We start from the raw sequence: 72,089 nt of genomic DNA, 5'->3' as shown, positions 1-72,089 counted from the left end.
CTATACCTGACGACGCAGGTTTCTCAATCCTACAGCGATAACACCGATCGCAGGAAATTCCTTTCAAGGACTCAAAGTTCACTCGCAACGGAGCTTCAAGACACGCGTCTTGCCCGACTTTTTCTCCTCACGCCTCTCTTCTTCCTCTTCTCTCTCCTCGTCTTCCGGTTCTCGATCTGGCTTGCTGTCTCTTTTTTACCGTGAGCGCTTTTAACCTTTTAACCACAATAACCATTTCCCTTAAACAACGATAACCATAATACCAAGAACCAACAATAATCGCCGTTTCCTTCAAACCCCCATTAGAATAATATAATACATAACCAGAAATGTTTACAGTGGAGGAAAACCACAACCACGGAAGTGCCGAATCCGTAACAACATTGAATTATTGATTCATCAATTACATACTGTCCAAATTCGACAACACGTGGGAGAAGAAAGATTGGATCGTCACTGTCATTGCATTGTGAGGATGGGACTGTCCAAAAAGTTTGGATTGGCCACAAATGTTACAAGAGATACAGAGGAACAATGGAATGAGCCTTCCGTGATGTCAAACCTGTTAAGTGAAAATGGTCAAGGGAACTTTCTAAAATCGACTTTTCAACACTGCAATGGAAATGATCCTGGCATGAAGTTATTTTGACAATGAAATCAGAGTTTATGTTTATTTTCTCTTCATTTATTGCAAACTTATCCACAAGCCTTGATAATATAAAGAAAAACAAAAAAACACAAACAAGTCTTCTCGTCTATATTCGCAGGTGGGACTTGTACTTTATCTCCCCAAAGGTGGGTCTGCATCGTATCATTCTGTGATGTTCCTGTCTTGCTGTTGGGCTTCTGGTATTGAGCCATGGTCTGAGTTCCCATCCTGTTGCACAACTTCTCTTTCAGTTATTGTGAATTGGTTATCTTCTGACTCTCAAAAAGAACAGTATCCCAATTTATCTTGTCGTGCTGCACAAGTCTCTCGTCTCTCCATCTGCTGTGCAGTTCCATTGCTCTTTTGAGTGCTCCTACTCTTTCAAAATTTGTACTGTGGGATTTTCATCCCAAGCATACATCATATTCATCCATTGTGGCATTGAAGGAAGTTCTCCATTTATTGGTCACCATTCACTTCTTATTCCATGTTCAACTTGTCCTTGCTGCAACCTCTTATGCTTTCAAAAGAGTTTAATTTTGTTCCACCAAAGTGATATTTTAATGACAATGTTTTTGGAATAGCCGCTCCCAAGTGTTTGCATTTGTAACATTATGCCCTTTCCTTCTCAACTGAGTGAAATTCTCCATGTCTGATGAGGAATTTGCTGAATCTCTTGTGCATAACTTTCAGAACATTTATTTGTGAGACTCCTCTCACCTCTCCAGGGTGTACTTTTTGATGTTTATATAAATTTGATGAACAAGCATACGCGTTGCCACACACAGACACTAGTACGGCTTCTCACCTGTGTGAATTCTCTGATGGGTTTTCATTGCTGAGGAATTTTGAAAATCCTTACTGCAAACGGAGCACTTGTCCGGTCTTCTTCCACTGTGTACTTTTTTATGTTGATATAAATATGAAGAATGTCCAAAATCCTTGTTGCAAACCAAACACTTGTACGGCTTTTCTCCTGTGTGTATTCTTTGATGATTCTTCAAAACTTGCGAGAAAGTAAAGGCCTTAAGACAAACTGAACATTTGAAAGGCTTCTCTCCTGTGTGTATTTTTTGATGATTCTTCAAAACGTGCGAGAAAGTAAAGGCCTTATGACAAACTGAACATTTGAAAGGCTTCTCTCCTGTGTGTGATTTTTGATGCCGATGTAAAGATGATGAATCACCAAAGACCTTTTTACAAACTGAACATTTGTAGGGTTTTTCACCTGTGTGAATTCTTTCATGTTTTTTCATTGACGAGGAAGTTATAAAATCCTTGCTGCACACAGAACACTTGTACGGCTTCTCACCCGTGTGAATTCTTTCATGTGTTTTCATTGACGAGGAAGTTATAAAATCCTTGCTGCACACAGAACACTTGTGAGGCTTCTCACCCCTGTGAATTCTTTCATGTTTTTTCATTGATGAGGAAGTTATAAAATCCTTGCTGCACACAGAACACTTGTACGGCTTCTCACCTGTGTGAATTCTTTCATGTTTTTTCATTGATGAGGAAGTTATAAAATTCTTGCTGCACACAGAACACTTGTATGGCTTTGCACCTGTGTGAATTCTTTCATGTTTTTTCATTGATGAGGAAGTTATAAAATCCTTGCTACACACAGGACACTTGTACGGCTTCTCACCCATGTGTATTCTCTGATGATTCTTCAAAAGTTGCGAAAAAGTAAAGGCCTTAGGACACACAGAACATTTGAAAGGCTTCTCTCCTGTGTGTGATTTTTGATGCTGATGTAAATATGATGAATCAGCAAAGGCCTTACTACAAACTGAACATTTGTAAGGTTTTTCACCTGTGTGTATTCTTTGATGCCGAGGCAAATGCTTTGAATCAGTAAATTCCTTGCTGCACACAGGACACTTGTACGGCTTCTCACTTGTGTGAATTCTTCCATGGCTTTTCATTGATGAGGAAGTTCTAAAATCCTTGCTGCACACAGAACACTTGTACGGCTTCTCACCTGTGTGAATTCTTTCATGTTTTTTCATTGATGAGGAAATTCTAAAATCCTTGCTGCACACAGAACACTTGTACGGCTTCTCACCTGTGTGAATTCTTTCATGTTTTTTCATTGATGAGGAAGTTCTAACATCCTTACTGCACACAGAACACTTGTACGGCTTCTCACCTGTGTGAATTCTTTCATGTTTTTTCAGTGATGAGGAAGTTGTAAAATCCTTGCTGCACACAGAACACTTGTACGGCTTCTCACCCGTGTGAATTCTTTCATGTATTTTCAATGATGAGGAAATTCTAAAATCCTTGCTGCACACAGAACACTTGTACGGCTTCTCACCTGTGTGAATTCTTTCATGTTTTTTCATTGATGAGGAAGTTCTAACATCCTTGCTGCACACGGAACACTTGTACGGCTTCTCACCCGTGTGAATTCCTTCATGTATTTTCAATGATGAGGAAATTCTAAAATCCTTGCTGCACACAGAACACTTGTACGGCTTCTCACCTGTGTGAATTCTTTCATGTTTTTTCAGTGATGAGAAAGCTTTAAAATCCTTGCTGCACACAGAACACTTGTACGGCTTCTCACCTGTGTGAATTCTTTCATGTTTTTTCAATGTTGAGGAAGTTATAAAATCCTTGCTGCACACAGGACACTTGTACGGCTTCTCACCTGTGTGAATTCTTTCATGTTTTTTCATTGATGAGGAAGTTCTAAATTCCTTGCTGCACACAGAGCACCTGTACAGCTTCTCACCCGTGTGAATTATTTCATGTTTTTTCATTGATGAGGATGTTCTAAAATCCTTGTTGCACAAAGAACACTTGTACAGCTTCTCACCTGTGTGTATTCTTTCATGTATTTTCAATGACGAAGAATTTGGAAATTTTTTACTACAAACAGAGCACTTTTGGAATTTCTCACATTGGTCAATTTCTCCACTTTCTGGCTTTAGGATATGGGAGGAGGTTCTCCCAGAACTCAAAATCTCCACATCCTTTTTAGGTGAAACGTCATTATTCAGGGGATTCTGACCTGTGTGTATTTTTTGATGAAGATTTAAAGATGACGAAAGAGTAAATGATTTGTCACACACAGAACACTTGTATGATCTCCCACTTCCTTGGATATTGATTAATGTCTCTGTACAACTTTTGCAACTGCGGTTGCCAGACACGATGCCAAACTTGTCAGTTTCATCACAAATAGTCCGAGCCATGTGTGGATTGAAAACTTCTGGGTTGAACAACTTGGAACAGTTGGAACAAGAAACCAGTTTCATTTGTTTCTCTGTGAAGACAAATCACAAAAAGGATAAAAATTCAAACCATCTTTGAAAAGTAATGGATAATTGACAAATATTTCACACAAAATACATTTGAGGAAACACAAACTACATTATCAGACGTTATTCTGGAAATGTATTCAATCAAAAGTGTGGCTCCATCCAATGAAGGGTTAACACTCGAAACATCAGCTCCTTGCTTTTCATGACAGTTACCAAACTTCATTAAAAATCTGTGGAATTCAGAATGCTTCGTTCTACTTGTCCGCAGACAAGGAATGATTGTCAAAGCTCAAGCTTCTCCAATTTCCAGAGAAGAGGGGTGAAACAACTGAAGGGTACCAACTCTCGAGGGAGAATAAGAATTCACAGTGCTCTGAAAAGGTTGTTTTTACGACGTAGCCCATAGGGCAAAGCCATCTAGAACAGTGTTTGTCCATCCGTATGTATGTATGTACGTCCACTTAAATGTATACTACTCAGAGCTGAGGATCTGGTCACATGACAGGGTGATGTGATTCCGTGTAATATCATTACGGTGGTGAGGCGGCTGATTCTGTACACCACCATTTTGATTCCAATTTCGTTCAGGCCGAACATATCGTTGAACCTGTCATCTATCACAATCGCGATGCTCTACCTTGTCGTTTTTCATTCAGTGTGAAACACAAACAAACCGATAGTTTAAATGACCATCAAATATCAAAAGCATGGGCGTTACGGGTCTTCCAACGACATAGTCCTTATCGGCCTTGAGCTTCATGCCTTCATTGCTCACCTTCAGGCTGCTTCGGACAAATTATCCCAGGTTTCTTAATACAGTAGTATTGTTTTCATGATAATAATAACAGCATTAATATGAACTAGTGAGGAACCCGTGCTACGCACGGGTGGGAGGCCAAAAGCAAACAGACAATGCAGAAACAGCGAATGCCAAAGCATGAAAGCAATAAATTCCACATTCCTGTAGCACTTTCAGTCGCACGTCAGACATGGACAGCAGTTCGTTAAGGACTTCCATTAAAAACGTACCCGTTGGCAAACAAACGGGTACTTTTGTTCCATACACAGTGAATGGCGAATCTGCATGTGGCGATCCGCGAATTAACGTTTAGAAAGTAGAAACCATCACGGCATTCCATCATTCACTTGAACTTGCTGTCCCTTTTTTCATTCCAAACAACATAACTCCAATCCCAAATGAAATAGCATTAATATAAAAAATAAACTTTTAACAACATTCGTGACATAAACAAATATTTAAATCCTGATATGAAGTTCCATACGGTTGGGTGAATACAATTACGAATTCAAAATCGTAATTGTATTCACTCAATTCCAATCATCAATTGATACTTTAACAAAACGATTAACACGATTAATGTTTAACGATTTAACATTACGATTGAATGAAGGTTGTATTTGGATATTATCAAACCCGCGCATTGCCGTCATCTGTCCACTTCCGCATTCGCGGCAGGTTCATAATTGTCATCAAAATCTAAACAGTATTTGTATAATTTCAATAAAAGCCACATCACTGTTCATATCGGTAAATATTATTCCATCGTGTTTGGAAAAACTGGAAAATTGAAAAACTTGGAAGAATTGCAAAAACAATGTCGCCTATTTTACTCCCAGGGGTCCCAGGAATACCCACCCAAAATATAGTTTTGTCCGGTTGAGCCGATTTTGCAGTACCTTCGAACGGACAGACGGACATTTGGTGAATTATAGTAAGATAATATAGTAAATATAATCATAACACTGGAATCCGTTTGCCATTATTGCAAAGTTTTCAGATTGAAGCGGTGTGTGGTTTGTTCATTGTTGACTCGAAACACAGAATAAAGTAATGCAGTCGTATTGTTTTTGGAACAATAAAAATGGCGTTAATACTCCCACACTCTCTTCAATCCCACTTCTCCTCTCCTTGGGTTTGTCGGCAACGTTTTGGATCTGCCTTGGCATCACAGATGGGCACTCCCTCCCTGCCACGGCTGCCCTCCCTCTGCTCACGAGTTGATCTGCTCACCATCCGGCCCACCACCATGCTCGTTCCTGCGCCCCTCCGCCCACTGCTTGGTCTGCATGTGGACCTTGGTGTCTCTGCTGCATGTGCAAGGGACTTCCCAGTGTTTTTCCACGCAAACGCTGTGGATATCGCCGGAGTTGTGGGATGGAGGTCGGGGAGAGGGTCAATGTCGCAGCCTCCACGGCTTTTTCGGTCTGATTAAACTTTATGTTGATGGGGAGGTTTCGTACAGCTTTATTATTTTAATTTTTTTCATACACTCCTGTCCTCTATCATACTATCCTCTTCAACTAAAGTATCAAACAAGCCCGGCTTCGCCGATGTTAGACTTTAGGTCTTCTTTTTTGACAGCGCGAAGAATTAAGGGAAGACAAGCCTGTTGTAGAATTTATAGTCGACTTGCACTTGCCTTTGGAAGCTTACATGGAAAACTAGCCCTTTCATGGAGACACCATCGGGAATGGTGATACCAACAAAGTTGTCAAAAATAAATTTCTTTAAAAATAGCACAAGGTTAATCCAAGAAGTAAATATGAGAGTTGGTTGGTTTATCAACCTCTCTATCTCTTTGCTGATGACTCTACTCTCTGTCGCTCCATTCTTCATCCCTCAGATCGACAGTCTGCAGCCTCCTCACTCTCTGCAGACCTGGACAAAATCACAGACTGGGCAAACAAGTGGAACATGTCTTTCAATCCTGACAAATCTCACACTCTTACAATGTCTCTCCAAAAAGACCGACTGGACAACCCTCCCATCTACTTTCTGAATAATCCTCTCCAAGAAGTTCTGTCACTCAAACTTTTGGGTCTCACTATCTGCCATGATCTTTCCTGGGAAAACCACATCTCAAATCTGGCCTCCAAAGCCAGTCGCCGACTGGGCATCCTCCGTCGTGCGAAGTCCTTCCTTGGCACACCTGAGCTCCTCACCACGTACAAGGCTTTCATCCGCAGCTCAATGGAATACTGCTCTCCCCTCTGGGCTGGTGCTCCTGCATCACACCTAGCTCGTCTTCACACTGTTGAAAGCAAAGCATTCAGAATCATTGGAATCTCCCGCGATGAAGCCAACTCCAAGGGCCTTTCACTCACTCACCGCAGGCAGGTTGGCGGTCTTTCCATCTTCTACCGAATCCTCTCTGGCCTTGCCCCCCCAGCTCTCTCTGGGCTCTGTCCCGCAAATATTCCTACAGGTCGCACAAGATCTGCCTGCAACCCTCTTATGGTTAAACTGCCAAAATCAGGACTCTCTGCTCACCTTCACTCCTTCATTCCTCTTTTCTCCCGCCTCTGGAACAAACTCCCTCACTCTCTTCAATCCTATTCCTCCCTCCAGGTCTTTAAAACAGCTGTTCACCACCATCTCTTATCTTCCCCCATCCAAAACCTTGATCTTTTCTATCCCCGATAATTTCACCCCAATTCCACTTTTTGAAATACCAACTTCTGACCTGGAAGTCCTTGGTGTCCTTGTGTTTTACACTTCTCCCAACCCCCACCCCCCCCCCCCCCCCACACCTTCCCACGCCTTCTCCCCCCGAGCCCTCTCCCTCCCACACATCTCCCTGCTCTCAAATGTTGTGTGCTCTAAAGTGTTTGTGTGCTTCCCATTCTCTTGTCTTCCACTCCCTCTTTTTATATATTTTGTTTGTCTGGTTGATTTGTTTGTGAAGTAAATGTCAGCTCTTTCACGAGCCTCGATTCAGTATACAAAAAAAAAAAAAAAAAATCCTTTCAGAGAGGTACTGTAAGTATTTAGGACTACCTAGGTTAAAACTCATGCTTAAGGTGTGGGAGTATTTTTTTGATCTTCCGCTGGTTATCTGTGAGAGATGGAATCACTGTTTTTGGGGCAATGTTCTGAAGTATTTTCAAATGTCAGATGGTATGTGAAATGTTAAGAATGGTTTCCAGAGAAAATAAAAACAGCAATCAGGAATGGAATCTAGAATGGCGTCATAGCGCAAGCTGGTGTCTAATAGGAGAGACAGTGAGACGAGATTGAACCTGAATGGTGTGATGTGCAACTCGAGCTTCGCTGGGAGAGGCTACCATTAAATCAAAATATGTTCCAGATTTATTGTTCTCGGAAATGTTCCAGGTTTAACACATTGTGGAGAAGGAAACATCAAATAGTAGATATTTTAAGATCGTTATGAAACTGATTTGGACAACGTACTTCCACAGCAAGTCATCCAAACACGGTGCATTCATCTCACTTGATTTGTTATTTCCAATGCTATTTCCGAGGTGTATATTAAGAAAGGAGCGACTTTTCCAACTTGGCTTTATGTGTCCGATCAATCCTGAGCAAATACCAGAAATGCAAATTGCATTAAAATTTCTGGGTATTTTATTCAAATACAATCCCTGTCCACATCTGCATCTTTTATGCGCAACTAATATCCATGTCCAGTGAATGTAAACAAGCTCACTTGGTTGACCACAATTTAATGGATCTGTTATTCCAGAGTTTGGAACAAAAAGGTTTGATCATTGAAAAAGAACAAACAAACAAGTCAAACCCGTGTGATATGTTCATTATAAAGTTTGGCTTACCCTCAAGCAGCTGAACAGCTTTGCTGGACTCCATGGGATGAGAATCACGTGTTTCCTCCTTTCCATGTTCGTTGCTCAAAGCATCTTGGGAAGTCTCGAAATAACTTTGGAAAGTTTCCATCGTCCCCAGAAGAGCTTCATCTGCAAACCATTTGAGAAATTATTGCTTTCCCATGAAGGCATATTATAGGTGTGCCAATTTAGTGATGGTTAAAACCATCACTGAAGATTAATATTTTTGTTTTTATTGTTGTTCTCCACACCTTTGACAAGCAAGGGGTAATCGTCAATGAACTCGGACTCCACTTTTACTTCCACAATAAAATCTGAAAATAAAAACACCCCATTCAAACTCTACTTCAAATGGTACTTCCAAATTAATGAAAATTCCCAATGCATCTCTGGACAGCATGTGTTTCGTTTTGGAGAAATGGACAGAATTCAGGAAATCGGTGACTGGAAACAGAAAAGTAAATATGACACAGAAAAAAGAAAAATCAGCATGTGGCACTCACAGAAAAAAGGCAAAAATAACATGTGCACTATGTTGTCTGATATATTGATTATAAACACGACATTAAATAGAAAAAGTCCCATGTGGAATAGAAAGAATCCTACGTGGCAAAGAGGCAAGTGCCATTTGACAAAGACACAAATCCCACGCGGCAAAGACACAAGTCCGACGCGGCACAGAGACAAGTCCCATGCAGCAAATAAACAAGGCCCACGAGGAAAAGAGACAAGTCCCACGTGGAAAAGACAAGTCCCATGTGGAAAAGAGACAAGTCCCACGTGGAAAAGAGACAAGTCCCACGTGGAAAATTGACAAGTCCCACGTGGAAAAGAGACAAGTCGCACGTGGAAAATTGACAAGTCCGATCTGAAAATTTGACAAGTCCCACGTGGCAAAGAGACACATCCCACATGGCAAAGAGACAAGTCCCATGTGGAAAAGAGAAAACGGTGTCCATGACAACAATTTCACCCCCATTAAATCAAATGGAATGTTTTTGTGATTTTATTATTGACAAACCTCAGGAATTTTTAAAGATATCAGAATGAACCTTGCACATCTTATTTGTATGCATGTTTGGGATTAAATCTTGTCAATATTCGTCAAAGGTCAGGGTAATTGCCATCCAAAACATGTAAAACACCTGTGAGGCATCAATTTGAAAATTTATCATCCAAATTTGTGATGACAATTTATCATGTAAACACTTCAAAGGCCAAATTTTCCAAATGACAAACTGATTCGATGTTGGTGAAGATCTGGATCCACATAGGATTTTAAAATTTTTTAAGAGAAAGGCCCACAAACGTTATACAACATGATGTTTCAAAAGGTTGTGGATGGATTTTGATAACACTTTGAGATCATCATCCCTTCCGCTTCCGGTTTTGCCGGTGAGGTCGTGTGTTTTTGCCAGCTCCCCATGCTCCCAAAGTTAAGAATTTTTACCATTTATATATTTGTCAGAACTGTATTTTTATTTCACGGTGCGAGTGCCCACTGCACGTTTCCAGTTTGATCTCGGTGTAAATCGTGCATACCTGTGTATAATTGTCTGTTGGTTCCTGCGGCGTTTTCAGGCCTGGTTTTCCAGGCCTCGAGGCTTTGTTGTCTCCTCCCAGCGGTCGTTTGTGGTCCATTTACTTTCGTTTGTGGTCCATTTTTCCAGTCTTTATTCACCCCATACTTCCCAGAACATCTTCCCCTCTGTTTCGTCTAAATACCAAAAAAAAAGAAAAAAAAAAGAAATGTCCTTCTATTTCCCGTGTTCGTTCATTCTTCAACCACTTGTTTCACCCCACCCGTTTTTTTCTGTTTTTTCCTCTTCTTCTTTCATAACTCAATCCTCTCCAGCCAAACGACACCTTTCCAATTCCAGTTCTCACCATACTTATTCAACTTCCACTTCTTCCTCTGATCCACTTTCACCTAACCTTCAAAAAAACATTTATGAAAAATTTAAAAAGTAGGCCTCTCCCTCAGTGCTAAAATATTGCTTATACACCTCCCTGTTCCTTCATTCTCTGCTCTCCTTTCTGTCAATCTCCTATCCTTCTGTTCCTGCTTCTGAACCTGTGCTGGAATCCGTAATCCCCCTTAGGAATCCTTCATGCCCTCATTTCGGGAATTTCCCCAGCTAGTTTTCACTGTTTAGTTTTAAAATGTTTTAACTTTCCCCTGAAGTGTTTTGTTCTGTTGTATATTATAACACACATTTTTCTTCTTCTTTAAAAGGTTGTTTTCGAGTTGCTCACCAAATCTCTTCATTTCAAATAAAAATTCAATCTCTTCCAGTTCTTCCTTCCTACATTGCCGAAACTCACCTGCATTCCACCCCTCCTCCAACGTATTCAAACGGATCTCTGACTTGAAAATCACAAGAAACTCATTTTGCAATAAACGTTCGTTTTCCATTCATCGTCCAACACTTTCCAAAATCCAAACTCATCCTTCCCCTCCTAAATTCCCCCCTCACCCATCCCTTTCAAATCTCCCCCCTTGCTCCTCCCCTCTTAATCTCCCCCCTCACCCCTCCCTTCCAAAACTCCCCCTTTGACCTTCCCCTCCTAAACTCCCTCCTCACCCCTCCCCTCCAAAACTCACCCCACACTCCTCTCCTCCCAAATTCCCCCCTCACCCCTCCATTTCAAAACTCCCCCCATCCCTTTAAATCTCCCCGCCCTCCTTTTTTCTCCAATTCTCCCCTCCAACTCTTACCTCCATCTCCTCCAACCTTCTTCCTTCTTCCTTGCTCTGCCACCCTTTAAGCAACACCTCATTGCACCTCCCCCAATCACCATCAAACCTTTTGTCCTCCTCATCCTTCCCTTTCTCGTAGCTCTTGTGAAATCTCTGACACACCATCAACAGCTCTCCCGACCTCCTCTTCTTCCTCATCTTACGCTATCCCTCCCCTAGCTTGTCCTCTTCTGTATCCGATGCTCCCCCTCCCTCTTCCTTAATGGTATGGACCTCAAACATCCGGGGCCTTCACTCAAACCCGATTGACTTCTCGATGCAGGTTGCTTCTGAAGAAACCAGACTTAATCTGCTTAACAGAAACTTTCCTCCTTCAAGATGTCTCCGATTCCTTAATATCTCTCCCTGGTTACTCCCTCCTCCGGTATGATAGACCTGAGCCTTGTCCTGGAGGTGGGGTGGCTATCTTGATCAAAAACTCTCTTACTCACTCTCCCTGCACTACCCTCTCTCCACCTCACCCCCAGGAGTACCTCTGGCTACGGCTTCCACTTCGCTCCCACCTTTGGTTCATATGTGTTCTGTACCGTCCAACAAACAGTGATGACTCCATCTACATCTCGCTGTCTGATAACATGGACCAACTTTATATCGACTCATCCCAACTCTCTCTTCCTCATATGTGGTGATTTCAACTGTAAAATCCTTGCTGCACATAGAACACTTGTACAGCTTCTCACCTGTGTGTATTCTTTCATGTATTTTCAATGACAAATAATTTGGAAAATTCTTACTGCAAACAGAGCACTTTTGGAATTTCTCACATTGGTCAATTTCTCCACTTTCTGGCTTTAGGATATGGGAGGAGGTTCTCCCAGAACTCAAAATCTCCACATCCTTTTTCGGTGAAGGGTCATTATTCAGGGGATTCTGACCTGTGTGTATTTTTTGAAGAAGATTTAAAGATGACGAAAGAGTAAATGATTTGTCACACACAGAACACTTGTATTATCTCCCACTTCCTTGGATATTTATTCACGTCTCTGTACAACTTTTGCAACTGCGGTTGCCAGACACGATGCCAAACTTGTCAGTTTCATGACAAATAGTCTGAGTCATGTGTGGATTGAAAACTTCTGGGTTGAACAACTTGGAACAGTTGGAACAAGAAACCAGTTTCATTTGTTTCTCTGTAAAGACAAATCACAAAAAGCACAAAAATTCAAACCATCTTTGAAAAGTATTGGATAATTGACAAATATTTCACACAAATTACATTTGAGGAAACACAAACTACATTATCAGATGTTATTCTGGAAATGTATTCAATCAAAAGTGTGGCTCCATCCAACGAAGGGTTAACACTCGAAACATCAGCTCCTTGCTTTTCATGACCGATGTTAGACTTTCGGTCTTCTTTTTTGACAGCGCGAAGAAGTAAGGGAAGACAAGCCTGTTGTAGAATTTAGAGTCTACTTGCACTTGCCTTTGGAAGCTTACATGGAAAACTAGCCCTTTCATGGAGACACCATCGGGAATGGTGATACCAACAAAGTTGTCAAAATACATTTCTTTCAAAATAGCACAAGGTTAATCCAAGAAGTAAACATGAGAGTTGGTTGGTTTATCCTTTCAGAGAGGTACTGTGAGTATTTAGGACTACCTGGGTTAAAACTCATGCTTCAGGTGTGGGAGTATTTTTGATCTTCTGCTGGTTATCTGTGAGAGATGGAATCACTGTTTTTCATGCAATGGGCTGAAGTATTTTCAAATGTCAGATGGTACGTGAAATGTTAAGAAAGGTTTCCAGAGAAAATAAAAACAGCGATCAGGAATGGAATCGAGAATGGGGTCAAAGCGCAAGCTGGTGTCCAATATAGGCTTCAAGCTGACACCGTGTATCGTTCAATCCCGTTCACTAAAAAATAATCACTGGTAATCTGAGTACGTGCCGAGTTGTAGCACATACAAAAAGTTTAACTAACAGATCCTGCCAGTTTGAAAGTTTTCCACGCGTTTATGTCGCACTACTTTGTCTTGCATCGAAGGCACTAATTTTGAATCTAGGCCTATCAGATCACTTGCTTGGGTCACATGACATACAAAATGGTGGCGCCCATGTCGCGCTGAATGTTTAGTCATGGCCTCGGGAAAATCGCGTTTAAAGTGCTTCATGCACTTTGAACACGTCATGAATAATCATAATAATAATAATAATACATTTATTTTGTATAGTGCTTTTCAAGAAACCCAAAGACGCTTTAACATGGTACATAAAACAAAGACAAAGGAGACAAAAATACATCATTAAAAAACCAAACAGAAAGGAAGGAGAAGAGACGATCAGGGGTTGAATGCGGTGTTGAACAGGTGGGTCTTGCGTGATGATTTGAATGTGATGAGTGAGGAGGAGTCTCTGATGGTTTGCGGTAGTGAGTTCCAGAATGACATAACTTCTAGTCAGGGAATATTATCAGAAATCTGGGAAATCTGGGAACAAATTCCTTACCAAGAGATTTATTCACCAATGTGTTTGTAAGGGTGTCCACTAACACATTTCAAAAAGTTTAAATTCAAGTCCCCTAGGGGAACCCGTGACAGGGGTCAACAGGGGTCAATTACCTTTTTTAAGATCAAATTTTTCTTATGTTTACATTCTGGGTCACAGTATCCGACAGGAAGCATCAAAATTATTCAAAGTAGGCTCATTTTAAAGCTAAGAACATATCTGACATGGTGATACCTAAAACAAATCAATATGTTAAAAAGTTTACACAATTTTGAGCAAAAGAAAATAATTTTTTGTCATTTTTTGGGTAGAAATTAACTTTTCTGGTCTACAATTCGTCTTCTAGGTAGATACCCCTTCGTTTCATTTTTCTGAAAGTTACCAGCAAACTGCCCAAGATATGCAGCCTTAATGTATTATAAGTAAAACATTCTGGTATTTATAAAATTGAAACTATGAAAGGTCACTGACCTTTATTGTTTTCCCTTATTGTAACATAAATTGTAATAACCGTTACAGGTATTTTTCTTTTGTTACCATAATTTTTTAACCCTAGCTTTTTCCTTTGTAGGGCAGTACAGGCTAGCAGTATGGACGTAGACATTATTCCTGCACCTCCGCTCAATTGCTTCATCTGTGAAGGCCCGGAGACGCCAGGTCAGAAGCTCGCACAGGCAACTCCTAAAGGCTACCCTACTCTGTTGGCGTATGCAGAAGCGGTTGGAAATGCTACAATTTTGGAGCGCATGAAGGAGGCATGGAATGTCGGAAGACTGAGATACCACTTCGAGTGTAAACGTGATTTGTACAACATGTCTGTCAAGGTCACCATGAAGTCAACTCGTAAGTGCGACCTGTTTTACTTGGCAGGGAATAATTATTTACTGACCTGAACATTATTGTTTAAATACTGGTGATATTTCATGTGAACAAACTTCTAAAATAATTCACATTTGATTTATTGCAGGGGCAGCAGGGAAGGAGAAAGAGTCAGCACAGATGAAGAGACGACGCATTTTCTCTGGGTTCAGTGCATCTAGATGGGCGCCAGACACACAGCGCCAATAGTTGCAGTGTTTGAACAGAGGTTTGAAGAAACTTTCAAAAGACTCCCCGAGGGAGGAAGAACCCCTGCACTCTGGGTGCAGTATTACTACATGGTCGATGTCATCAAGATCTTCATTAAAACTGAACGACTTGCAGACCACGACGGGCACCTGTCCTGCATTGTTACCAGGATGCTGGACACCTTTTCAGCTGCGGGGCATCATCAATACGCCAAGGGCGCATGGCTGTATTGTCAGCTGATGAAGCAACTCGAAACTTCGCCTAGATACAAGGAGACCTTCGAAAGTTTCACTGCTCACGGGAATCACGTTGTCCGTTACTCTTGCCATGATTGGTCTGGCACCTGGTGTGACATCTGTATCGAGCAGAAACTGATGAAGGGGGCCAAGTCAGAAGGTGGTTTGAGCAGAGGGAGGATGAGGAATAGTGATTCTGGCCACAAGTGCTGGGTACAAACCCTCAACCACTTCTCCGATGTCAACCAGCGCATGGAGGAAGGTGCCAAGAAACATGGTCCACTCCACAAAGACCTTGCCAAAACTCGGATGAAGCGAGACGCTGAAGCGATTGGACTTGCCCTGAAGTGGTTGGAGGAGAACAATCCCTTCGACCACGATCGAGACAAGCATTTGCTTGTATCCTTCTCAACAGGATTCACGAGCACTGCAGATGACACAGTCAATGCTGAGAGAGCATCTGAAGTAGGGAGGGAGATGCAGATAAAGCTGGACGGAAAGTCAGTGACATCGACCATGCAGGTGAAGTTCAAGGTACAGGCCCTGTCATCGCTCAGAAAGATTCCTACGGTCAATGAGAAGAAGATTCACCTAAACTCACTCAAGTTGTTCAACCGACTGATAAATTTTTGCCCAACGGCATATGACAGTCGAGACAAGCTTAAAGTATGAGCTGACTCCCTTCCCCTGGTCCTTGTTCAGCAACAAAGATCAGAAAATGAACAAGGCGAACAAGGCAGACTTTTCCAAGACTAGCCTGAAGGAGTTGACCGATCCGCTTGACCTCACTGACCAAGCCTGCTCCAGTCTTCTGGTGGTTGATGGCGGATGGCTTCTCTACATGGTGAAGTGGGAACAAGGTCAGACTTGGCAGGAGATTGCCGACAGTTACCTGAGCTACGTGCAGTGTCTCGGCCGTCGGTCTCAGAAGATCACTGTTGTCTTCGATGGCTATAACAGCTCGCCAAAAGATCACGACCACATCCGGCGTACCAAGAACTCCTGCTGTGATCTGCAGATTCGACCGGATATGATACATTTGACACCAAAGGCAAAGTTCATGGACAACACTCATAACAAGAGTGAGCTCATCCATCTCCTCTCTTCAACATTCCGGAAATGTCAGATCACCGTGGAGTAGTGTGACAATGATGCTGACACTTCGATTGTGAGAGCGGCACTGGCTGCTGCTACAGATGACTCTGTTGAGGTCAGTAAAATTTTGTGTAGGTATTTTACTTACATCAACTACGATTACTTTTGATTTGTTTCTGTGTTGATAAAACAAAACAAAAAACCCTTGACATTGGCACATATAAAACTAATTAACTGAGTTAAATAAAAAAAGAAGAGGCAATGTTATTTTTTTTTTTAATTTGGCAAATGCAAATGTTGTGCTGCACTGGGCATCAGTAAACACATGATCGTCATTTTTGTAACGTCAATTGTATTTTGATGTGCCACATTGTTATGAAAGTGCATTTATCCTCAGAAAAGAAAAGTAGCATAGTTAAATAACTTTTCGATTGTTAAGTTCACCGTGTTTGCAAAATTCAAGACGCTTTGCTCATATCTTATTTTATTTTCAGGTGCGGGCGGAAGACGCGGACGTGCTGATAATGCTGGTACACCATAGCTCAAGCACCAACCATCCACTCTTCTTAACCACATCGATGGGTTCTTACAATGTCAGGAGGATCCGAGAAGCTCTCTCTTAAAGACAGAGGCGGTACCTGCTCTTTACTCACGCCTTCACTGGTTGTGATACGGTTTCTGCAATCGGGGGCCAAGGGAAAACGCCTCTATTTGACAGGTTTTGTGCAGGGGACATTGATGAACATATGGACATCTTCCTTGACGTACGGGCTACTAAGGACGTGGTGATCGGGGCTGGTATTGCGATTTTCCAGCACATTTACCATGAACCAGGTACTACTTTGGGTGCAATTCGATACAACATGTTCTCGCGGAAGGCGGCGGCCGGGCTGATCAAACCAGAGACTCTACCTCCAACAGAGGGTGCAGCTGCACAGCATTCTCTCCGTGCCTATCTCCAAACCCAGGAGTGGATGCTGCTGCAGAGCATGTCTTTGGACCCCAGTGACTATGGATGGACGGTAGGGGTTCGTGGTTATGAGCCAGTTCCAACAGTAGACCCCATGGCTCCTGAGGAGCTGCTCCGGTTCACGACCTGCAATTGTGCTGGAGATTGCAGCAACCGGCGGTGCAACTGCAAGAAGAATGGTGTCAAGTGTATCTCAGCATGCGGAAGTTGTACAGGCATTACATGTATGAACTGTATCCCTGATGATGTAGAGTCTGGAGAAGACTCAGACCTCGACTCCTGAAGTATTTGACATTGTGGAGCAGTATAGATTTAAACCCTTACACGAAAGCGGACGAACCGATGGTAAACCGATTCCGGATTCCCTGTAACAGTTATTACAATTTATCTATATATATAAAACACAGTTTGTGTGTGTGTGTGTGTGTGTGTGTGTGTGTGTGTGTGCGTGTGTGTGTGTGTGTGTGTAATGTTACCGATAGACTCCTAAACGGAGAGGCTTACGTGCTTGATATTTGGCATAGACATGGCCATTGAGCCTGGGACGAACATGGCCGAACTCAAAATATTTGACGATCCATATTTTTTATTCATATTTACCTCAGCGCATTTCAGCACACGGAATCAACGGAATCAGAGCAGGTGGGCGCTGCTTCGCTCAGAGCGATCACGTGATGATGCTATTGTTACGTGGTCCTCCCGGTGACTATCTGGTCTCGGTGACCCCCGGACCGTGAGATGAACTCCGCCAGAAAGATCTATGATTTATACGCTTTCGTAACGCAATCAATATGAATTCCAGTCAAAAAGAAACCCCACACCAAGGATCCAGAGTAATCAATAATATATTCCCCCAAGGAATCAACAACCATCAACAATCAACAATCAATCACTAAGATGGCCATCTTACATATGTGTCCCCCCCTGTCCCCACTCACGACCACTTGGGTCACTTTCCTCACAATGTCTCTCTTCTCCGCACATGGGCGGACGTGCTCCAAACGTGCACGTCTCGTACCGGGGACAGCTGCTGCAGCGCACACCTCCTTGCCAAGCAACGGGGCAAAACCAAGCACGGCTTGCAACGCGCGCGAGGCCCAAGGTGCGACCCGTACGCGTCCTTGTAGACGGTGAGGCGAACTGTGCCGGACGCTTGGTTCCGTGCACGAACCCACGGCGACTTGACGTGTAAATGGGTAATTACACGTCCAGGTAACTCCTCTCGCCAGACGGGCTTTCCAATGCAGCGTTCCCCACGCTGCTCAATATCGATACCGCTCTTCTCGGCGCTGGGCGAGGAAGAGGAAGAAGATTGCTGCTTCTCCCGGACCTCGTGTCTTTTCATCTTCCGTTTCCGGTCTCCTTTTCCCCAGAAGGGCTCCTGACCCTTTAATCACAACAACCTTTAATCGACTACACCTTAATAAGCAAAGACCTGAATAGTAATTCACATAAATCCGTAACACTATGAACGATATGACGCTATGAACGCTATGAAATAAAAAATCGCTATGACGCTATGAAACGCTATGAACGCTATGACGCTATGAATGCTATGACGCTATGAACGCTATGAAAAAAAAAATCACTATGACGCTATGAAACGCTATGAAACGCTATGACGCGATGAACGCTATGAACGCTATGATAAAAAAAAAAAACGCTATGACGCTATGAAACGCTATGAACGCTATGATGCTATGAAAAAAAAAATCCCTCGCTTTGCCAAGGGGCTCGCTCCCCCCCCCCCCCCGTTCCCCCCCTCCCCTTCCCCCTCCCCCTCCCCTCCCCCGCCCGGCAATGCCGGGTACTTCTGCTAGTGTTACAATAAGGGAAGACAATAAAGGTCAGTGACCTTTCATAGTTTCAATTTTATAAATACCAGAATGTTTTACTTATAATACATTAAGGCTGCATATCTTGGGCAGTTTGCTGGAAACTTTCAGAAAAATGAAACGAAGGGGTATATACCTAGAAGACGAATTGTAGACCAGAAAAGTTAATTTTTACCCCAAAAATGACAAAAAATTATTTTTTTTTGCTCAGAATTGTGTAAACTTTTTAACATATTGATTTGTTTTAGGTATCACCATGTCAGATATGTTCTTAGCTTTAAAATGAGCCTACTTTGAATAATTTTGATGCTTCCTGTTGGATACTGTGACCCAGAATGTAAATATAAGAAAAATTTGATCTTAAAAAAGGTAATTGACCCCTGTTGACCCCTGTCACGGGTTCCCCCAGGGGACTTGAATTTAAACTTTTTTAAATGTGTTAGTGGACACCCTTACAAACACATTGGTGAAGAAATTTCTTGGTAAGGAATTTGTTCCCAAATTTTTGCAATATTCCCTGACTATTCGCTGTTTACGCCTCTTAGATGGAGTAAATATCGTGAATGCCTGCAGACGTGACTGCAATTGGACGGTGAGTGTCACAATCTTGCCAACAGACACCAGCATCTGGTCAACGTCGAGATCACCAACACCTCCACGAGTCTACGATACACCTCCACGAGTCTACGATACACCTCAACGAGTCTACGATACACCTCCACGAGTCTACGATACACCTCCATGAGTCTACGATCTACCTCCACGAGTCTAGGATCTACCTCCACGAGTCTAGGATCTACTTCCACGAGTCTAGGATCTACCTCCACGAGTCTAGGATCTACCTCCACGGGTCTAGGATCTACCTCCACAAGTCTAGGATCTACCTCCACGAGTCTAGGATCTACCTCCACGAGTCTAGGATCTACCTACACGAGTCTAGGATCTACCTCCACTGCTAATTATACCCCAAGTTATTGTGCAGGGTGGGACGAAACGAGCTCTGTTGTACAATGTCTGCATCGGTGGGTGATATTGGATATGCGTCCGCCTGCGTTCGGTCAACCCACTGTTTATGTCTGATCTCGATTAAAGGTCACATGACAGAGGTAAAACCTCAGATGTTTCAAACTCGAGTTATGATCTGCAAAAATATTTTCAAAGGGCACATGTCCTGTTACACCCAAAAATTTAATCTGTCCATCTTTGCACAGCAGGCCATTGTGGTGTCAAATTTGGTTGTTGTTGTATCACTTCGGACAGTTCTCTCGAACAAGCCCGTGACACAAAGACAGCGGATCGATCTCCCAGAAACGACCCAGAGATCCCCCACATCTAGGATGGTGTGACCCACCTTCACGAAGTCAGGGCCACGTCAGAGTTGGAGAAAGAGAGAAACAGGGACAAGAGGGAAAGGGACGGTCCATGGGGACCAATCGGCACTCTGACCCTAATAAAGCGCTGACCTGACGAATCCGGGCAGCAGGACAGAATGGGGAAGATTTTGCCCCCGAATTGCATTGGAGGGGGAGGGGGAAGGGTTCGACCACCATGAAGAAGCATCCGCGATATTTACTGTCAAGTTTGATTGAAATCCCTTCTCTCGTCCACAAGTTGTGGTAACCAAGATTTTAAATTAAAGGTCACATGACCATGGTCCTTTTGACCTTTTCAACCCAAAATCGAACCAGTTCATCTTTGCATTACAGTTCATACCAATTTTGTTATCATCCCAATTATTACAGTTCATACCAATAAGCCAATCCCATAAGCGGTTATTCTGGAAACGAAAGTCTGGTACGGACCGACAACCGGACGGACAACCGTCCTGCGGAGGCATAAAAACGTGCACTGTATACTAATTTTAATAATAAAATGCTCACTATCACCTTGCTGTTCTACCTGACAAAATAATTGCTGATTAATTATACCTGAGATTTTTCAAGTATATTGCTTGATCTTGTGCGTTATTCTGTCTGTTTGTCTGTCTGTCTGTTTGTCTGTCTGTCTTTGTTTGTCTGTCTGCTTGCCTGTCTGTCAGTCAGGCGCCTACAGGTCACAATTTTCAACCGATCTTCACGAAATTTCACCAAATGGTAGAGTTGATCATAAGCAAGAAGCTTATTGTTTTTGGGATCAAAAGGTCAATAGGTCACCATAGGCCAAAGTTCACCAACTTTGTCGAATTTGTAAAATCCTCAATTTTCATCCGATTGCCTTGAAATTTTAAGAGGATTTGTGCTACTTGAGCCCGTGGACATTCAGAATTTTCGCAAACATCGAAGCCTGCATCTTTGCGTATTGACACGACGGTGAATAAACTATCATGCGATTTACTTCAGGTGTGTGCCTTATTATCATCTATGAATTGATACTTATTGTATCAATGGATTATCATGTATTCATCGGATTCATACCGCCGACCATAATACCAAGCTTCCCTACTCTACATTCACTCTGCTATCCCTGGTCATCATGCGGTCCCCATATGCATCTGGAGGCATTTTTAGTGTAGCCTTTATCAGTTGTTTTCCAGGCAACCACGAAACGTCGTCAATAAGCAGTATCCCTTCCATATGCCAAGCTTACCCATTTTCGAGAGGATATCTCTGATGGTTTCGAAAATATTTTGGGTTAATTTCGGAGAAATTCATTGAATTTTACAGTAGGTACGTACGACAAAAGTACATTTTTTACATTTCCGCTGTATGATGCGTGCGTAAGTAAGAGCCTTCAAAACTGACATGGCCACAGAACCATGGGAGGTCTGTGCCGAGCATAAATTCCGAGGCTGAATTGTATGTACTGACGGAGATTCCACGCCGCAAAGTCGGCACCTGAGCTAAAAATCCTCCTTTTTGACTCGACATGACCTAGTTTGACATGGCGGTTCGCGGAAACTGGCAGGATTTCAGAGTTAAACTTTTAACACAAGGTCAGGCATGTTGTATACAATTTAAAAAATGCATAGAAATCGTAGTCCCACGAGTTCGGAACGAAACTCATTTTTTTGGCACTATTTCAGGCCTCAGCTTGAGGCCTAATAGGAGAGACAGTGAGACGAGATTGAACCTGAATGGTGTGATGTGCAACTCGAGCTTAGCTGGGAGAGGCTCCCATTAAATCAAAATATGTGCCAGATTTATTGTTCTCGGAAATGTTCCAGGTTTAACACATTGTGGAGATGGAAACATCAAATACTAGATATTTTAAGATTGTTATGAAACTGATTTGGAGAACGTACTTCCACAGCAAGTCATCCAAACACGGTGCATTCATCTCACTTGATTTGTTATTTCCAATGCTATTTCCAAGGTGTATATTAATAAAGCAGAGACTTTTCCAACTTGGCTTTATGTGTCCAATCCATCCTGAGAAAATGCCAGAAATGCAAATTGCATTAAAATTTCTGGGTATTTTATTCAAATACAATCCCTGTCCACATCTGCGTCTTTTATACGCAACTAATATCCATGTCCAGTGAATGTAAACAAGCTCACTTGGTTGACCACAATTTAATGGATCTGTTATTCCAGAGTTTGGAACAAAAAGGTTTAATCATTGAAAAAGAACAAACAAACAAGTCAAAGCCGTGTCATATGTTCATTATAAAGTTTGGCTTACCCTCAAGCAGCTGAACAGCTTTGCTGGACTCCATGGGATGAGAATCACGTGTTTCCTCCTTTCCATGTTCATTGCTCAAAGCATCTTGGGAAGTCTCGAAATAACTTTGGAAAGTTTCCATCGTCCCCAGAAGAGCTTCATCTGCAAACCATTTGACAATTTATTGCTTTCCCATGAAGGCATGTTATAGGTGTGCCAATTTAGTGATGGTTAGAACCATCACTGAAGATTAATATTTTTGTTTTTGCTGTTGTTCTCCACACCTTTGACAAGCGAGGGGTAATCGTCAATGAACTCGGACTCCACTTTTACTTCCACAATAAAATCTGAAAATAAAAACACCCCATCAAACTCTACTTCAAATGGTACTTCCAAATTAACGAAAATTCCCAATGCAGCTCTGGACAGCAAGTGTTTAGTTTTGGAGAAATGGACAGAATTCAGGAAATCGGTGACTGGAAACGGAAAAGTAAATCTGACACAGAAAAAAGGAAAATCAGCATGTGGCACTCATAGAAAAAAGGCAAAAATAACATGTGCACTATATTGTCTGATATATTGATTAAAAACATGACATTAAATAGAAAAAGTCCCATGTGGAATAGAAAGAATCCTACGTGGCAAAGAGGCAAGTGCCATTTGACAAAGAGACAAGTCCCACGCAGCAAAGACACAAGACCAAGACAAGCACAGAGGCGAAGTCCCATGCAGCAAATAAACAAGGCCCACGAGGAAAAGAGACAAGTCCCACAAGAAAAAGAGACAAGTCCCACGTGGCAAAGAGACAAGTCCCACATGGCAAAGAGACACGTCCCACATGGCAAAGAGACACGTCCCACATGGCAAAGAGACACGTCCCACATGGCAAAGAGACAAGTCCAATGTGGAAAAGAGAAAAACGGTGTCCATGACAACAATTTCACCCCCATTAAATCAAATGGAATGTTTACGTGATTTTATTATTGACAAACCTCAGGAATTTTTCAAGATCTCAGAATGAACCTTGCACATCTTATTTGTATGCATGTTTGGTATTAAATATTGTCAATATTCGTCAAAGGTCAGGGTAATTGCCATCCAAAACATGTAAAACACCTGTGAGGCATCAATTTGAAAATTTATCATCCAAATTTGTGATGACAATTTATCATGTAAACACTTCATAGGCCAAATTTTCCAAATGACAAACTGATTCGATGTAGGTGAAGATCTGGATCCGCATAGGATTTAAAATTTTTTAAAGAGAAAGGCCCACAAACGATATACAACATAATGTTTCAAAAAGTTGTGGATGGATTTTGATAACACTTTGAGATCATCATCCCTCCCGCTTCCGGTTTTGCCGGTGAGGTCGTGTGTTTTTGCCAGCTCTCCGTGCTCCCAAAGTTAAGAATTTTTACCATTTGTATTTTTGTCAAAACTGTATTTTTATTTCACAGTGCAAGTGCCTCCTGTACATTTCCAGTTTGATCTCGGTGTAAATCGTGCATACCTGTGCATAATTGTCTGTTGGTTCCTGCAGCGTTTTCAGGCCTGGTTTTCCAGGCCTCAAGGCTTTGTCTCCTCCCAGCGGTCGTTTGTGGTCCATTTACTTTCGTTTGTGGTCCATTTTTCCAGTCTTTTTTCACCTCATACTTCCCAGAACATCTTCCCCTCTGTTTCGTCTAAATACAAAAAAAACTAAAAAAGGAATGTCCTTCTATTTCCCGCGTTCGTTCATTCTTCAACCACTTGTTTCGCCCCACCCGTTTTTTTCTGTTTTTTCCTCTTCTTCCTTCATTACTCAATCCTCTCCAGTCAAACGACACCTTTCCAATTCCAGTTCTCACCATACTTCTTCAACTTTATCCTTCTTCCTCTGATCCACTTTCACATAACCTTCAAAAAAACATTAATGAAAAATTAAAAAAGTAGGCCTCTCCCTCAGTGCTAAAATATTGCTTATGCACCTCCCTGTTCCTTCGTTCTCTGCTCTCCTTTCTGTCAATCTCCTATCCTTCTGTTCCTGCTTCTGAACCTGTGCTGGAATCCGTAATCCCCCTTAGGAATCCTTCATGCCCTCATTTCGGGAATTTCCCCAGCTTGTTTTCACTGCTTAGTTTTAAAATGTTTTAACTTTCCCCTGAAGTGTTTTGTTCTGTTGTATATTATAACACACATTTTTCTTCTTCTTTAAAAGGTTGTTTTCGAGTTGCTCACCAAATCTCTTCATTTCAAATAAAAATTCAATCTCTTCTAGTTCTTCCTTCCTACATTGCCGAAACTCACCTGCATTCCACGCCTCCTCCAACGTATTCAAACGGATCTCTGACTTGAAAATCACAAGAAACTCATTTTGCAATACGCGTTCGTTTTCCATTCATTGTCCAACACTTTCCAAAATCCAAACTCATCCTTCCCCTCCTAAATTCCCCCCTCACCCATCCCTTTCAAATCTCCCCCCTTGCTCCTCCCCTCTTAAACTCCCCCCTCACCCCTCCCTTCCAAAACTCCCCCCTCGACCTTCCCCTCCTGAACTCCCTCCTCACCCCTCCCCTCCAAACTCACCCCACACCCCTCCCCTCCAAAATTCCCCCCTCACCCCTCCATTTCAAAACTCCCACCATCCCTTTAAATCTCCCCACACTCCTTTTTTCTCCAATTCTCCCCTCCAACTCTTCCCTCCATCTCCTCCAACCTTCTTCCTTTGTCTGCCACCCTTCAAGCAACACCTCATTGCACCTCCCCCAATCACCATCAAACCTTTTGTCCTCCTCATCCTTCCATTTCTCATAGCTCTTCTGAAATCTCTGACACACCATGAACAGCTCTCCTGACCTCCTCTTCTTCCTCATCTTACCCTATCCCTCCCCTCCCTTGTCTTCTGTATCCGACGCTCCCCCTTCCTCTTCCTTAATGGTATGGGCCTCAAACATCCGGGGCCTTTGCTCAAACCCGATTGACCTCTCCATGCAGGTTGCTTCTGACAAACCAGACTTAATCTGCTTAACAGAAACTTTCCTCCTTCAAGATGTCTCCGATTCCTTAATATCTCTCCCTGGTTACTCCCTCCTCTGGTATGATAGACCTGAGCCTTGTCCTGGAGGTGGGGTGGCTATCTTTATCAAAAACTCTCGTACTCACTCTCCCTGCACTGCCCTCTCTCCACCTCACCCCCAGGAGTACCTCTGGCTATGGCTTCCACTTCGCTCCCACCTTTTGTTCATATGTGTTCTGTACCGTCCAACAAACAGTGATGACTCCATCTACATCTCGCTGTCTGATAACATGGACCAACTTTATATCCACTCATCCCAACTCTCTCTTCCTCATATGTGGTGATTTCAACTGTCATCATGCCGGCTGGCTGGGTGTGGGTCCCTCTCTCACCAGCCATGGCACCTCAGCAAAGGACTTCTGCGACTCATTGGGACTGACACAATCTGTCAATTTCCCAACCCGGATATCAGTCAATGGAGCATCTTCTCTTCTAGACTTGGTTATGACAAACGTCCCTGCAAATGTCTGCTGCTCTTCTTCTGCTCCAATCGGTTCTTTTGATCATGTGCTTGTTAAAGTAGACATCTCTCTGGCCATTCTCAGAGAGCCTCCTCAACATCGACTCGTCTGGCATTTTACTCAGGCCAACTGGCAGGGTCTTCAAGCAGCCATCAATCATCTGGACTGGTCTCCCATCTCGACTGCCTCTGACATCAACTCATCCTGGGAATTCTTCCAAAGTAAACTGCTCTCTCTCATGCACAGATTTATACCATCCCGTCTTCAGTTGACATACCCTTACTCCCATCCATGGTACACGGAATGTTGTGGTGAGGCAGTCGCCCTGAAACAACTTACCTTTTCCTCATGGAAGGCATATCCAACTGAAGGCAATCTCATTTCCTTTCACAAAGCCCGGAACAGGTGTGTGTCTACCCTCAGGAGAGACAGGAAATATTATCTCCCTGCTCTCAAGACTGAACTCTCAAACCTGTCTCCCTCTTCCAAATCCTGGTGGCGTCTTTTCAAATCTATTTCTGGTGTTTGTTCCCCCTCCATCTTCCCCCTTTCATCAAATGGCTACACAGCTGACTCAGCAAGTGAAAAAGCTGAATGCCTCAACTCTGTCTTTGCCTCAAAATCCTGTGTTCCAAACCCGTCTCTCTCTGTACCCACCATACCCAGTCGTACCCAGCTGCTGCTGGACTCTGTGTCCTTCTCTCCTGGCAAGGTGGAGAAGTTTCTGTCAATACTCAACTCTGATTCTGCAACTGGACCAGACCGCATCAGCCCATGGGTCCTAAAATCCTGCTCTGCCGCTCTTTCACACCCTCTGTCTGTTCTCTTCACCCTCTCTTTTGCTCAAGGCCATCTGACATCAGTTTGGAAATCAGCCAACATTACCGCTTAACACAAAAAATGTGCAAAAACAGATCCTTCCAACTACAGACCAATCAGCCTTCTCCCAATTATCAGCAAAGTCATGGAATCCATCATTGCTTGGGATATCAAATCTTTCCTCTTCTCCAATGGCTTGATCTCTGATCATCAATTTGGATTCAGACCAGGTCACTCTACTCTGGACATGTTGCTTCTGCTGTCTCAACAATGGATGGAGGTCCTCAACATCAAACAGGTACTTAGAGCCATCTCCCTTGACATATCAAGTGCCTTCAATACGGTCTGGCACCCTGCTTTGCTCACCAAACTCTCCTCCTATAATATCCATGGAAATCTCCATGCATGGCTTGCGGACTTCCTCTGGTCATAGTCAACGTGTGGTCCTGAATGGGTTTCCCTCATCTCCCCTTCCTGTTCAGGCTGGAGTTCCCAAAGGTAGTGTTCTGGGCCCTGTGCTTTTTCTGGTCTTCATCAATGATCTCTCCGACTCTCTGTAAAATCCTCTCTATCTATTTGCTGATGACTCCACTATCTGCCGCTCCATTCCTCATATCTCAGTTCGGCAGTCTGCAGCCTCCTCACTCTCTGCAGACCTGGACAAAATCACAGACTGGTCAAACAAGTGGAACATATCTTTCAATCCTGACAAATCTCACACTCTCACTATGTCTTTTTGAAAAGACCGTCTCGACAACCCTCCCATCTACTTTCTCAACAATCCTCTCCAAGAAGATTTGTCACTCAATCTCTTGGGTCTCACAATCTGCCATGACCTTTCCTGGAAAAAACACATTTCCAAGCTGGCCTCCAAAGCCAGTCGCCGACTTGGCATTCTCTGTCATACGAAGTCCTTCCTTGGCACACCTGAGCTCCTCACCACATCCAAGGCTTTCATCCGCAGCTCAATGGAATACTGTTCTCCCCTCTGGGCTAGTGCTCCTGCCTCACACCGAGCTCGGCTTCACGCCGTTGAAACCAAAGCTTTCAGAATCATTGGAATCTCCTGAGATGATGCCAACTCTGAGGGCCTTTCACTCTCTCATCGCAGGCAGGTTGGTGGTCTTTGTCTTCTACCGACTCCTCTCTGGCCTGGCCCCACCAGCCCTGTCTGTGCTCTGTCACCCAAATACTCCTGCAGGTCACACAAGATCTGCCTGCTCACCTGACTCCCTGCTCACCTTCACTCTTTCATTCCTCTTTTCTCCCGCCTCTGGAACAAACTCCCCCACTCCCTTCAATCCCACTCCTCTCTCCAGGTCTTTAAAACAGCTGTTCACCACCATCTCTTATCATCCCCCATCAAAATCTTAATCTTTTGTACCCCCGCTAATTCACCACAGATCCACTTTTGTGAAATACCAATTTCTTTCTTGGAATTGCTAGCAGTGTCAACGCGTTTTTAACCTCTCCCACCCCCACCTCCCTTCCCATGCCTCCTCCCCCCAAGCCCTCTGCCTCCCACAGATCTCCTGATGTCCCTGCTCTCAAGTGTACTTGTGTGCTTCCCCCTCTCTTCCCATCTTGTCTCCCACTCCCTTTATTTCGTCTGATGTATCCGTTTGTTTGTTTTTTGTCATTAATGTTATCTCTTACAGGAGCCTCGATCTTGCACACAAAAAAACAAAAAACAAAAACACTTGGTGGATGAGTTAGGTCGGTGACAAGAACAAGCTGATTCGGGTTTGGTTCAGGTCTGGATCCAGATCTGCCAAAATCAAGATCTGATATTTTACAAATCAAGAGCGATTTCCTTCTCACACAAGAAGAACTGAAGGACAATTTAACCTTCAAACCACGAACATCCACTCAACGCACAATATACATCCCATCTGAAACAATTGGTTCAAAAAACCTCGTTTCTCCCATCACCATCTGAAACTCCCACCTTCGTCACCTTTCACCTTCCTTTTCACCTTCACCTTTACAACTTTCACCTTCCTCACCTGCATCGAAAAACGTCTCCCGTCCTCAACCTTCTGCCATTTTGTGTTTCTGACGTAACAAACAACACGAAATAAATAAACTCAGCACCAAAACTGATAAAGAGTTCCGAAGGTGTACAGGTGATTATAACAAAGGTAAAGGAGAGAGCAGGTAGAATCCGAGGGAAGAGGAGGAAACGATCGAACTTCTCTCACACCTCGTCCATTAACGAATCTGCTCTCAGGAATCAAAATCTCCGTTCGAGCTTCGATAACAACGAGCAGAATCGAATCACCGGGTCAGGACATCGACACGATGTTGTACGAGGGATCCCGATCAGAACTTCGACACAATCTTGTACGAGGGAACCCGATCAGAACTTCGACACGATCTTGTATGAATGAACCCGATCAGGACATCGACACAATCTTGTACGAGGGAACCCAATCAGGACATCGATACGATGTTGTACGAGGGAACCCGAACAGAACTTCGACACGATCTTGTAGTTGTATGAGGGAACCCGAACAGAACTTCGACACGATCTTGTACGACTACGAGTGAACCCGATCAGGACATCGACACGATCTTGTACGAGTGAACCCTCCCCGTCCATGGTGTGATTCCCCGTGTAAATGTATTTAAACAGTAAACATCACGTACCGTGTCCGGACTTGTTCTCCTCAGGTCGAGCGATCCTGAACCTGCAGTCCGAGTGAGAATCTTCAGGACCGACCAAGTTCCTTCCATCGGAGAAACTCGAGGATCCCGGAGGGTTCAACCTGTTATCCTCACCGGAGAGATCTCCATTCATGGCGAACAGTGAAGTGAAGAGTACAGTGTGGTACAGTCCTGTACAGTACAGGGTACAGTGCACACAACAACGTGTGAGCGAAGTCCGTTCACTCAAGCAATGCCGGAAAATAGTTTCTTCACAAATTCCAATATGCAGATTCGCCGTAGAACGAGGTTTTCGGAACAAATATTCAAGGTATTGTTTAATTCCAATCCGCAGATTCGGCACAGATCGAGGAACCACGGCTCGCATTTGAACCATGAACTCGAAAATGGGACAACAAGAGATTTCCATCTGTTATTCATTCAAAGATCAATGTGTTCTATTTTGTATAAAATGTCGAGTATCCTGAACAAGATGACGTTTATCATCGTCGCCAATGGAGAGGGGATTCGATTTGGGTCTATTTGTCTGTCTGACCATTTTTGACCATGATACATTTGGTCGTTCCTTATCCAATCTCAACCAAATTTGACAGGAGCACTAAGGGTCATACAATGAAGGTTGTGACGTATTCATTCCCCCCCCCCCCCCCCCTCCCCAAATGGGTTTTCTCCCCCAAAGGGGATGTGTGTTGTGGTGTATATCCGTGCCAAGACAGCTTTATCTAAGATAGCCCCCCCCCCCCCCCCCCGGCATCATTCTTCCAAAACAGCCACCAGGTAGGCCTCGTACTGTGAGAACTGAGGAAATCATAGCATGAATGAATTACGGATAACATGCAGGTTTGGAATTTGATGTGCTGGCAAAACTCAGGTATTTCTAAGATTATATTTAAAAGTTTAATAAGTAAAATATATAAAGTTTTTTTGTAGTTTAAATTTACATCGTATAAAGTAAGTAACCTTTCAGATGTCCTGGTGGTTTCGAACATGAGTAAAAGATATATCCACTTATTTCCAGGATTTTTCACTTCGGACTTTGATTTAGGATTTTGTTGTGTGTGTGCGCTTCCTGATTTGCAGTGTTTTCCTCTTGGTTTGATAAGGGTTTATTGTTTCTTGCTGTGTATCTTCTTGGAAACAAAAGTGATATCCTCCTCTGGAATTAAAATTTGTCAATCCTTCTTCTGACAAATGCCTGGTGTTGGCTTAGCGGTTAGGGTGCCGGCTTGGGATCCTAGGATCCTGGGTTCGAATCCCGATCGATCGCTGAATTAATGCCGGGGGGGTTGACTCAGCCTGTCATCCTTCCGAGGTCGGCAAATTGAGTACCAGCTTGCTGGGATGAATGATCCCGGTGTATACCCCGGTTTAGGATAGGTACACCGTATCCCTGCGCGTCGTAAGAGGCGACCAATGGTTGGCATCAGGAAGGGCATCCAGCCATAAAAACATTGCCTCAAACAGGGAACCATGATTGTCATGGGGCCCGCAAGGCTAACCCCCGCTCGAGCGGGGAAAATGGCCTTAAAACGATCATTCATTCATTAATTCTTCTTCTGCCAAAGGTTTGGACATTGTTACGTGTTCCTCCCCGACCTCCTGGTCTCGGTATACCTCCGAACCCCGAGAGGAGCCACGGCAGAAAAATGTTATTCCGTGTCAAAATCAATATTGAAACCACACCAATGGATATCAACCAACAAATAATGTATTAAAAATCACACAGGAATAATGATACAACAATGGTAGCAATCAACAATACAATCAACACATCTTAAACTGGTACCATCCGCTCAGGTAATATAACTCACTGCGCTCCCAGTGAATGAAAAGAACCCTCCTCAATGTCTCTATAACTCAACGATAATCCCCTCCTGCAAGTAGTGATGAGGCGATAAGGCGATGAGGCGAGTCATGAGGCGTAGGCAAGGCGTGGACTGTCACGTGGTCCAAACCAACAGCAAACTGGCGGTGGAAAGGGAAATCCCAAAGACGCGAACCAGACGTGCACATTCACAGTTCAATCAGCGAACCGCAACGTAATTGTCAAACGCCGCTTTTGCACACACACATCCCCGGCAAACGACTGGAGGGTGAGACAAGCTGATGCGGCAAAACCTTTTTCAGTGAACGACGCACGAGGTTCAAAATGGCCAACGGCTCTTACGTGAGTCTAAGCGACATGGCGGGGGATTCTTCGAAACCTCAATGCCTATACCTGACTATGCAGGTTTCTCAATCCGACAGCGATAACACCGATCGCAGAAAATTCCTTTCAAGGACTCAAAGTTCACTCACGACGTTCACTCGATCACACTCGCTACGGAGCTTCAAGACACGCGTCTTGGCCGACTTTTTCTCCTCACGCCTCTCTGCTTCCTCTTCTCTCTCCTCGTCTTCCGGTTCTCTATCTGGCTTCCTGTCTCTTGTTTACCGTGAGTGATTTTAACCACAATAACCATTTCCCTTAAACAACAATAACCATAATACCGAGAACCAACAATAATCGCCGTTTCCTTCAAACCCCCATAAGAATAAGAATACATAACCAGAAATGTTTCCAGTGGGTGAAAACCACAACCACGGAAGTGCCAAATCCGTAACACTTCCCCCTCTCAAGAAAGAAAGTTTGAACACAGCGAAACTTTCTTTGCAGGCAAACTCTTTAAACCAACAAAAGTAAATTCACAATCCAAATCATCAATTCCCGTGAGTAACAATACTCAATATTCCCGAAAAATAAAGCAACAAAACTTCGAACAACCCACAGAGATTTCCAAAGTTAATTCACTCTGGACAAAGCGTCAGCAACGACATTGTCCCTGCCCTTTCCATGTTCAATTTCCCAGTTAGACTCCTGCAAAGCCAAACTCCATCTCATCACCCTCTGATTTTTTTTTTTTACTTTTAGTTTCTTTTGAATGAAGGTTAAGGGGTAGTGATCAAAATCCAAAGTCAAGCAAATCTACAGAACTTTTCCCCGGGAGGCCGAGCTGAAAGCCAGGTTCCATGGTGGTTGGGTGGTGAGGCCTGGAAGTATTCACGACATGGGCGCCTTTAGGAACGTGGAGTTCACGGTTAGTCCGTGCAGGAAAGTTCACTTCATGGACGCCTTTAGGAACGTGGCGTTCACGGTTAATCCGTGTCGGAATTTTTGCTCGGCTGCTCCACAGCATTCCGTGCTTCAACTCTTTCTAACTTTCATAATAATCCCGGTTGGACCGCTTGTCACTGTAGTCATGTGAATAGCGGTCTCCTTCTCGGCCACTACCCTGATAATCATTCCTTTGGGAGCTGCCGTAACTCTGGGAGCCTCCATAGTAATATCGACTGCGGCCACCACCAAAACTACCGCCATGTTTTCCTCTTCTGTAGCCCCCTCGACGCCTTCGGCCTGCCTTCTCTACGGCTATGGTCCAACCAACCAAATCCTTGCCATTCCAATCCTTCTCTGCCTCTTTGGTGTCCTTTGTGTTTTCAAATGTGACAAAGCCAAACCCTCTTGACTTTTGCGTTTCCCTGTCTTTTACCAGCCGCACTTCCAAAAGCGGTCCATGTGCGCTGAAGACAGAGGTCAGAACTTCTTCCTTTGTTTTGAAGTTCAGTCCACCAACAAATAGCTTGCCAAATTTGCCGCCATCCCCGACGGGTGTGGTGTTATTTTCCCTACTGGGCTTTTTAACAACCATCAGGTTACCAGAAACTTGACCACCGGTGAAATCATTACCGACAACAAAAGATACTCCCTTTCCAGGAAGAGTGGCTTGTAAACGGACAGTGACCGGTCCTGACACCAAATCAGACTCCAAATGGATGACGAAGTGAAGCTCAAACACAGCCACCAATCCCCTGTAAACGAACACTATCACCAGTTGCCATCTCCTCTGACAATGGCAAAATGCCTTCAAGCATAAAAGATTGATGTGCTCCTTTGTCCCTCAATACCCTAACAGATCTCTGGTTAGTCGAGTCTCCATCCAGTGACACAAACCACTCTGAAATAAATGGTTGGTAACCCTTTTGAGGGCGATTTCTCACATTTGCCATTGCATTCGGAGTTGTACTAGTCTGACTCCGCTCCTGATTTTGTCTTGCTATAGCATAACATCGGGACATCAAGTGTCCAGGCTTGTTGCAAAAAGCGCAAGTCGGCCCGGAGGAGAAACTCGTGGTTTGTCTCGAGCCCCACGGAGGAAAAGTCTGCCTTGGAACTGTTGTCTTCTGATTTCTCGAAGTCGTGGTATCAGAGTGGTCCTCATAGTCATCTCGAGGCCGCCCCCATTAATTTTCGTTCTCCGCCCCTGACGTACCATAGCTCCCCTGGCTAGGTTGAGGCGAGAAGTTAGGTTTGTGGAACCCCATCCTGTGTGTTCAGGCATAGTCATCTGCCATGGTTGCTGCCTCATACAACTTTGGTACTTTCCTTTCCTCCAGATGTATTTTAATGTCCTCGTGGACACACTGTTGGAATTCCTCCACCAAGATCAATTGTCACAATAGTTCGAAGTCTTTCCCAACCCCTTTTGAATCACACCACCGATCAAACATGGTTTCTTTCAATCTGGCAAACTCCACATGGGTCTCACTCTCCCTCTTCCTGGCATTCTGGAATTTTTGCCGGTAAGCTTCAGGGACCAATTCATAGGCTTTGAGAATGGTTTTCTTCACTATCTCATAATCTGCACATTGGTCAATCGGTAAAGCCGAATAAAGATCTTGAGCTTTACCCACCAGAACACTTTGCACTAACATGGTCCAGGACTCCTCAGGCCATTTCAGCAGTTGAGCCACTTTCTCAAAGTGTGAAAAAAAATTGGCTACCTCCTTTTCATTGAAGGGTGGAACCAGCCTCACATGTCTGCCAACATCCCAGGTGTTCTGACTCGGTGTCGAACCAGTCGGCATGGATGGTACCTCTCCCCGTTCTTTCATTAAATCCAGCTCCTTGAGTTCAATTTCCTGCTGAAGCGCCATTTCACGTTCCCTTATCTCTCTTTCGGCTTTTCTCTCCTCTGCTTCGAGTTCCCTTGCAACTCTCCTTTCCTCTGCTTTTTTCTCTTCCAACCTTTCCTGGAGTTCTCGTTCAACTCTCCTTTCCTCTGCTTTTCTTTCCTCGAGTTCTCTTTCCTGTGCTGCTCTTCTTTCCTTGAGTTCTCTTTCCTGTGCAGCTCTCCTTTCCTCTACTTTTAACCTTTCCTGGCTCTGCAATTGCTTCTCCATTTTCCGGAGCTCCACATTTTCTTGTTCCTCGGGTAACCAATCCAAGGCTCCTTCTTCCCATGTTCCTTGTCCCACCAGAGATTGTATCACCAATCTCCGCATCTCTGCTTTCCTCATATTCGCTCGGACCTCCAAGCTAAAATGTCTGGCCAATACCAAGAGGTCTGATTTTTTTAATGCTTGGAACTGAGCCTCACTGGGGGACGCCGCAAACTTTCCTGCGTCAAACACCATGGTGACTATCCGTTAACACCTGTTAACCTTCACACAAAAAATTTCCAATTTTTGAAAAAATTTGGGAATGTTGGAAATTTTTTGGGAATTCTGGGAATGTCAGGGAATTCTTTCCCAGACGAAATTTAGGGAATTTAATCCACAGTACGAGATTTAGGGAATTTAATCAGCAAAGCCGTGCCACCAATTTCTCCTCAGTATGAGCCCCCAATTTCAATCTGGGTCAATCCCGAACGAATGTTATGAGGGAATTTTTAATCCCGGACGAAGACCCAATTTCGAGCCCACGAGTCAATTGGACGAGCCCCCAATTTCTGTTACGTGTTCCTCCCCAACCTCCTGGTCTCGGTATACCTCCGAACCCCGAGAGGAACCACGGCAGAAACATATGTTATTCCGTGTCAAAATCAATATTGAAACCACACCAATGGTTATCAACCAACAAATAATGTATTAAAAATCAAACAGGAATAACGATACAACAATGGTCACAATCAACAATACAATCAACACATCTTAAGATGGTACCATCCGCAAAGGTAATATAACTCACTGCGCTCCCAGTGAATGAAAAGAACCCTCCTCAATGTCTCTACAACTCAACGATAATCCCCTCCTGCGAGTAGTGATGAGGCGATAAGGCGAAGAGGCGATGAGGCGAGTCATGAGGCGTAGGCAAGGCGTGGACCGTCACGTCGTCCAAACCAACAGCAAACTGGCGGTGGAAAGGAAAATCCCAAAGACGCGAACCAGATGTGCACATTCACAGTTCAATCAGCGAAGCGCAAAGTAATCTTCAAACGCCGCTTTTGCACACACACATATCCCCGGCAAACGACCAGAGGGTGAGACAAGCTGACGCGGCAAAACCTTTTTCAGTGAACGACGCGCGAGGTTCAAAATGGCCGACGGCTCTTACGTGAGTCGAAGCGACCTGGCAGGGGATTCTTCGAAACCTCAACGCCTATACCTGACTACGCAGGTTTCTCAATCCTACAGCGATAACACCGATCGCAGGAAATTCCTTTCAAGGACTCAAAGTTCACTCGCGACGTTCACTCGATCACACTCGCTTCGGAGCTTCAAGACACGCGTCTTGTCCGACTTTTTCTCATCACGCCTCTCTTCTTCCTCTTCTCTCTCCTCGTCTTCCGGTTCTCGATCTGGCTTCCTGTCTCTTTTTTACGATGAGCGCTTTTAACCTTTAAACCACAATAACCATTTCCTTTAAACAACAATAACCATAATACCTCGAACCAACAATAATCGCTGTTTCCTTCAAACCCCCATAAGAATAATAATACATAACCAGAAATGTTTCCAGTGGATGAAAACCACAACCACGGAAGTGCCGAATCCATAACAACATTGAATTATTGATTCATCAATTACATACTGTCCAAATTCCACAACACATGGGAGAAGAAAGATTGGATCGTCACAGTCATTGCATTGTGAGGATGGGACTGTCCAAAAAGTTTGGATTGGCCATAAATGTTACGAGATACAGTGCAACAATGGAATGAGCCTTCCGTGATGTCAAACCTGTAAAGTGAAAATGGTCAAGGCAACTTTCTAAAATTGACTTTTCAACACTGCAATGTGTTACGTGGTCCCCTCGGTGACTACCTGGTCTCGGTGACCCCCGGACCGTGAGAGGACCTTCGCCAGAAAGTAGTATTATATATATGCGCTTTCGCAACGCAATCCCTAGGAATTCCACCCAAGAGAAACTGATGTGCAATGATATATTTCCAGGGTAAGGATATCATACAATTTCAAGGATACAATCACGGATATATTCCCCGAGCACTCAACCACAAACAACCATCAACAATTCCCAATCCACAATCAATTCCCTATATGATTAAGATGGCCATCTTATATATGTGTGTCCACTTCTGTACTCACGACCCCCTTTTGGTCTCTGCCCCTCACAATGTCTCTGGGCCCCTCCTGACCAAGATGCTGGTCGGCGTCGCCGCACTCGGGCGGTTGAACGAACCCCGGGTGGACGTTTTTCCACCGGGCAGGTATCGCACCAGGCACCGCGGCCGCAGCCCCTCGTGGCCACGCGAAGCGGGTACGGTAAAGCAAGCCAAAAGCCCCACGCCGCTTGCAAGGCGTGTTAGGCCCCAACGTGCGATCCGTACGCGTCTGTTTAGACGGTGCCGCGAACGGTGCCAGACGCGGGGTCGATGCACGGCCCCACGTCAACTTGACGTCTCCACCGGGTAGGTACACGTCCCGGTAACTCCTCGCGCCAGACGGGCTTCGGAACGCCGCTTTTCCACGCAGCGCAAGGTCGATCCCACCTTTCGTCGGAGCGGGGCGAGGAAGAAGAATACTCGTCGCTTTTCTTCCTCGTGTCTTTTTTCTTCCGTTTCCGGTCACTTCCGTTTCCGGACACTTTTTCAGAAGGGCTCCTGACCCTCCAACCACAACAACCCTTAATCTACTACACAGGGATAAGCAAAGACCTGAATGGTAACTCACATACATTCACATAAATATGTAACAAATGGAAGTGATCCTGGCATGAAGTTATTTTGACAATGAAATCAGAGTTTATGTTTATTTTCTCTTCATTTATTGCAAACTTATCCACAAGCCTTGATAATATAAAGAAAAACAAAAAAACACAAACAAGTCTTCTCGTCTGCATTCGCAGGTGGGACTTGTACTTTATCTCCCCAACGGTGGGTCTGCATCGTATCATTCTGTGATGTTCCGGTCTTGCTGTTGGGCTTCTGGTATTGAGCCATGGTCTGAGTTCCCATCCTGTTGCACAACTTCTCTTTCAGTTATTGTGAATTGGTCATCTTCTGCCTCTCAAAAAGAACAGTATCCCAATTTCTCTTGTCGTGCTGCACAAGTCTCTCGTCTCTCCATCTGCTGTGCAGTTCCATTGCTCTTTTGAGTGCTCCTACTCTTTCAAAATTTGTACTGTGGGATTTTCATCCCAAGCATACGTCATATTCAACCAATGTGGCATTGAAGGAAGTTCTCCATTTATTGGTCACCATTCACTTCTTATTCCATGTTCAACCTGTTCTTGCTGCAACCTCTTATGCTTTCATAAGAGTTTAATTTTGTTCCACCAAAGTGATATTTTAATGAAAATGTTTTTGGAATAGCCGCTCCCAAGTGTTTGCATTTGTAACATTATGCCCTTTCCTTCTCAACTGTGTGAATTTCTCCATGTCTGATGAGGAATTTGCTGAATCTCTTGCGCTTAACTTTCAGAACATTTATTTGTGAGGCTCCTCTCACCTCTCCAGGGTGTACTTTTTGATATTTATATAAATTTGATGAACAAGCATATGCGTTGCCACACACAGACACTAGTACGGCTTCTCACCTGCATGAATTCTATAATGGGTTTTCATTGCTGAGGAATTTTGAAAATCCTCACTGCAAACGGAGCACTTGTACGGTCTTCTTCCACTGTGTACTTTTTTATGTTGATATAAATATGAAGAATGACCAAAATCCTTGTTGCAAACCAAACACTTGTACGGCTTTTCTCCTGTGTGTATTCTTTGATGATTCTTCAAAACTTGCGAGAAAGTAAAGGCCTTATGACAAACTGAACATTTGAAAGGCTTCTCTCCTGTGTGTATTTTTTGATGATTCTTCAAAACTTGCGAGAAAGTAAAGGCCTTATGACAAACTGAACATTTGAAAGGCTTCGCTCCTGTGTGTGATTTTTGATGCCGATGTAAAGATGATGAATCACCAAAGTCCTTTTTACAAACTGAACATTTGTAGGGTTTTTCACCTGTGTGAATTCTTTCATGTTTTTTCATTGATGAGGAAGTTATAAAATCCTTGCTGCACACAGAACACTTGTATGGCTTCTCACCCGTGTGTACTCTTTCATGTGTTTTCATTGACGAGGAAGTTATAAAATCCTTGCTGCACACAGAACACTTGTACGGCTTTGCACCTGTGTGAATTCTTTCATGTGTTTTCATTGACGAGGAAGTAATAAAATCCTTGCTGCACACAGAACACTTGTATGGTTTTTCACCTGTGTGAATTCTTTCATGTTTTTTCATTGACGAGGAAGTTATAAAATCCTTGCTGCACGCAGAACACTTGTACGGCTTCTCACCCGTGTGAATTCTTTCATGTTTTTTCATTGACGAGGAAGTTATAAAATCCTTGCTGCACACAGAACACTTGTGCGGCTTCTCACCCGTGTGAATTCTTTCATGTTTTTTCATTGATGAGGAAGATATAAAATCCTTGCTGCACACAGAACACTTGTGCGGCTTCTCACCCGTGTGAATTCTTTCATGTTTTTTCATTGATGAGGAAGTTAAAAAATCCTTGCTGCACACAAAACACTTGTACGGCTTTGCACCTGTGTGAATTCTTTCATGTTCTTTCATTGACGAGGAATATAAAAAATCCTTGTTGCACACAGAACACTTGTGAGGCCTCTCTCCCGTGTGTATTTTTTTATGTTGATGCAAATATGATGAAAAAGTATAAGCTTTGCCACACACAGGACACTTGTACGGCTTCTCACCCGTGTGTATTCTTTGATGATTCTTCAAAAGTTGCGAAAAAGTAAAGGCCTTAGGACACACAGCACATTTGAAAGGCTTCTCTCCTGTGTGTGATTTTTGATGCTGATGTAAATATGATGAATCAGCAAAGTCCTTACTACAAACTGAACATTTGTAAGGTTTTTCACCTGTGTGTATTCTTTGATGCCGAGGCAAATGCTTTGAATCAGTAAATTCCTTGCTGCACACAGGACACTTGTACGGCTTCTCACCTGTGTGAATTCTTTCATGGCTTTTCATTGATGAGGAAGTTATAAAATCCTTGCTGCACACAGAACACTTGTACGGCTTCTCACCTGTGTGAATTCTTTCATGTTTTTTCATTGATGAGGAAATTCTAAAATCCTTGCTGCACACAGAACACTTGTACGGCTTCTCACCTGTGTGAATTCTTTCATGTTTTTTCATTGATGAGGAAGTTCTAAAATCCTTACTGCACACAGAACACTTGTACGGCTTCTCACCTGTGTGAATTCTTTCATGTTTTTTCAGTGATGAGGAAGCTTTAAAATCCTTGCTGCACACAGAACACTTGTACGGCTTCTCACCCGTGTGAATTCTTTCATGTATTTTCAATGATGAGGAAGTTGTAAAATCCTTGTTGCACAAAGAACACTTGTACAACTTTTTGCCTGTGTGAATTCTTTCATGTTTTTTCAATGATGAGGAAGTTCTAAAATCCTTGCTGCACACAGGACACTTGTTCAGCTTCTCACCTGTGTGTATTCTTTCATGTATTTTCAATGACGAAGAATTTGGAAAATTCTTACTGCAAACAGAGCACTTTTGGAATTTCTCACATTGGTCAATTTCTCCACTTTCTGCCTTTAGGATATGGGACGAGGTTCTCCCAGAGCTCAAAATCTCCACATCCTTTTTCGGTGAAACGTCATTATTCAGGGGATTCTGACCTGTGTGTAGTTTTTGATGAAGATTTAAAGATGACGAAAGAGTAAATGATTTGTCACACACAGAACACTTGTATGATCTCCCACTTCCTTGGATATTGATTAATGTCTCTGTACAACTTTTGCAACTGCGGTTGCCAGACACGATGCCAAACTTGTCAGTTTCATCACAAATAGTCCGAGTCATGTGTGGATTGAAAACTTCAGGGTTGAACAACTTGGAACAGTTGGAACAAGAAACCAGTTTCATTTGTTTCTCTGTGAAGACAAATCACAAAAAGCATAAAAATTCAAACCATCTTTGAAAAGTATTGGATAATTGACAAATATTTCACACAAAATACATTTGAGGAAACACAAACTACATTATCAGACGTTATTCTGGAAATGTATTCAATCAAAAGTGTGGCTCCATCCAACGAAGGGTTCACACTCTAAACATCAGCTCCTTGCTTTTCATGACAGTTACCAAACTTCATTAAAAATCTGTGGAATTCAGAATGCTTCGTTCTACTTGTCCGCAGACAAGGAATGATTGTCAAAGCTCGAGCTTCTCCAATTTCCAGAGAAGAGGGGTGAAACAACTGAAGGCTACCAACTCTCGAGGGAGAATAAGAATTCACAGTGCTCTGAAAAGGTTTTTTTTACGACGTAGCCCACAGGGCAAAGCCATCTAGAACAGTGTTTGTCCATCCGTATGTATGTATGTACGTCCACTTAAATGTATACGACTCAGAGCTGAGGATCTGGTCACATGACAGGGTGATGTGATTCTGTGTAATATCATTATGGTGGTGAGGCGGCTGATTCTGTACACCACCATTTTGATTCCAATTTCGTTCAGGCCGAACATATCGTCGAACCTGTCATATATCACAATCGCTATGCTCTACCTTGTCGTTTTTCATTCAGTGTGAAACGCAAACAAACCGAGAGTTAATATGTCCATCAAATATCAAAAGCATGGGCGTTACAGGTCTTCCAACGACATAGTCCTTATAGGCCTTGAGCTTCATGCCTTCATGGTTCACCTGCAGGCTGCTTCGGACAAATTATCCCAGGTTTATTAATACAGTAGTATTGTTTTCATGATAATAATAACAGTATTAATATTAACTAGTGAGGTACCCGTGCTACGCACGGGTGGGAGGCCAAAAGCAAACAGACAATGCAGAAATGGCGAATGCCAAAGCATGAAAGCAATAAATTCCACATTCCTGTAACACCTTCAGTCGCACGTCAGACATGTACAGCAGTTCGTTAAGGACTTCCATTAAAAACGTACCCGTTGGCAAACAAACGAGTATGTTTGTTCGATACACAGTGAATGGCGAATCTGCATGTGGCGATCCGCGAAATCACGTTTAGAAAGTAGAAACCATCACGGCATTCCATCATTCACTTCAACTCGATATCCCTTTTTTCATTCCAAACAACATAACTCCAATCACAAATGAAATAACATTAATATAAAAAATAAACTTTTAACAACATTCGTGACATAAACAAATATTTCAATCCTGATGTGAAGTTCCGTACGGTTGGGTGAATACAATTACGAATTCAAAATCGTAATTGTTTTCACTCAATTCCAATCATCAATTGATACTTTAACAAAACGATTAACACGATTAACGTTTAACGATTTAACATTACGATTGAATGACGGTTGTATTTGGATATTATCAAACCCACACATTGCCATCATCTGTCCACTTCGGCATTCGCGGCAGGTTCATAATTGTCATCAAAATCGAAACAGTATTAGTATTATTTCAATAAAAGCCACACCACTGTTCATATCGGTAAATATTATTCCATCGTGTTTGGAAAAACTGGAAAATTGGAAAACTTGGAAGAATTGGAAAAACAATACAGCCTATTTTCCTCCCAGCGGTCCCAGGAATACCCACCCAAAATATCATTGTGATCGGTTGAGCCGCTTTTGCAGTGCCTTTGAACGGACAGACGGACATTTGGTGAATTATAGTAAGATAATATAGCAAATATAATCGTAACACTGGAATCCGTTTGCCATTATTGCAAATTTTCAGATTGAAGCGGTGTATGGTTTGTTCATTGTTGACTCGAAACACAGAATAAAGTAATGCAGTCGAATTGTTTTTGTGACAATAAAAATGGCGTTAATACTCCCACACTCTCTTCAATCCCACTCCTCCTCTCCTTGGTTTTGTCGGCAACGTTTTGGATCTGCCTTAGCATCACAGATGGGCACTCCCTCCCTGCCACGGCTGACCTCCCTCTGCTCATGAGTTGATCTGCTCGCCATCAGGCCCACCACCATGCTCGTTCCTGCGCCCCTCCGCCCACTGCTTGGTCTGCATGTGGACCTTGGTGTCTCTGCTGCGTGTGCAAAGGACTTCTCAGTGTTTTTCCACGCAAACGCTGTGGATATCACCGGAGTTGTGGGATGGAGGTCGGGGAGAGGGTCAATTTCGCAGCCTCCATGGCTTCTTCGGTCTGATTAAACTTTTTGTTGATGGGGAGGTTTGGTACAGCTTTATTTTTTTTATTTTTTTTCATACGATCCTATCCTCTATCATACTATCCTCTTCAACTAAAGTATCAAACAAGCCAGGCTTCGCCAATGTTAGACCTTAGGTCTTCTGTTTTGACAGCGCGAAGAATTAAGGGAAGACAAGCCTGTTGTAGAATTTATAGTCGACTTGCACTTGCCTTTGGAAGCTTACATGGAAAACTAGCCCTTTCATGGAGCCACCATCGGGAATGGTGATACCAACAAAGTTGTCAAAATTAATTTCTTTCAACATAGCACAAGGTTAATCCAAGAAGTAAATATGAGAGTTGGTTGGTTTATCCTTTCAGAGAGGTACTGTGAGTATTTAGGACTACCTGGATTAAAACTCATGCTTCAGGTGTGGGAGTATTTTTGATCTTCTGCTGGTTGTCTGAGAGATGGAATCACTGTTTTTGGGGCAATGTTCTGAAGTATTTTCAAATGTCAGATGGTACGTGAAATGTTAAGAAAGGTTTCCAGAGAAAATAAAAACAGCAATCAGGAATGGAATCCAGAATGGGGTCAAAGCGCAAGCTGGTGTCCAATAGGAGAGACAGTGAGATGAGATTGAACCCGAATGGTGTGATGTGCAACTCGAGTTTAGCTGGGAGAGGCTACCATTAAATCAAAATATGTTCCAGATTTATTGTTCTCGGAAATGTTCCAGGTTTAACACATTGTGGAGAAGGAAACATCAAATAGTATATATTTTAAGATTGTTATGAAACTGATTTGGACAACGTACTTCCACAGCAAGTCATCCAAACACAGTGGATGACTTGCATCCAATGTTCATATGACATTCACCTCACTTGATTTGTTATTTCCAATGCTATTTCCGAGGTGTATGTTAATAAAGCAGAGACTCTTCAAACTTGGCGTAATTTGTCCGATCAATCCTGAGCAAAGGCCAGAAATACAAATTGCATTAAAATTTCGAGGTATTTTATTCAAATACAATACCTGTCCACATCTGCGTCTTTTATAAGCAACTAATATCCATGTCCAGTGAATGTAAACAAGCTCACTTGGTTGACTACAATTTAATGGATCTGTTATTCCAGAGTTTGGAACAAAAAGGTTTAATCTTTTAAAATAACAAATAAACAAGTCAAAGCCGTGTGATATGTCCATTACAAAGTTTGGCTTACCCTCAAGCAGCTCCGTGGGATGAGAATCACGTGTTTCCTCCTTTCCATGTTCATTGCTCAAAGCATCTTGGGAAGTCTCGAAATAACTTTGGAAAGTTTCCATCGTCCCCACAAGCACTTCATCTGCAAACCATTTGACAATTTATTGCTTTCCCATGAAGGCATGTGTTGGAACCATCACTTAAGATTAATATTGTTACGGTTTTCCGCGACCCCCGTTCCCTTACCAAGGGGAGATTAAGCCTTGGTAAGGGAAGGCAAAAATAATATGTGCACTATATTGTCTGATATATTGATTATAAACACGACATTAAATAGAAAAAGTCCCATGTGGAATAGAAAGAATCCTACGTGGCAAAGAGACAAGTCCCACGTGGAAAATTGACAAGTCCCACGTGGAAAATTGACAAGTCCCAAGTGGAAAATTGACAAGTCCCAAGTGGAAAATTGACAAGTCCCAAGTGGAAAATTGACAAGTCCCAAGTGGAAAATTGACAAGTCCCATGTGGAATAGAAAGAATCCTACGTGGCAAAGAGACAAGTCCCAAGTGGAAAATTGATAAGTCCCAAGTGGAAAAGAGACAAGTCCCACATGGCAAAGAGACAAGTCCCACATGGCAAAGAGACACGTCCCACATGGCAAAGAGAAAAGGGTGTCCATGACAACAATTTCACCCCCATTAAATCAAATGGAATGTTTTTTGATTTTATTATTGACAAACCTCAGAAATTTTTCAAGATATCAGAATGAAACTTGCACATCTTATTTCTATACATGTTAGGGATTAAATCTTGTCAATATTCGTCAAAGGTCAGGGTAATTGCCATCCAAAACATGTAAAACACCTATTTGGCATCAATTTGAAAATTTATCATCCAAATTTGTGATGACAATTTATCATGTAAACACTTCATCGGCCAAATTTTCCAAATGACAAACTGATTCGATGTTGGTGAAGATCTGGATCCGCATAGGATTTAAATTTTTTTTAAAACATAGGGCCACAACAACACAACAACAACATGCATTTTTAATCCATTTTCCCTGCAAGAGCGGGGGTTAGCCTTGCGGTCCCTATGACAATGTACTCCATTTTGCCCTATTTTCTGCATCTCCCCTTGTTAACCCCCTTGCCCGCATTTTTTCTTTGACCATCTTTAGCCAAGTCTTTCTCGGTCTTCCCCGTCCTCTACTTCCTTCTACATTCATTTCCATCATTCTTCTCAACCAGTCACTTTCATCCTTCCTCAACACATGACCAAACCGTCTCAACCTGTTCCTCTTCTCAGCATCAATCACAGGCTCTATTCCCATTATCTTTCGCAATTCATCATTTGTCTTCCTCTCTCTCAACGATACTCCGCACATCCACCGAACCATTCGCATATCCACCCTTTCCAGCCTTCGTTGCTGCTCGACATTCATGACCCATGTCTCGCTCCTATAAATCATAACACTTCTCACACATGCAGCATCCACCTTTCCCTTCAGCTTCAACGACACTCCCCTCCTCATCAGCACGCCACTCAGTTCCCGAAACTTCTTCCATGCACATCTCACTCGAGCAACCGTTGCCGTGTCTGATCCACCTTCTCCATTCAGCATGTCTCCGAGGTAGCAAAATGTTTTCACACCTTCCAGCTTCACGCCGTCTCCAAGATCCAACTCAACATTTCCTCCATCTGCAGCTCCCTCTGTGCACACCTTACATTTGAATGTCGCTGCCACACTGGTTAATGACCCCCCTCAGACCACTACATTTTTGATGAACCCACACAGCGCACATTGTACATTGTACATTGAATGGAGTTCACTCCGACACCCTTCCTGCACACAGCACATGGCCACTTCCCAGTTCTTTCCACCTCACCACATGGTTTACCACTTGCCATCACCTTCGTCTTTCCTATATGCACCTTCAGACCTTTTGTCTCCATACATTCCTTCCACTTGTTCATCTTTTCCTTCAGTCCATCCATACTTTCCGCAATCGACACCAGATCATCTGCATACAACAACTCCCACGGTAAACCCCCCTTTACGTTCTGAGCCAGCACCTCCATCACAGCTACAAATAGTAGTGGCCTTAGTACCGACCCCTGATGCACTCCCACCTTCACCTCAAACTCACCACTGTTCCCGTCCTTCGTCCTTACAGCTGTGTGCGCTCTTTTGTACATTGTCATCACGACTCCGATCAACCATTCCTCCACTTCTAAATTCCTCAATGCCCATGTCAATACTTCGCGTGGAACCGCCTCACAATAAAGAGTGCATCTGTCATTCCTCTTCCTGGCATAAATCCAAACTGCGTCGATCTTCACCTTCTTCCTTATTCTCCTCTCCAACACCCTTTCCAATACCTTCATTCCATGCTCCAATAACTTTATCACTCGGTACGAGCCACACTCCAGAAGGTCACCTTTCCCCTTGTATAGAGAGACGAGGGTACTCAGTTCCCAATCCACCGGAATGCGGCCTTCTTTCACCACCAGATTACAGATCTCTGTTATTCTCTTCACACCCCAACTTCCTGCTGCCTTCAACATATCTCCCACAACTCCCGTCGGCCCTCCCGCTTTTCGACTCTTCATTGCTTTTATCGCTTCCTCAACTTCCTCCTCAGTTATCTTCTCTGCCGGTCCGAAAACTGGGTTACTCTCCATGTTGCCATCCCATTCATTCTCTGTATTCAACAGCATTTCCATATATCTTTTCCATCGTCCTTTAATTCCATCAGGGTCCACAACGATTTGTCCCACTTCGTCCTTCAAGCAACTCACCCCCATCACATCACACCTCTCTTTCGCTATCTACTTTGCAATCCTGAATGCCGTTCTCTGACCCTCTTCCGAATCCAAGCGTTCTCCGAACATTTTCCTACGTGCCTCCTGCACCTTTGCTACCTCTTTCTTTGCAGCCTTCTTGGCTGCCTGAAAATTTTCATGCTCTGCTTTTTCTGCTCCCGTACCCTTCGCCTTCTGCCACTCCTTGAACTTCTTCCTCTTCTCGTCATTCCTCTTTCCAACTTCATCATCCCACCACCATGTTTCCGAGTGCCTCGGTGGTCCTTTTGTCCATCCACATCTCACCAACGGCTCCCAACAGACTATCTTTCATTGACATCCAACCACGTTCATGCTCAACCACATCATCCTCAACCCTACTCACCCTCTCTTTTAATGCCTCCCTTACTGTCACCTCTTTCAACCTCCACACCTTCATTCTCGGTTGGTACTTCACCCGCCAAGCTCTCCTCGCACCTTTCACCCTTATGTCGCAGACAACCAAGTGGTACTGTGAAACAGCCTCCTCCCCCGGGATCACCTTTGTGTCCCGGAGGTGCACCCTATATCGCCTACGCACCATCAGGTAGTCAACGGTTGTCGTCGACCCACCTGATGTGTATGTAACAAGCTTATTATCCCCTTTCTGGAACTGAGTGTTACAAATCAACAAATCAGCTCCACTAGCAAACTCCAAAATCCTTTCACCTTCTCCATTTCTCACACTATATCCGTAACCCCCATGAACTCCCTCAAAACCGTCCATACTCCTTCCCACATGTCCATTTAGGTCTCCTCCTACCACAACAACTTCCTCATCTTTCACGTTTTCCATCAGCCTCTCTATCGCACACCAGAACCTGTCCTTCTATTCATCGCTCCGACCAACCTGTGGAGCATATCCCGAGATGACGTTCACCAAGAGCTTTCCAATCATCATTTTCACCATCATCAACCTATCACTAACTCTAGTCACACTCACCACACTGTCTACAAACTCCTCAGAAAACACGAACATCAACACCATTCACGCCCTCCGGGCACCCTTGACACACAAACTTGTATTTCTGTCCCTGCCTACCCTTCACCATTTTCACACCACTTCCCTTCCATCTAGTCTCTTGCACACAACATATGTCCACTCTTCTTCTGACCAATACTTCCACCACTTCTCCTGATCTCCCTGTCATTGTCCCTACATTCCATGTCCCAAACCTCAGAAACCGATCTCCACTTCAGGCTGTACCCTGCCCATATGTAGTTGCAATTGTCATGGTTCTCTTTTTGAGGCAATGTTTTTATGGCCGGATGCCCTGCCTGACGCCAACCCTCTTTGTCGCCTCTTACGACACACAGGGATACGGTGTACCTATTCTAACCAGGGTACACACCGGGATAAAGCTTTGAATAAAACCAAACGGGTCTAATCCCGAACGAATAAACGGAGAATGAATTCAATAATAACTATATACAATCAAGTAAAATAATCCGATAAAAACTAAGGCGTCAAGTCACAAGCACAGACGGGGCGAGGGACACAAAATGGCGACTTATCTGATATCTCTGCTCTTTCAGATGACACAAGCTTCCCAAGAGAAACCAGCACCCAAAGCATTTTGAACAAAACCTGGTGTCCATGTTGCATTCAGTGCCATAAGCTTGCTTTGATAGAGCTGATATTTTTGGTGACGCATTTTTGTGAGATAAAAGATAGGGCCACAAACGATATAAAAACATGATGTTTCAAAAAGTTGTGGATGGATTTTGATAACACTGAGATCATCATCCCTCCGCTTCCGGTTTTGCCGGTGAGGTCGTGTGTTTTTGCCAGCTCTCCACGCTCCCAAAGTTAAGAATTTTTACCATTTGTATTTTTGTCAAAACTGTATTTTTATTTTACGGTGCGAGTGCCTACTGTATTGTTGTGGATATGAGAATGTTTTTTTTTTTTTTGTTGTGTCATGAATTGTTGTAAAATGTCACCCTCCTTCCTGCATTTGTTGTTGTATAAAGGTCAAAGGGCGTTCCCGTAGTTAATTCCATAAAGCATACACGCAGGACACCATATCTCCCTGTTCAGTAGTTATATCCTTATTCTGTGTATTAGGCTAAGGATTTGTCTTCCATTAATTTGACACTCCATTGCACTGCATTAAATACAGTAGATCCCTCCGACATGGCATCTTCAAAGTGCCAGGTTTGCCAGGTTTGCTGCAATTGCCAACTGCATTTGGGCGGTTTTCTTCATTCGCCATTGCTGCCCTTTGGCTGGGGCTAGCTCGAATCGCCCCAAAACCACCATTGGCCACGAGGTAAGGTCGGGGAAGAAAGATGTGTCTCCACCTCGTCATAGAGGGGAGGAGTGAACCAGCCCTTGCCGACCAACCCAGAACGAGGGGTTGGCTTTAGAGGGCGGAGAAAGAACGTTTGGGGGAGGTTCGCAAAAGGGTCAAGGGTGGGGCTTATATAACCCGAGGAAGACGCCCCCTAGAGAGAGTCGAGGAGGGAGGAGATCAGATCACCGACAAGCAAAAAGAGGGTCCTGCGAGTTTGTGAGAGAGGGAGAGAGGACCCGTCACGCCAGACCCCCTACCAGCAGCGTTGGCTCCACCAAGCAGCTCCGACCCGTTACCCCGCGCACACGACAGGATCGGTGGCATCGGCGGCCGTCGAGGTCCAGCCCGACGTCCCGTGCAGGATCAAGCTCCAGCCAGCTCCGTGCCTTCCTCCCCTCCAGCCACCCACCTCCTTCCAGCCAATCCACTCTGCAATTCCCCGTGTGAGTCCGTCTTTGTTTGTTCTGTCCAGGGTATAAGTTAAGCCTGTTTAGATAAGCTAGCAGATTTCACTGTGTCACCTTTCCTCTTCTGTATTTTCTTTTATTATCCTTCCTTCTCCTTGGTTTCTTTGATTGTGTAAATAGTAGGAATAAATTTAGTAGCATTTCCAACCTTTTTGCTTTGGTGTTCTTCTTCTTCACATGCTTCGCTTTAGTCTTTTCCCCATTGAAGATCTGTGGCGTGATTCGGCCAACGTTCAGGAATCGGGTTAGTCGGGGTAACTGTTCAGGCGCGGTGGCCATCTGCTCGGCAAACAACATCCTCGCCGCGGTCCCGTAACAGTATGTTTCCAGTTCGATCTCGGTGAAAATCGTGCATACCTGTGTGTTATTGTCTGTTGGTTCCTGCCGTGTTTTCAGGCCTGGTTTTCCAGGCCTCGAGGCTTTGTTGTCTCCTCTCGGCAGTCGTTTGTGGTCCATTTACTTTCGTTTGTGGTCCATTTTTCCAGTATTTTTTCACCCCATACTTCCCAGAACATCTTTCCCTCTGTTTAGTCTTAATACAAAAAAAAAAGAAAAAAAAGGAATGTCCTTCTATTTCCCGTGTTCGTTCATTCTTCAACCACTTGTTTCACCCCACCCGTTTTTTTCTGTTTTTTCCTCTCCTTCCTTCATAACTCGATCCTCTCCAGCCAAACGACACCGTCCCAATTCCAGTTCTCACCATACTTCTTCAACTTTATCCTTCTTCCTCTGATCCACTTTCACCAAACCTTCAAAAAAACATGAATTAAAAATTAAAAAAGTAGGCCTCTCCTTCAGCACTAAAATATTGCTTATACACCTCCCTGTTCCTTCGTTCTCTGCTCTCCTTTCTGTCAATCTCCTATCCTTCTGTTCCTGCTTCTGAACCTATGCTGGAATCCTTAATCCCCCTTAGGAATCCCTCATGCCCTCATTTCAGGAACTAGGGCATGCCCGTACTATATCTATATCTAAAATTATATCCCCCCCTCTATTTACATGAAATGGTTTGGTCCATGAAATGTTTTGGTCCATTCGCAACGCCAAAGCGAACGGCGAACGCTTTACATGAAATGGTTTGGTCCATGAAATGTTTTGGTCCATTCGCAACGCCAAAGCGAACGGCGAACGGCTTGCGAGTACAGTGACAATCCCCCCCCCCCCTCTATTTACATGAAACATGACATGAAATTTGTCCATTTAATTAGTTTTAAAACATAGTTTAACGCCAACATATGGCATGCACGTACCCGTACTATCCGTAATGGCGCACGCTCTCACAGGAGCTCCGGAAGGTCGTATATCGCAGTTACGATGAATCGCAAATTAGTTTTTATTAGTTTTATTATTAGTTTTAAAACATAGTTTAACGCCAACATAGCGCCAACATAGTTTGCAAACGTGAAATAAATGAATACGCTCTCAAATGTGCCATCCGAGGCAGAGTGTGTTCGCCACGTTCGGCACACGCGATAGCTCGCTGCTCTCTGATTGGTTGAATCGTTTTTTGGACATAGCTCGGTAAGTAATTGTCCGATTAATATGAAACCTTGAAAAGGCACATCCTCGGGTCCCCAGCAATATACCTGGCAAGTTTAAAGTATATCGGACCCGTGGTTGTCGAGAAACAGCGGTCACAGACAAACAAACAAACACACAGAGATTACTGGAATTATAGATAGATTTCCCCAGCTAGTTTTCACTGCTCAGTTTTAAAATGTTTAAACTTTCCCCTGAAGTGTTTTGTTCTGTTGTATATTATAACACACATTTTTCTTCTTCTTTATAAGGTTGTTTTCGAGTTTCTCACCAAATCTCTTCATTTCAAATAAAAATTCAATCTCTTACAGTTAGTTCTTCCTTCCTACATTGCCGAAACACACCTGCATTCCACCCCTCCTCCAACATATTAAAACGGATCTATGACTTGAAAATCACAAGAAACTCATTTTGCAATAAAAGTTCGTTTTCCATTAATTGTCCAACACTTTCCAAAATCCAAACTCATCCTTCCCCTCCGAAATTCCCCCCTCACCCATCCCTTTCAAATCTCCCCCCATGCTCCTCCCCTATTAAACTCCCCCCTCACCCCTCCCTTCCAAAACTCTCCACTCGACCTTCCCCTCCTAAACTCCCTCCTCACCTCCCCCCCCCCCTCCCAAACTCACCCCACACCCCTCCCCTCCCAAATTCCCCCCTCACCCCTCCATTTAAAAAACTCCCCCCATCCCTTTAAATCTCCCCACCCTCCTTTTTTCTCTAATTCTCCCTTCTCACCCCTCCTCCTCCTCAAAGCGTCACCCCCGCTTCCTCTCCCTTCCAACTCTTACCTCCATCTCCTCCAACCTTCTTCCTTACTCTGCCACCCTTCAAGCAACACCTCATTGCACCTCCCCCAATCACCATCAAACCTTTTGTCCTCCTCATCCTTCCCTTTCTCCGAGCTATTCTGAAATCTGTGACACACTATCAACAGCTCTCCCTACCTCCTCCTCCTCTTCCTCACCTTACCCTATCCCTCCCCTCCCTTGTCCTCTCCTGTATCCGGTGCTCCCCCTTCCTCTTCCTTAATGGTATGGACCTCAAACATCCGGGGCCTTTGCTCAAACCTGATTGACCTCTCCATGCAGGTTGCTTCTGACAAACCAGACTAAATCGGCTGAACAGAAACTTTCCACCTTCAAGATGTCTCTGATTCCTTAATATCTCTCCCTGGTTACTCCCTCTCTGGTATGATAGACCTGAGCCTCGCCCTGGAGGTGGGGTTGCTATCTTTATCAAAAACTCTCTTACTCACTCTCCCTGCAATGCCCTCTCTCCACCTCACCCCCAGGAGTACCTCTGGCTATGGCTTCCACTTCACTCCCACCCTTTGTTCATATGTGTTCTGTACCATCCAACAAACAGTGATGACTCCATCTACATCTCGCTGTCTGATAACATGGACCAACTTTATATCTACTCAGCCCAACTCTCTCTTCCTCATATGTGGCGATTTCTACTGTCATCATGCCAGCTGGCTGGGTGTGGGTCCCTCTTTCACCAGCCATGGCACCTCAGCAAAGGACTTCTGCGACTCATTGGGACTGACACAATCTGCCAATTTCCCGACCCGGATATCAGTCAATGGAGCATCTTCTCTTCCAGACTTGGTTTTGACAAACTTCCCTGCAATTGTCTGCTGCTCTTCTTCTGCTCCAATCGGTTCATCTGACCATATGCTTGTTAAAGTGGACATCTCTCTGGCCATTCTCAGAGAGCCTCCTCAACATCGACTAGTCTGGCATTTTACTCAGGCCAACTGGCACGGTCTTCAAGCAGCCATCAATCATCTGGACTGGTCTCCCATCTCGACTGCCTCTGACATCAACTCATCCTGGGAATTCTACCAAAGTAAACTGCTCTCTCTCATGCACAGATTTAGCCCATCCCGTCTTCAGTTGTCAAACCCTTACTCCCATCCATGGTACACAGAATCTTGTGGTGAGGCAGTCGCCCTGAAACAATTTGCCTTTGCCTCCTGGAAGGCAAATCCAATGGAAGGCAATCTCATTTCCTTTCACAAAGCCTGGAACAAGTGTGTGTCTACCCTCAGGAGAGCCAGGAAACATTATCTCTCTACTCTCAAGACTGAACATTATCTCTCTACTCTCAAGGTTTTCTCAAGACTGAACTCTCAAACCTGTCTCCCTCTTCCAAATCCTGGGGGCGACTTTTCAAATCCATTTCTGGTGTTTGTTCCCCCTCCATCTTCTCCCTTACCTCAAACAGCTACACAGCTGACTCAGCAAGTGAAAAAGCTGAATGCCTCAACTCTGTGTTTGCCTCAAAATCCTGAGTTCCAAACCCGTCTCTCTCTGTACCCACCATACCCAGTCGTACCCAGCTGCTGCTAGACTCTGTGTCCTTCTCTCTTGACAAGGTGGAGAAGTTTCTGCCAATACTCGACACTGATTCTGCAACTGGACCAGACGGCATCAGCCCACGAGTCCTAAAATCCTGCTCTGCCGCTCTTTCACACCCTCTCTCTGTTCTCTTCACCCTCTCTTTTGCTCAAGGTCATCTGACATCAGTTTGGAAATCAGCCAACATCACCGCTTAACACAAAAAGGTGCAAAAACAGATCCTTGCAACTACAGACCAATCAGCCTTCTCCCAATTATCAGCAAAGTCATGGAATCCATCATTGCTTCGGATATGAAATCTTTCCTCTTCTCCAATGGCTTGATCTCTGATCATCAATTTGGCTTCAGACCAGGTCACTCTACTCTGGACATGCTGCTTCTGCTGTCTCAACAATGGATTGAGGTCCTCAATGCCAAACAGGAAATTAGAGCTGTCTCCCTTGACATATCAAGTGCGTTCGATACGGTCTGGCACCCCACTCTGCTCACCAAACTCTCCTCCTATTATATCCATGGAAATCTCCATGCATGGCTTGCGGACTTCCGCTCTGGTTGTAGTCAACGTGTGGTCCTGAATGGGTTTCCCTGATCTCCCCTTCCTGTTCAGGCTGGAGTTCCCAAAGGCAGTGTTCTGGCCCCTGTGCTTTTTCTGGTCTTCATCAATGATCTCTCCGACTCTCTGTAAAATCCTCTCTCCCTCATCATCCCTCAGATGTAAAATCATCCCTCAGATCGGCAGTTTGCAGCCTCCTCACTCTCTGCAGACCTGGACAAAATCACAGACTGGTCAAAGAAGTGGAACATATCTTTCAATCCTGACAAATCTCACACTCTCACTATGTCTCTTCGAAAAGACCGTCTGGACAATCCTCCCATCTACTTTCTCAACAATCCTCTCCAAGAAGTTCTGTCACTCAATGTCTTGGGTCTCACAATCTGCCATGATCTTTCCTGGAAAAAACACATTTCCAAGCTGGCCTCCAAAGCCAGTCGTCGACTTGGCATTCTCCGTCGTGCGAAGTCCTTCCTTAGCACACCTGAGCTCCTCACCACAAACAAGGCTTTCATCCGCAGCTCAATGGAATACTGCTCTCCCCTCTGGGCTGGTGCTCCTGCCTCACACCGAGCTCGGCTTCACGCCGTTGAAACCAATAGTCCAGGAGCCAGAATCTGCTCAAAATGGTTTCATGCAACACCCACTACACAGTTGGTTTGTCACTTCCAGGTGATTGGGGAACATCTATAGAACAAATCCAGCCCTGATGTACAGTTGAATTGTGGCAGCAACAATAAATGGCAGCCACTTTTCTATGAGGGGGGTGGTGTCCGAGGCATAAATCTGAGATTTTGACGGATTTAATTTATTTATTTTTTCTCTGGTGTTGGCCTGGTGTTGGCTTCCCAGTTCAGGTGCCGGCTTGGGATCCCAGGATCCTGGGTTCGAATCCCAGTCGATCGCTAAATTAACACCAGGGGGGTTGACTCAGCCTGTCATCCTTCCGAGGTCGGCAAATTCAGTACCAGCTTGCTGGGATGAATGATCCCGGTGTCGACCCCGGCTTAGAAGAGGTACACCGTATCCCTGCGCATCGTAAGAGGCGACTAAGGGTTGGTGCCAGGAAGGGCATCCGGCCATAAAAACATTGCCTCAAAGAAGGAACCATGATTGTCATGGGACCCGCAAGGCTAACCCCTGCTCTAGCGGGGAAAATGGCCTTAAAACGATCATTCATTCATTCATTCATTCATTCTTAGCCCCTCCAGGCCACAGGGAGATATTATCCCACCGACATAAGATACTGTCTGTGCTTGTGAACGGTTCATATGCTCGCTGTGCACAACAGCTCAGGCAGCAGGTGACACGGCGGACAAAATCAGATATTGGATGTTCTGCCAGAAAAGGCAGAAGAGTGAATGCCTACCACCAACATCTGACAGTATTAGGCAACACATTTATCGAGCTAACTATCAGTCATTCATCTGGAAGAAGTGATTGCTCCCCAACCAAGCACCACCAACGCCAGATGGTAATGGATGGAACATCGAAGATGGAACTCTCCAGCGCACCCTCATGAACAAAGACCCTGCTCCAGTTGGACTAGTTGAGCTGACCGCGTGCAAGTGTAAAGTGTCTGCATGTCAACGCAGCCACGTATGTGCCTGCAAGAACAATAACATGCCATGCACAGAAGCCTGCACTTGCATGGGAGGTGAACAATGCAAAAACCCAAACAAAGAACCTTCCACAAGCGACTCAGAAGATGATGATGATGAGGAAAATTAATGATGACATTATCGTGATTTTATACCACTTCGAGGATGATTCAGTCGCAAAATATGTGTTTATTTTAATAATACAACAAATAACAGTTATATGTTAACAATGTAATGTTCAGTGAATGACTATGGTTATGATACGCAGCCAGATTTGCCCTGGTGAGATATTTTTGCTGAGATTACTGGTGGACTTTTGGTCATAACAGGAGTGGGGTTGATGATTTAAGGGGAAATGAAATCTATATTTTTCTGACTTTACTTATGGATTGTCCAATTTTGTTTCTTGAAAACATCATAAAGATATATATCATATTACAATCATAACCGCATTTGAACAACATAAAGATGATATTGCATAATTACAGTCGAAAAGCAAAAACTACATATTTCAGCGATTTTGTGTGTTTTGGGTATAATACAAGGTATAATATTTTTAAAATTTTAATCATACTTGAACAGCATAACGAAAATCGCTTCAAACTTCCCACTATCCTTTTAATTATAATGTTGAAGAATCCCTATTGGAAGAACTGAAAAAACAAAAATACAAAAAAAATTGGTAAATTTCGAGCTCTGCGCTTCCCCCTTAATAGAAAAGTGGCTGCCATTTATTGTTGTTGCCACAATTTAACTGTACATCAGGGCTGGATTTGTTCTACAGATGTATCCCAAGCACTCTGAAATGACAAACCAACTGTGCAGTGGGTGTTACACGAAACCCATTTTCTAGGCTTCTCTTGAAAACTGCCTCCTGGACGACAAAGCTTTCAGAATTATTGGAATCTCCCGAGATGAAGCTAACTCTGAGGGCTTTTCACTCTCTCACCGCAGGCAGGTTGGTGGTCTTTCTGTCTTCTATCGACTCCTCTCTGGCCTAGCCCCCCCAGCCCTGTCTGTGCTCTGTCCCCCAAATACTCCTGCAGGTCGCACAAGATCTGCCTGCAACCCTCGTCTGGTCAAACTGCCAAAATCAAGACTCCCTGCTCACCTTCTCTTTCATTCCTCTTTTCTCCCGCCTCTATAACAAACTCCCCCACTCCCTTCAATCGCACTCCTACCTGCAGGTCTTTCAAACAGCTGTTCACCACCATCTCTTATCCCCCATCAAAAACCTTGATCTTTTCTACCCCCGCTAAATTCACCACAGATCCACTTTTTTGAAATACCGACTTCTTTCTTGGAATTGCTAGCAGTTCCATGCGTTGCCTCCTCCCCCCAAGCCCTCTGCCTCCCACAGATCTCCCGACGTCCCTGCTCTCAAATGTACTTGTGTGCTTCCCCCTCTCTCCCCATCTTGTCTCCCGCTCCCTTTATTTCGTCTTATGTATCCGTTTGTTTGATTTTTGTCATTAATGTTATCTCTTCCACGAGCCTCGATCTTGCATACAAAAAACAAACAAAAAAAAAAACACTTGGTGGATGTGTTAGGTCGGTGACAGGAACAAGCTGATTCGGGTTTGGTTCAGGTCTGGATCCAGATCTGCCAAAATCAAGATCTGATATTTTACAAATCAGGATCGATTTCCTTCTCACACAAGTAGAACTGAAGGACAATTTAACCTTCAAACCACGAACATCCACTCAACGCACAATATACATCCCATCTGAAACAATTGGTTCAAAAAGCCTCGTTTCTCCCATCACCATCTGAAACTCCCACCTTCGTCACCTTTCACCTTCCTTTTCACCTTCACCTGTTACAACTTTCACCTTCCTCACCTGCATCGAAAAACGTCTCCCGTCCTCAACCTTCTGCCATTTTGTGTTTCTGACGTAACACAAATACTGATAAAGAGTTCCGAAGGTGTACAGGTGATTATAACAAAGCTAAAGGAGAGAGTAGTTTTGTAGAATCCGAGGGAAGAGGAGGAAACGATTGAACTTCTCTCACACCTCGTCCATTAACGAATCTGCTCTCAGGAATCAAAATCTCCGTTCGACCTTCGATAACAACGAGCGGAATCGATTCACCGGACACCGGGTCAGGACATCGACACGATCTTGTACGAGGGATCCCGATCAGGACATTGACACGATCTTGTACGAGGGAACCCTCCCCGTCCGTGGTGTGATTCCCCATGTAAATGTATTTAAACAGTAAACATCACGTACCGTGTCCGGACTCGTTCTCCTCAGGTCGAGCGATCCTGAACCTGCAGTCCGAGTGAGAATCTTCAGGACCGACCAAGTTCCTTCCATCGGAGAAACTCGAGGATCCCGGAGGGTTCAACCTGTTATCCTCACCGGAGAGATCTCCATTCATGGCGAACAGTGAAGTGAAGAGTACAGTCCCGTACAGTACAGTGCAGACAACGTGTGAGCAAAGACGATCAGTTCACTCAAACAATCCCTGAAAAATAGTTAATTCACAAATTCCAATCGGCAGATTCGCCGTCGATCGAGGATTTCGTCATAAACATTCGGATATTGTTTAATTCCAACCGACAGATTCGCCACAGATTTGCGGATTTCGTTGCAAGTATTCGGGTTTTGTTTAAAAACGAACAAGAATTCCTGATCGAACCCCAATCGAGGAACCACGGCTCGTATTTGAACCTTGAACTCTAAAATGGGACAATAAGAGATTTCCATGTGTTCTTCATTCAAATATCAATTTGTTCTATTTTGTATAAAATGTTGAGGATCCTGACCGAGAAGACATTCATTATCCTCGCCAATGGAGAGGGTCTGCGCCACTATGTGTGTTACACCCGTGGGTTGGGGCTAAAACGGGGTTACCGTGCAGGGGTTTGGAGTGGATCTGCTGTGGTGCTGTGCACACACGACTCGATTGCCAGAGAGGTAGGCCACAACGCTTGGATACAAACAAGAGTCTTTATTAAGAGCTCACATATCAGCACTGGGCAGGCTCGAGCTGAGAGCCCGCATATATGTCCCGAGGCCACGCCTTGCTAACCCGGGCGTGGCCGATCGGCTGAAAGGCGGGGCATGCATTTTAGTTCCCCGCCTGGACGCTCGCGCCACCCACTGGTGTTCGGAATTATTACCCCTTGTGCCTGCCACACGCGCCCCCCCAGAATTCCCGCGCACCTGAAGGGTGAGCTTGCGGGGAAGCTGGATGACCCGGCCAAAACGCCCCCCGGCGATGCGTGCAGGGCTGGGGGGTAGCGGGACGGTGGGGCTGGGGGTTGCCGGGGGTCTGACCGCCGGGGGGCGGCCTCGACGCAGAGGCAGAGCTGCTTGCGGGGGGTGGTCCAGATCGAGGTGGGCCAGCTTGAGGCGGTCCACGGAGATACGATCCGGGGCACCGCCGATGTCCACGGTGAAATGTTTGTCCCCGGTCTCCAGCACGCGGAAAGGCCCGTCGTACGGGGGCCGCAGCAGTGCCCGGTGGGCGTCATGTCGGATGAAAACGTACTCCGCCGTGCGAATCTCCGGGGCGACGTTAGAGGGCGGGCAACCGTGGTGTGCCGTGGGCACCGGGGCGAACCTCCTGGCGGCCTCCTGCAGGTTGGAGCGTTGTTGCGCCGCGGACCAAGGAGCCGTGGAGTCGGGGATAAACTCGACTGGCACCCGCAGCGGCTGTCCGAAGACCAACTCCGCTGAGGGCGCGCGCAGGTCGTCCTTGGGTGCCGTCCTGAGGCCCAGCAGGACCCAGGGGAGCCTGTCGGCCCAGCTGCTGTCGTGGAGGCTGGCCCGGAGTGCGGCCTTCATGGAGCGATGAAAACGCACGCACAGGCCATTGGCCTGGGGGTGGTAGGCTGTGGTGCGGTGCAGTTTGACGCCGAGCCCTTGCGCCACCGCGCCCCAGAGCTCCGAGGTGAACTGGGGGCCACGATCAGACAAGATGTCCGAGGGGGCACCAAACCGGGCAACCCACGTGGTGATGAAAGCGTGTGCGATGTCAGCCGCAGTCGTCGCCGCCAAGGGCACGGCCTCCGGCCACCGGGTGGTGCGGTCCACCATGGTGAGGAGGTGGGTGAACCTCCGCGAGGGGGGCAGAGGTCCCACCAAGTCGAAGTCGTAAACGGGGCCAACGGGGCCCGGGTGTGGCGGTGGACCTTTGCGCGCTGGCACGCGAGGCACGTCCTGGCCCAGTCGCGGACGTCCTTCCTGAGGCCATGCCAGACGAACTTCGCCGCAACGAGCTTCTGGGAGACCTTCATGCCCCGGTGTGACAGGCCATGGATGGTGTCGAAAACCGGGCGCTGCCAGCCAGCGGGCACGATGGGGCGAGGCCGGCCGAGGGAGATGTCGCACAGGAGGGCCGCGCCCGCGACGTCGAACGGCACCTCCGTGACGCGGAGGCCCGTGACGGCGGTCCTCAAGGACTGGACGCTGGGGTCGGCGGTCTGGTCCTCCGCCATCCAGGCATAGTCGATCCCGAGGTGGACGCATGCGCGACGGACCGGGAAAGGCAATCCGCCACCGGGTTGTCTTTACCCACGACGTGACGGATGTCCGTCATTTACTCGGACACGGCAGAGAGGTGACGTTGCTGCCGGGTCGACCATGGCTCGGCGACCTTGGCCATCGCGAACACAAGGGGCTTGTGATCAACGAAAGCCGTGAACGGGCGGCCTTCAAGCAGATGGCGGAAGTGTCGGACCGCCAGGTGGAGCCAGAGCAGCTCGCGGTCGAATGTGCTGTCGCGGCGTTCGTGTGGGCGAAGCTGCCGGCTAAAAAACGCCAGGGGCTGCCAAGCACCATGCACCCACTGCTCGTGTACCGCGCCCACTGCGTAGTCCGACGCGTCGGTGGTGAGGGCGATCGGTGCATCGGGTGCCGGGTACGCCAGCATGGTGGCGTTGGCCAGGGCCAGCTTTGCGCCCGCAAACGCCGTGGCCATCGGCTCCGACCAGGCGATGTCACCTTTGCCCGGCTTGCCCCGGAGGGCCTCGTGCAGGGGGGGGAGGAGCTGGGCAACGTGAGGCACGAAGCGGTGGTAAAAATTTACCATGCCCAGGAACTCCTGGAGCCCCTTGATCATGCGGGGGCGCGGGAACCCCCTGACCACCTCCACCTTGGCCGGTAAATGGACGGCCCCATGCCTGATGATGCGGTGCCCCAAGAAGTCGATGGCGGCGACGCCGAAATGGCACTTTGCGGGGTTGATGATCAGGCCATGCTGGCCCAGGCATTCGAAAAGCGTGCGGAGGTGGAGCAGGTGCTCCTCCCGGGACGCGCTCATGACTAGGATGTCGTCCAGGTAGACATAGATGAAAGGTAAGTCGCGCAAGACGCTGTCCATGAGCCGTTGGAACGCCTGGGCCGCATTCTTCAACCCGAAAGGCATCCGCAATAACTCAAAGAGGCCGAAAGGGGGTGATGACGGCCGTCTTTGGGACATCGTCCGGTTGTACGGGGACCTGGTGGTAGCCTCGGATGAGGTCCACCTTGGAAAACACGGTCGTGTTTGCCAACCGGGCGGAAAAGTCCTGGATATGCGGGACCGGGTAGCGGTCGGGGGTGGTGGCATCATTGAGCCGGCGGTAGTCACTGCACGGCCGCCATCCGCCACCGGGCTTCGGCACAATGTGCAGAGGAGAGGCCCAAGCGCTGTTGGAGCGCCGTACGATACCCAGCCATTCCAGCGTGGCGAAATCCGCTTTCGCCATGGCGAGCTTCGTGGGGTCGAGTCGGCGTGCCCGGGCATAGACCCGCGGCCCGACCGTGGGTATATGGTGCTCCACCCCGTGTTGGACGGCCACCGCTGAGAAGGTGGGCCGCGTGAGGGCCGGGAAACTGGCGAGGAGGGCGGGTAAACTCGTCCGCTGCCGGAAGCGTGCAGACTAACCTCGCCAGGATGGAACCTTTTAGCAAGCCGCTTGGCAAGCCGCTCGGTGAGCCACTCAGCGAGCTGCTCAACGAGCCGCTCAGCGAACAAGCGAGCGAGCTGAAGGTTTCGGCCTGGACGAGACGTCTGCGCTTAACGTCGACCAACAGCTCATGCGCACATAGGAAGTCCGCACCGAGCAGGGCCATTCACATGCTGGCGGTGACGAACGACCATTGAAAGTGCTGCCCTCCGAACCGCAGTGAGAGGCAACGCTTCCCGAATGTGCGGATGGGTGTACCGTTGGCGGCAAGCAAAGCGGGGCCCCAGCCCGCGACTTGCTTGTCGGACGCGGAGGCAGGGAGGACGCTTACCTGCGCTCCCGTGTCGCAAAGAAAACGGTGCCCGGACAAGGTGTCCATGATTAACAGGAGGCTGCCGGAATGGCCGACGCTCAGGCTGCAAGTGAGCACCGGCCCGTTCGTTTCCCGACCCGTCAAAAGAACACGGCGGGCGGCACGTTTTAGCCTTGCGGCCGAACCTGGCATGGTAGTAGCACCAGGTTTGCGGCGGTGGCGGCCGCGTCGGCCGTGCCAGAGGCGGTGGTGGTGGCGGCGGCGGTAGTGGGCGGGGCGCAGCAGCGGCCATGAGGGAAGCCGGGGGCGCTGTAGCCTCTGCACCGGGATCCACTACGGCAGCACCGTACACCGACCGCGTGTCGCAGGCCGCGAAAAACTTGTCGGCCTCTCCGGCCAGGGCGCGGGGTTCCATGATTTTGGAACCGGCCAGCGCGAGGCGCACCTGTATCGGTAGCTGGTGGAGGAAAAGTGCGCGGAACAAGAAATCCCGGCACTGGTCTCCAAGCAGGGACAGCATGAAATCCATCCGGACGGATGGTCGTGCATCGCCGAGGGCGGGAAGGTCCAGGAGGCGGTCGGCACGTTCGACCTCCGTGAGCCCGAACGTGGCGAGGAGGAGACGTTTGAGCGCCTCGTACTTGTGGTCACCCGGCGGGCGCCGAAGGATGGACATGACGCAGGCGGCAGTGCCGGACCGAAGGCGGCGACCACGTGGTAGTACCGGGTCTCGTCCGCCGTGATGCCCCGGAGTTGGAACTGAGCTTCGGCTTGCACAAACCAAACGTCGGCTTGCGCTTCCCAAAACTCCGGGAGTTTGATTGCGATGGCGTTGGTAGCCATGGCGTGTTCAGGGGTCAGCAATGGCTAAACCAATCGGGGTCACCGGTGTGGTGCTGTGCACACACGACTCGATTGCCAGAGAGGTAGGCCACAACGCGTGGATACAAAAAAGTCTTTATTAAGAGCTCGCATATCAGCACTGGGCGGGCTCGAGCTTAGAGCCCGCATATATGTCCCGAGACCACGCCTTGCCCCCGGGCGTGGCAGATCGGCCGAAAGGTGGGGCATGCATTTCAGTTCCCGGCCTGGACGCTCTCGCCACCCACTGGTGCGCGGAATTATTACCCCTTGTGCCCCCCACAGGCCATGGTTTTGCCTCGTGCGGCATCATTTCTGTTGGTGTGATTAAAGATGATTTTTCACCTCAGCAGGACAGGTGTTTGGTCCTGGTGTCGAGTTTGGACTTTCCTTTTTCACCAAAATGGCGCTGTTTGTCTGTTTGTTTGGCCGAGAAAAATATATTTCCAGTCTCTGGTCAGCGCGCGCATCGATTTTGACCCTGCGCGTCAACAATTTTTTTTTTTTCCAACGGCACCTAATATGAATACGCATTGCGTAGAGTGAGAGCTTCATCGACAATAGTCAGTCGATCGAGTACGCAGCCCTCGCAAGGGGGGATTAGTCCCCTTGTCTTTGACTGGCCTGACTGGACCCGGGAACTATGACGTCCCTCCCGGACAGTGCAAAATAGGGTATTAGGACTGGAATTCGCTATTACCTAATTACTCGCGCTGCCCTGAAACGAGGAAATAAGCCCCGCACGAACCACTCGTGTTGAGACGCCGAGCGGTGCGTACACGCGATCCGTGCCATTTAGATGGTGAACCCGGTTCTAGTGATCTTATTCGTGCCACGCTTAGTCAATGGATAAATCACAAAAGTGGTCGAATTGGAAAAAGGAAGAACAGATTTATTTACACTATTCACAATGGTTCAGAGAAAAAGGGGACACAGTGCAGCCTAAAACTGTCTTACTACCCAGGACAAAAAGGCCTGTCACACACACACAAACTCACACGGGGCAGGAAGCTGCAGTATGATGGTCACCACGTCCAGGGATGGCTCCCGTGCAGCTCCCTCCGGTCTCCGGCTCATCCCGTGCAGATGATAAGTAGAGAAGACAGGAGCTCTCCGCATTTCGTTTGGACGCACAAGGTTATTACGGGGCGAACAGTAGGGTGTGGGCTCTGGCGGTTAATCACTGGCAGGTTATTACCGCGTCTACTCGCGTGGCTGAAGTAGGCGCTATTCGCCACCGGCGCGTCTGGCTGCAGCCATGCAGTCGTATCGCCAACGCCTCTTCTTCCTCTCCCCTGGTGCGTACGTTACGTGCGAGATACAGTTCAAAGCCTCAAAGCTAGTGATGCGAGTAAAGTTCTCCTTCAAAGTCCGGCTCATAAATTCTCTCAAGTGCTCACAATGCGCTTGCCCCCTCAAGTCCTCGCACCAAGCCCTCTCCCAACAAGTCCTTTCTCTCTCCTCTGCGAGTCCTTCCCAACAAGTCCTTTTTCCACCAGTCGTTCAAGTCCTTTCTCTCTCCTCTTTGAGTCCTTCCCAACAAGTCCTTTTCAAGGGCTTTGTGCAGTGACTTATTTCGGCACGCCCTACGAACCTTCTCGAACTTACCAGACGCGCCTCTCCATGCCCTCTCATGCCATGCCGCTAGAGCCCTGGTTGGCTGGTGGCTCTTACCGTCATCGCCTCTGACGCTCCGCCTTGACGCCGCCCCCACCCCGACCCCGCGCTCCTCCTTTCTCAGGCCTACCTCGTGTTACTCGACTAGTGAGCGAGCCAAGGGCAGCAAATGCTGCGGGCAGCCAAATGGGGCACGGGATCAATTACGCCCATAGAGGTGGAATTGGAGGATGGACGCAAAATGAACGGGACCTAATCTCATGGCTTTACACAATGCAGATATTAATAGGGGAAAAGGCCTATACTTACACATACTATGACATAACTAATACTATAAGGGGGCCTACGTGTTGCTCGTGGAACTAGCTATGGGGGGCGTGGCGCACGTGGCGGCGACCCTTAGTGCTCCTGTCAAGGTAGGTTTTGCAGCAAATGACCACTCAGCAAAGATGCCATGCTACAGAACGTGTAGTCCATAAGGTGTATTGGTGCAGCAAAAGGTAGCAGAGGCACCGCACAAGAGTAGCCGGGCGCAGCTGCATCGTTCAGGGTACCTGCACACTCCCCTCCAAAATGCGTCCATGGGTGGGGAGAAAGACAAAGCACAGTTAGCAGAGGAAAGGACGCAAGGGTACACATCAAAACAAGGCAATGCAACATGAGAGGCGCAGGAGAGCGAGCAGGGCAAGCTCGTCCCCAACCCTTCGTAACCCCCCATGTCAGCCTACACTACCCTTGCCCCTCCCTGTATTTACAATTTACAAATCCGTCTCTACGTTTTGTCTCCCATATCCCCCTCTAAACCAAATTCGTCTTCCAATCGCTACCAAGAAGGAAGAGATGGAATAAACACAATGTCACATCACGTCGAGATGCGTCTCACCCACTCAAATCATTCACAAAACCTGGTGTGGAGTTCCGTCTCCCTTGGTGAGTGAATGTGGATGGTGCGAAGAGACTTCCTCATCCTAACTATACTCTTAGTCTACTTGCCAGCAATGTGAAACCGGAAATGTTGAGTACCCCAAAGTTTTAAGTTAGAAATGTACAGTATGGGTCCCCAGCACTTAGAAACTGCCGGATGCTAACTTGCATATGTTGGGCAATTTGCAAAATTAGCATTAATGGCATTAACCCTATCAAACATAGGCCTGGGACACTGAAATTTATGTTTCGCTCTATTGCTCCACTTTTATTCACAGGTATTAGAGGTAACAAAGGCAAGTACCATACCAAACTAGAATAATATGACTATGGGTAAATAATATCCTCAAAATTAAAACACAAGTATACCCAAAATTATCAGAGCTGAAAAAAATGTGCACTAGTTACACAACATAAAACTTCCATCAAGAAAGAGCGTCTTGCACTTCTACTACTCTGCATTGTTATAAAGCATATCCTCATCATAAAACTCATCCTCATCATCTTCATCTTCTTCTCCTGACTCTACATTCTTGTCATATTGCTCTTCTTGCTGTGAGTGCGTGAGTGTGTTGCAACATGTACTATCAGAGCCTTTGCAGAAGCAGTAGCTGGTACAGGCCAGGCCTGCAGCTACGCAGCTGCACTTTGCTGTTAAACAGGGCTTTAACCCAGCTTTGCAGCTACAGCTGATCATTTCCAACACGGCAGGAGGAGCAACGGGGCTTGCATCCAGGATGGGCATGATGACTTCCTCTCCCTTCTCGCCTTCCTTCTTATTCCATCCAAACTCTGTTATGTCCACAGCTGATGGGTCAGGGCAGTCTGCTGCTTTCCAAAGCAGCACCTGTAGATGGGCACGCCGTCCATGGAGGAGAGCGTTGCGCTCTGTAGGAGGCAGTGTCTTCAGTGCTGGGGGGGTTTTGCGCTTTCGGTAGATGTCATATCTGGCGACGTTCAGAGATGCCGACTCCCTCTCGTTGTACAGAGCCAGGAATAAACCACTCACTGCCTCTGTAATCTGTAAATCAGTAGCTCCCTCCTCTCCGATGAAGTGAAGCAGGTCACCAGGTACTACTCTCATGGCCTTGAGTGCGGACACCTTCCCTTTCCCCGCGGGATAGGAGGTGGTGTCACATCCAGAGAGAGCATGCATAGCCAGGATGGAGCGACACTGCTCACCGAGATTCTCTACTGTCGAATTGATGTTGAGAATAGTGCCATCCCATCTCTCCATCTGCAGGTTACATGTGATACCCACCTTCCAGCACCAACAGACCATGAGTACGAAAACATCAGTGTCGTCGCTGAGAATGCGGACAGTTTCAGCTCCGCGACTGGCTGCATCCAACATGTATGAGATGAGGGAGACGTCAGCCTCGTCATGAGTGACAATACTGTCTGCTTTGCTGACCATCTTGATGTGATCTCCTATGCTGTGTGTGCACAGGAGCTCACCCAGTCTCCGTTTGTTTGTCTTGTTCTTCATCACTTTGTCGCGGCTAGGTAGAGGGGTTGTCAGTGAGAGTCGGTACTCTGTTGAGCTCTCCCCAGCTCTTCTCTGCCTCTCGTGGTCTTTGGCAGAGACTTGCTCACGTGCCGTGGTGAGGGGTGGCGAGCACGTGCCGTGGTGAGGGGTAGCGAGCACGTGCCGTGGTGAGGGGTAGTGAGCACGTGCCGTGGTGAGGGGTAGCGAGTGCCAGCAGTCGTGAGGGGTAGCGAGTGCCAGCAGTGGTGAGGAGCAGCGAGTGACAGCAGTCGTGTGGGGTAGCGAGTGCCAGCAGTCGTGAGGGGTAGCGAGTGCCAGCAGTCGTGAGGGGTAGCGAGTGCCAGCAGTCGTGAGGGGTAGCGAGTGACAGCAGTCATGTGGGGTAGCGAGTGCCAGCAGTCGTGAGGGGTAGCGAGTGCCAGCAGTCGTGAGGGGTAGCGAGTGACAGCAGTCGTGTGGGGTAGCGAGTGCCAGCAGTCGCGAGGGGTAGCGAGTGCCAGCAGTCACGAGGGGTAGCGAGTGACTGCAGTCGTGAGGGGTAGCGAGTGACAGCAGTCATGAGGGGTAGCGAGTGACAGCAGTCGTGAGGGGTAGCGAGTGCCAGCAGTCGTGAGGGGTAGCGAGTGCCAGTAGTGCCAGTGGTGAGGGGTAGCGAGTGCCAGCAGTCGTGAGGGGTAGCGAGTGCCAGCAGTGGTGAGGAGTAGCGAGTGACAGCAGTCGTGAGGGGTAGCGAGTGCCAGCAGTCGCGAGGGGTAGCGAGTGACAGCAGTCGTGAGGGGTAGCGAGTGCCAGCAGTCGTGAGGGGTAGCGAGTGACAGCAGTCGTGAGGGGTAGCGAGTGACAGCAGTCGTGAGGGGTAGCGAGTGCCAGTAGTGCCAGTGGTGAGGGGTAGCGAGTGCCAGCAGTCGTGAGGGGTAGCGAGTGCCAGCAGTGGTGAGGAGTAGCGAGTGCCAGCAGTCGTGAGGGGTAGCGAGTGCCAGCAGTCGTGAGGGGTAGCGAGTGACAGCAGTCGTGAGGGGTAGCGAGTGCCAGCAGTCGTGAGGGGTAGCGAGTGCCAGCAGTCGTGAGGGGTAGCGAGTGCCAGTAGTGCCAGTGGTGAGGGGTAGCGAGTGCCAGCAGTCGTGAGAGGTAGCGAGTGCCAGCAGTGGTGAGGAGTAGCGAGTGACAGCAGTCGTGTGGGGTAGCGAGTGCCAGCAGTGGAGAGGAGTAGCGAGTGCCAGCAGTGGTGAGTGGGTAGCAAGTGCATGCAGTGGTGAGAAGGTAGCGAGTGCATGCAGTGGTGAGTGGGTAGCGAGTGCATGCAGTGGTGAGAAGGCAGCGAGTGCATGCAGTGGTGAGTGGGTAGCGAGTGCTTGCAGTGGTGAGTGGGTAGCGAGTGCTTGCAGTGGTGAGTGGGTAGCGAGCACATGCCGTGGTGAGGGGTAGCGAGCACATGCCGTGGTGAGGGGTAGCGAGCAAGTGCCGTGGTGAGGGGTAGCGAGCACGTGCCGTGGTGAGGGGTAGCGAGCTCGTGCCGTGGTGAGGGGTAGCGAGCACGTGCCGTGGTGAGGAGTAGCGAGCACGTGCCGTGGTGAGGGGTGGCGAGCACGTGCCGTGGTGAGGGGCAGCGAGCACGTGCCGTGGTGAGGGGTAGTGAGCACGTGTCGTGGTGAGGGGTAGCGAGCACGTGTCGTGGTGAGGGGTAGCGAGCACGTGCCGTGGTGAGGGGTAGAGAGTGCCAGCAGTGGTGAGGTGTAGCGCGTGCCAGCCGTGGTGAGGGTTAGCGAATGCATGCAGTGGTGAGGGGTAGCGAGTGCCAGCATTGGTGAGCACATGCATGTTTACCATCCATATCTGCAGAACAGATCGACGACTCCAAGGGAATCTATATGACAAAACAAAGGGTAACATAAAAATAATTTCTATGTATTATACCGACTTATTCCAGCAAATATGGCCACAAATGATCAGGCTTCTTTACCACATCCATATGCATATGAATGTTACTGGTTCTACAATGTATGTACATATCTGTTATACAGCTGTCAACATACAATTGATATGCAATTTTATTTAGTAAATTTATTTATTCTCTATCTAAGTATTCCTTTCAGAAATTATAAATCTTATCAAGGGAACTGCCTTAGCCCTTTAGCCTTTAAGGAATAACCTACATGCATGTACATACAACATACTGTTACAGACGCGGTTTAGATGTTACGATGGGCCGAGCGGATGGTCCAACCGCGACCGTTACAGGATCCCCAATTGGCCCGATTCCACCCGACGTTGACCAGATCGCACCACAGATATTCAATCGGGAAACCTCTAAAGCGACCGAAAGAGAATGAAAAGAGAAGAAGACAGAGTACGGAGGAAGAACAGATTTATTATACACACACAAGCAAAAAGAAAGAGCGACCAAAATTATTTACAGCAATGGATGGAAGAAGCAGTCACACAGTGCATCGTTAGCTTATCCTATTCAATTTACTTAACCCCAGGACAACGAGTAGGACAGACGACGTTCACACTTACACGGGGGATATTGCAGGCAGGTAGGGCTTGAGGTGGATTGCTGGAGAGGGAGGCAGGGTCGGAGGCAGCAGCTCTCAATTCCTCGCGTTTTTGGCGGGAAAACCCTCCGTCGCGTATCCGCTGCCGATGCTGTAGACGTCACGCGCTGGCTCGGGCACACCTGCCCCTCTGCTTCTGGTGGAGCCGTCTCCCTCCTTTCAGCGCGTCTCTCCAAAGCTGGTTTCCTCTCCGAGTACCTCTCCTCTTTGGCTTGGAGCGTCTCGCATCTCACCGCTCACAGCTCAGCTCACAGCTCCTCTCGTATGTCACCTCTTCGCTCATCTCCCAGTTCATCTCATCTGCCGAAGCAGTCCCTTCCAGTCCCTTTTATTACTCCGGGCGGAATCAAGCCGCCGGGTGCGAGGGCACGCCTACCAGGTCGCTAACCGCGGTGCTGGTTGGCCAAGTGGGGTTGGCTCACTCCTCCCCTCTATGACGAGGTGGAGACACGCCTTTCTTCTCCGAGATTAGCACATGGGCAATGGCGGCTTGCGGGATTGAACACCACTCACACCGCTTTTGAAAGGAACTTTGGAGAGCGGAGATGATTGGGGAAATTGGAAGGGCCTACGCTTATTTCGTTTGATACAATGCAGAGTCAATCTAGTGGGAAACACATATTTAGCCTACATAGAATAAGGAAATACACTATTTAAAAAGATATATCGTGGCCTGTGTGTAAGTTTCATGGAATTAACTAGGAGGACGGCTGCGACCATTATTTACATTACGAGGGTGTTACACATAACAAAACCATACTTTTTACATTCGTTACACTTCCTCCAAAATTGTTACACTTCTCAAAAACCGTTACACTTCTCAAATTCGTTACACTTCTCAAAACCGTTACAATACTTTACAGACATGTAGTGGCAGTATTGCTTGAGCTCCGAGTCCAGACTCTTCAATGCCAAGGTGACTAGATCTGGAGTCTAGACTCTAGATCTAGTCACATTGTCATTTGTGTAAAACTGTAATCAGATCTAGATCTGATTGCAGTTTTACACCGTAATTTTGTGCATTTTTTTTTACAGATTTTTATTCTTCACTTACAATTAAGTAATAATTCATACTTAGCTCCACACAAATCTGTGGTTTTGCAAGCTATTTGTTTTAAAGTAGCCTAACTAAAAGTTAGATTGTAATGTAAATCTAAAATATAGAACTTTTTTACACAGCAACTAACAAGGGAATCTACACATGGGTCTGTACAAACATCTAACTCGTTCATGTGTTGCGATCAACTCTAAACAGTCTCATTTACAGTAACTTTATTATACTTACAGTTGAAATGTTGGATTGCAACCCTTGAACTGCCTATTTGTACAGTTGACCGCAGCACATGAAGGCATCTTGAGTCCATTTATAGTAATAACGAATCAAAATTATATATGTATTGGCAGGAGTGTTAACGCGAGCTGTCTTGGAGAATCAATGCGAGTGGTTAAGATGGCGGCCGGTTCGTACGTTTGGCGTCAGTAGTGTAATAATGTTGTTCCTGGGACACCCCAAATCTCCATTCACTTACATGTTAATTTTCCTCTCACCCTCATTTCCCTAAACACCTCTATTTCTGCCACCCTGATCTTTACGAACCTTTTGGCCTTTTGACATAATAGCTATAGCAAAAGATAACCAACTCTTATCCTTAATGTTGTTCATTAGACCACTCAAACAATGATCCTCCGAATATTTGCTCCCTCTCACCATCACTTTTCTTCATTTCTCCTTAACACCCCCTTGGCCTTGTGGACCTTTTAACCTTTTACTCTTAATATCGATGATCATTGTTGTTTAGTAGACCACTCAAACAACGATCCTACAAATATTTGTTTATGCGAAGGAAATAATTTAATTCTCCGACAACTCTCTTCACCATCTAATACATTAACAAAGTATGTGTTTGAGTTTGGTTCTTTATCAAGATATTTTAACTGAGCTCCGATAAAATGATAAACCTCCCTCAATGTTCTTGTTTGAGCACCTCAAGTGCCACACACTTTTGGGTAGGCCCTGCCCACTTTTTGTTAAGCTCCGGCCAATTTTTGGTGAGCCCCGTCCACTTTTTGTTAAACACGCCCACTTTTTACTACGCCCGCCCACTTTTTGTTAAGCCCCACCCACTTTTTTCTAAACCCCACCCATTTTATAAACTCTGCCATTGTATCATTTTCAGTTAAGACATTACATCATTTTCAGGGAATTTCCATCACATCATTTCCAGTTAAGACATGCCCAGGGAATTTCCACAGGAAATGACACACCCGGTCCTTATAAAAGGCACTGACCACACAGGCTTTTTCAAACATGCTTTCTGCTTCACTTGAGAATGGACTACAATGCCGAAATGGAATGGGATAACTTTGCTATTCCTTGGAGTCCTACTACCTGTGTAGAACTCAACCTTCACATTGATGAACTGGACTCGAACCTCTTATCAATGGAGGTAAGTTTGTTTATTTATTTAATTATTTATTTAATTTTTTTTTTTTTTTTTTTTAGATGAGACTCGTGTAAGAGTTAACAAAGTTAATTTTAATATTCATAGAGCTTGATTTATATAAATAAAAATATTGTATTAAATTAATACATTGTTATTTTCT

General features: G+C 45.8%; 2 protein-coding genes across 2 annotated transcripts in view; both read right to left on the bottom strand.

The window, feature by feature from the left end:
* LOC137427417 (uncharacterized) overlaps window positions 1-6,011 on the bottom strand; it is a 46,282-nt gene extending 40,271 nt beyond the window's left edge. Inside the window, exons 1-3 of the mRNA XM_078777371.1 lie at window positions 5,938-6,011; window positions 2,568-3,526; window positions 1,458-2,147 (exon numbers count right to left, since the gene is read on the bottom strand). Of these exons, the coding sequence (XP_078633497.1) occupies window positions 1,458-2,147; window positions 2,568-3,526; window positions 5,938-6,011 (1,723 nt within the window). The remainder of the gene's footprint in view (window positions 1-1,457; window positions 2,148-2,567; window positions 3,527-5,937) is intronic.
* Window positions 6,012-21,939: 15,928 nt separating this feature from the next.
* Window positions 21,940-58,209, bottom strand: LOC137428494 (uncharacterized). The gene is made up of 8 exons (XM_078777370.1): window positions 58,059-58,209; window positions 44,175-44,297; window positions 39,705-40,742; window positions 38,361-39,620; window positions 29,528-29,716; window positions 22,825-23,016; window positions 22,562-22,702; window positions 21,940-21,977 (listed from the first exon to the last, which is right to left on the bottom strand). The coding sequence occupies exons 1-8, from the start codon at window positions 58,207-58,209 to the stop codon at window positions 21,940-21,942; spliced, it is 3,132 nt and encodes a 1,043-aa protein (XP_078633496.1).
* Between the last annotated feature and the right edge of the window lie 13,880 nt (window positions 58,210-72,089).

The sequence above is a fragment of the Myxine glutinosa genome, chromosome 5 (genome assembly GCF_964187855.1).
Source record: "Myxine glutinosa chromosome 5, kmMyxGlut1.1, whole genome shotgun sequence".
In the NCBI taxonomy this organism is placed as follows: domain Eukaryota; kingdom Metazoa; phylum Chordata; class Myxini; order Myxiniformes; family Myxinidae; genus Myxine; species Myxine glutinosa.
Note: the sequence above shows the minus strand (reverse complement) of the source record. Positions and strands in the feature narration are given on the sequence as shown.

Bases quoted from the DNA above. Each gene is read 5' to 3' on its own strand.
- LOC137428494 (XM_078777370.1), bottom strand. From the start codon at position 58,209: ATGAATGGAGATCTCTCCGGTGAGGATAACAGGTTGAACCCTCCGGGA. The intron at 40,743-44,174 runs GTAAGCCAAACT...TTGTCTTCACAG, and splicing joins TCCCACGGAGCTGCTTGAGG to AGAAACAAATGAAACTGGTT. The intron at 29,717-38,360 runs GTGAGAAGCCGT...TGTACTGTACAG, and splicing joins CCATTATAGAATTCATGCAG to GACTGTACCACACTGTACTC.